The sequence below is a fragment of the Dromiciops gliroides genome, chromosome 4 (genome assembly GCF_019393635.1).
Source record: "Dromiciops gliroides isolate mDroGli1 chromosome 4, mDroGli1.pri, whole genome shotgun sequence".
Lineage (NCBI taxonomy): Eukaryota > Metazoa > Chordata > Mammalia > Microbiotheria > Microbiotheriidae > Dromiciops > Dromiciops gliroides.
Window position 1 is genome coordinate 299,264,259 of NC_057864.1, and position 72,089 is coordinate 299,336,347.

The following is a 72,089-nucleotide window of genomic DNA, read 5'->3' on the forward strand; positions in this document are numbered from 1 at the left end:
TTTTAGCTAAGCTTTTTCAGAGCCAGCCCAAAAGTACAATGGAAATAGACTCCCTTGTATCTAGGTTAGTGAAACCACACCTATCTGAAAGCTTCTCTGCCCTCAGGAGGTTTTCTCCCACTAGATCTTGATGTCATCACACTAAAGCTTATTTTAATATGGACCACCCTCAAGTTAAATCAATCAATGAAATTGAATGACACTGACCAATTGGCTTTGATTACTAGGTAAGAAGTCACCTCTATTGAAGGAGGAAGGGTGATGGACTACAAGAGGCTTACACTCTTTTTCCTGAGACTCTCTTGAGATCTGTACACACCCTCTTCTCTTCCTATTGGCCAAATGCCATGGATATGTAATTGTTTTATGCCTGTAATCCTGTGACTAGTGAAGAAGTTAGGGAAATGTTATTTGGTCAATACTTTATTAATATGTGGTTAATTATAATTAATGTTAATAATAAATGTTTACTGCAAAACTTATTCTATAGCCATTAATTTATAAGTAGCAATATTTTAGAAACCCCAGTCTAGTCCCACAACAATACTTTAATAAATAGAGATCCCTTAATGTAGAAGCTGCTAGGTCTTGTGTCATCCTGACTGTGGCACCACAATACTTGAGTTGTTTCTTCCTGGTTGCTTGCAATATTTTCTTCTTGACCTGGGAGTTCTGGAATTTGGCTATAATAATACAGGAAGTTTTCATTTTGGTATCTCTTTCAGGAGGTGATCAGTGTATTCTTTTAATTTCTATTTTATCTTCTGCTTCTAGAATATCAGGACAATTTTCTCTGACAATTTCTTGGAAGATGATATCTAGGTTTTGTTTTTGTTTTTGTTTTATCGTGACTTTCAGGTAGTCCAGTAATTTTCAAATTACCTCTCCTGGATACAAGTGAGTTGTTTTTCCAATGAGATATTTCACATTGCGTTCTAGTTTTTCATTCTTTTGGTTTTGATTTATTTTTTCTTGATTTCTCATAAAGTCATTAGCTTTTATTTGCTCAATCCTAATTTTTATGGAGTTATTTCCTTCAGAGAGCTTTTGTACCTCCTTTTCCATCTGTCCAATTTGGCTTTTCAAGGCATTCTTTTCTTCATTGGCTTTTTATACCTCTTTTACCATTTGCCCTAGTCTTTTTAAAATTTTAATTAATTTATTTTTTAATAATAAAAATTTTTATTTATAGTTTTGGCTTCCAATTTTTATCCCTCTCTCCCTCCCTCAATTCCCCCCTCCCTGAGGCAGAAAGCAATCAGATATGGGTTGCACATGTATGTTCATGTAAAACATTACCATATTTGTCATTTTTACAAGAAAACTTTATTAAAAGAAAAAAATGAAAGAAAGCAAAAAATAGCATGTTTCAGTCTATTCCATCAATATCAGTTCTTTATTTGGAGGTGGATAATATGTTTCATCAATAGTCCTTTGGGATTGTCTTGAATCATTGTATTGTTGAGAATAGTCAAGTCATTCATAGTTCTTTATCAAAAAATCTTGCTGTCTCTGTGTACAATGTTCTCTTGGTTCTGCTCACTTCAAAATACATCATTTCATACATGTCTTTCCTGACCTTTTCTTCAATATTTTTTGTGTCTCCTTTTCCAAGCTGTTGACTTTTTTCATGATCTTCTTCCATTACTCTCATTTCTCTTTCCCTTTTTTTCCTCTACATCTCTTTATGTTCAAAGTCCTTTTTGAGCCCTTCTATACCCTGATACCAATTCATATTTTTCTTGGAAGCTTTGGATAGAGGAGTTTTGACTTTGTTATCTTCTCCTGAAGGTGTTTTTTCATCTTCCTTATCACCATAGAAACTTTCTAGAGTTAGCATTTTTTCTGTTTGCTCATTTGCCCAGACTATTTCTTAACTTTTAACTCTTTGTTAAAGTGGGGCACTGCTTCCAGGGTGGAAGGCACAGTGTCCCAAGCTTTGGGGGTTTGTTCAGCTGTTTTCCAAGATACTTCTAGGTATTTGTAAGTTTTTAGTTCTTCCAAGGTGTTATGATTTAAGGAGAAGTATGTTTGCTACTTTCCTGGCCTGTGCTCTGTTCTGCAAGCAATCACAGGCCTGCTTTTCTGCCCTGGAATTATGAACAGAATCTTGTTCCATGGTGGCTGCAAGCTCTTTTGTACATGTGTTCCTCCCCCACCTGGGACTACAACAGAAGATTACAATCTGGATTGGAGTATGGACAATACAACAGAGTCCTGCCTCAGTGCTAGCAAAGAGATCCCTGTCATCTCCTTCTGACCAGTTGTTTGACCCCCTCACCTTCTGTCAGCTGAGTTCCAGAAGCAGTTGCTGCCTTTGCTGATTCAGAGGCTCCCAAGGCCTGCTCCTGTTTTTCTGTGACTGGGTCTAGGTCTGTGCTAGGCTGCTTCTGCACTGGTGTAGCCTGTTCTGCGCTGTGCTCTACTCTCACCCCAGTGCAACAGACCTTTTGAGCTGACCTTCTAGGTAGTCTTTGTGTGGAAAATTATTTTACTCTGTATTTTTGTGGGTTCTGATGCTCTAGGAATTGTCTTATGGCATTATTTGAAGGTATTTGAAGGGTCTTGGGAATAGCTCATTCTCTGCCATCTTGGCTCAGCCCTTGCACTAGATGATTATTAAACTATATTCCAACTCTTAAATTCAGTGATTCTAAGATTGTATGGTAAGACCTCATGACTGTTTCACCCATAAATTTATCAAAGGCAGAGAGCCTACCATGCTTCTTTAGAGGCAGAGAAAAAGTAAAAAGGCTTCATACACGAAATCTAACCCAAATAGTTTGTATCAGATAATTAGCAAAGATGGTTTGGGAATAATCAAAAATGGCTTCCTTACTAAGTCTGGTCCTGCTAAATTATGTTTTCCTTATTTTCATTTTTCTCACCTTGAGATCACAAGAATAAATCTGTATACTCTTGGAGACAGTCTATGATGAAACCTCCTAGAAGTTAGGTCTTCTTATAAGTTTCCTTTAACTCTTCTGGATTCCAATGATTCCTTGATATCTCCTTTATACCTCTTGGACATCCTCTTCATTTTCCTACCCATGGAAGCATATTAATCAAGTGTTTTTCACTGTGACCACTATTCTTTTCCTATATCAGGGAAACTAAAGGTACAGTGAGATAACTCAAGTTGAAGAAAGTATTATAGATACAAATGCCATTGTTGTCTAAATTATACCGTAAGCTGTAATGTCAGGAATGCATTTTAATATAAGATTTGAAACATTTCTAATCCATGAGAGGATTGTATCAAAGGTGTGCTGGAGCCAGCTTATGTGCTTGGAGAATCTATTCTTAAATTTTCACCACAGGCACTTACACATCAGAAACTGACAAACACAACAAATCAGTGCTTGACTTATTGTTTTCTTTTGTCAATTGTCTCCACTTAAATGAATCATGGAGAAAATGTTAATGATGCAAATTATACTTAAAGGTGTGTTTTGCATACTTTTTGCTTTTAACAGAGAGTTGGTTGTTAAACATTTACCAGCACACCACTGAAAGCATGGTCAATAAATACCATCCCTATATATATATATATATATATATATATATATATATATATATATATATATATATATATATATATATATATATATATATATATATATATATATATATATAAATGATGGAGAAGAAAAGGGACAGAAAAAAATATGAGGGCATATTTTTGCTGTAACACCTTTGTAGGGCTATGATCCCATTAAGGTAGATATTCTTCATATAGACAGATTTTAATTTACCCACATTGCTATATGTTTGTTGCTCATGTTTTTCCATAAATTCACTAGAAAATATGTACCCAGTGAACTGGAGACCTTTCTCTAGTTATACTAACTCTTGGACACCAGTATAGCACTCAACCTATCCAGTTATTATCTCCTAGTCTTTTTATATGCTCAGGTCACCTGCTCTTCCAGTAAAGCTTATGTTTGATAACCTCCTTTAAACTAATTTTCACTCCCCACAAATCATCATTGCAAATAAAAATGCAAGAATAGAAGGGGTAAAATGCCACATGCATTAATAGGCAATTTGTCATTGTATCAGTTCCTATTGCCTGTTTTTCTTTGTCTTAAGGAAGATTCGAATGCTGGGAGCAGAAAGAAGAGAGATGTAAGGAAATGAATATGACATTTAGAAAAACCTTAGTAAAATGTAGCATAATGAAAAAGTGCTATATTTAGAGTCAGAAAATCTGGGTTCAAAATATTGGCTCTGATAATTATTTCCTGTATGACTGAGAAAATCTTTGCTAGAAGAAACAAAATAAATCTAAAATACTGTTTTGTCTCTCTAGAAGCTGAAAATCCAAATGGGGAGAGAAGTCACATGGACATGAAACTTTCAATATAAAATGACATCAACATTTTTATAAATTAGGAAGTCAGCACCATTGGTAAAGAACAGTAAAAAGACCTCTCAAACAATCAGTTTGTCTGTATCTTATATGCAACCTGCAGACAATCTGAACAGGGAGCTCCCTTATCAACCCAATGGGGAGCTAGGTCAAGATACATTCTGCAATTTGCAAGAATTAAACAGAATATAGTATAACATTTTAATATAAGAATGGCACTTCATCAATATTGAATTAGATGGCAAAAGTATGTATATTATTAATGGATAAAGGGATTAAACACACAAAAATCCACAAAGAAAAATAAACAAGGTAAAACCTAAAGGGATAAAAAGAAATCTAGAGAGACTGGCAATAGACAAAAACAAGCACAAAGAGTCAAGTAAAATGAAAGCAGAGAAAAAGGTTAAATATATTTTCCTGGCTTTAGAATAAATACCAGCAAAGATGTTTTCCTTCAATAGACAGATCAAAATTCAGATAGCATAAAAGAAAAGCTATGGAACAAATATATGATAGGAGTTTCTTACCAGGAAAAAGGGGTATATAAAAGCAATGTATGTACCTTTTGTGATTGTTATTGTTGTTTTGAGCCATTGAAATATGCAAGGGTAATCCCAAATCTCAGTAATCTAGGTACGTACTTTAGGAATATCTGATTTGTACTTTGATTTGGTACTATGAGTTTGATAAATACTATTGTTCACACAAAATTTTGCACCAAGGATTCAGCATCCTCTTTAGCCCTGAAACTACCAGCCTGGCTAAACAGTACTTGTGGGTACAGCCAAGGAGGAAAAAAAAGATAACAGAAGTCATGGAGTAAAACTATTCAATATTCAGATAGCTCTGGGATCTCAATCAATCAGTCAGTAAACATTTTATTAAGTGGCTTCTCTTTGTCAAACACTGTGCTAAATGGAGGGAATACAAAGAGAGGGAAGATGGTCCTATTTGGGATTTTCCTCCAGTGATGCAGATCACAAACCAAACATGTATGTACATTTTATGTGACTCATCCACATTCTCCCCAAACCTCACTTCTGGGGTCTACCCAATGTGCTGTTTCCTGACATCAGGAGGGTACCAATGGAACATTTTGGTTTTCTATCTATTATCCTTTGCTATTGCCATATGACCAACTCATATCTTCCTATCTTTCATCAAAACATTTTCTACTCCATCTTCTCCAATTCATCTCTAATTAAAGGGGAAGTAAAGTATCACCTTTAGCGTTGATGCGGGTTCTTTTGTATTTCAGATAATAGACACCTCTTTTGCACACTACTCCACTTCATATCTTTCTTCTGTAAGTTTCTGAATTTGAATAGGAAGATTGTCTTTGACAGACAGAGTTTTCCTGGGTTTATCTTTGCACATAAGAACCACCTCAAGATCCATATTATCTTTTATCAGCAAGCCTTTTGCAATTAGGCCAATTCTCATTACACCACAGTGTCTGGTCACCTTGATCCCAGGCAGAGGTTTTTTCCAGCCTCATCCTTTTTCACATCTACATCTCCCTCTGTCTTCCCAGATTTACTCATTTCATCCATCCAATCTGAGACATGTTTAAGGGCACATTCAACACTAGATACCATGTTCTGGAGAGCTTCAAGTTCCTCTGGAGATGGATAAATTGTTGAATGTTTCACTGTAACATTGCGATCGTCATTAGCAAAAGATCTGATAGATCTCTTGGTTTGCTCAAATGTTTTAGCTTCTTTTTTTCCATTCTTTTTCCCTCTTCCTTGTTGTCTTCAATAGACACTGCTTTGTAAGACAGAACCTCCTCATAAGCCTTTCAGTGCCCTGACGGATTGAGTTAATATGGCAAAGGTGCCCAAGAACAACTCTCTGGAAAACACCTGAGCCAGAGCCCAGTTCCAACTGCCAGGCCCAAACCTGGACTCCCTCTGGGCTCATCGCACCACCGCCTGCTCAGCTCAGGCTCCTGGGTCTAGCAGAGGTGGCTCCTGCTCCTACTGCTGCTGCTGCTGCCACAGCTGCTCTAGTCCCTGATGCCATTCTTTCCTGCTGTTCTTCATTCCTACTATTTTTCATTCTTTTCTAATATTCTTCCGAACTACTTAGTGATTATATTGTTGTAGCCTGCTCACACTCACCATAAACCTCTCCATTTCCTTCTGTGTAATGCTCATACTTAGTTGTTCAAAGGCAGTGGTATTTCAAACCTTCTGTCCATATAGCATCAACATTAAAATATTATTCTTGAAAAGATAGACCTTTGTTTTCATGGAAAGCTTGGGGTTAGTGAAAGAGATTTTCATTTCCCCAAAAGCAACCCAGCCAACTTTTCTTCTTTTCTCTTCTGGGTCCAGATTTTTGTTCACCTCTATTGTTTGTCCCAGAAAGACATAACTTTAGACAAGCTCTATTTTGTGTCAGTTTAAATGCATGTTGAAATCTGGGTAATATATTTCCTTATAGACTTTTTTTTTCCCATGGGGATGGACAGATGGGCTCTATTAAATGATTATAGATTCTCTTCTCGGAAGCTTGGGAGTATCTTGGGACTTTATGCAATCAACACAATGACATCCACAAATGGGAGTGTCAAGAAGTACTAAGTTGTGTAAAGATGTATATAACACTCAATAAAATCTAATACAATCTTGAGTTACATTAATAGATGAAAAGTGGCTATATGAAGAATCTGAACTGTATTCTTTATTCTCATTTAAACATATCACAAGAAAAAAATGACCCATTTAAATATGAAAACAAGGGATGGGAGTGAAATATCCAGGGAGCAGAGGGAATAGAGATTGTGTGAATGTGTTTCTGTGTATGTGTGTGTGTGTGTGCGCGTGCATGCACATGCGCATATGTGAGGGATGGGGTCGAAGAAGGCTGTTCAGTTCTGAGTACCACATATTAGGAAGGACATTGACATGCTATGGTGAATCAAGATAAGGATCATCAAGATTATGAGAGGGCTGGAAACCATACCATCCAAGAATTGATTGAAGGATCTAGGGGTTTAAAAGAGAAGACTTAGAGACCACATGATTTCTCTCTCCAATTACTTTAAGGACAGTTTTGTGGAAGATGAATTCTTTTGCTTCCCCTGATATAGAGGAATTAGGATTAATGGGTGAGAATTACAGAGAGAAAGGTTCAATATCACTAATCTAAAGACAAATATTCCAGGAATTAGAGATGTCTAGAAGTAAAATGAGATATCTCTGTTTTTTTCCCCCTAGAAGATTTTAAGTGAAGTTAGATGATCACTTGTCAGGTATGATGCAGAGGGAATTTTTGTTCAGCTGAAGGTTAAACTGGAGGTCCTCTGAAGTTCTTTAACTCTGAAATTCAGTGATTCTGTGAATGTTAGAATAGTGTCAGGAACAAATGAGCTCTCAGTTACCCTTGTGTAGTTCAGACATTGCTGTTCTCTTTGACTCTAGATTTACTAAGAGGCCTCCAGTCAGAATCATGGAAGGCCTTTATCCTCTTTATATGGAGTAAAGGTGTCCGACTCCAGAATTGTGTCAGTCAACCATTGACCTCACTCTATTGATCTGAAGGTTGAAAATCACCCTGGAGGCACAAAGGACTGTTTGCTAGCTCTGCTTTTGAAAATAGAAAGAACATGAACAATCAACAATATGCTTGTTAAACATGGACACTGAGATTTGTATCGACTCTTGGGGAGGGGCAGGGGGAAGGGGAGGTAATACACAAAGAGGCTCCCTGAATGCAGAGTTGGACTGTCTTTTTTTTAGGACCTAAGCCCCAATTCCCATGAATAGAGTGGAGGGAAAGCTATACTACCAAATATTTTGATTTATTCACAATTAAAAAAGATGCTAACCTAGAATAAAATAATTATTTGTTCATCTTTGAGATCATATTCTTAGATGAAAGAGATCATGTCTTCAACTGTTCATTATAGCATAATGCCATCTGCATACTTAATGATCTAGCTGTTTGTTTGCAAGGCAATCAGTGTTAAATTACTTTCCCATTCAAGTTCCTTGGTTTATATCCTATTTCTAACACCACCTATACTACCTTAGGACAAATCACTCAACTTCTCTAGACCTTGATTTTCTCATTTTTAACATAAAGAATTTGAACTAGGTGATCTCTCAGGTCCCTTCCTGCTCAGAAACTGAGTGATGGATCTGTGGACTCATCGATTTGTGTGTTCATTCCTTTGATGCAGTTTGCAATCCACTTATACTTGTCCCTATGTATAATTGGTGTTTAATAAACTCAATAATTGATCTGCTCAATAATATTGAGTGAATGTTTTTTCCTACTAGATTATTTGGTTTCATGTTTATTATTGTTATTATCACAATAATTGATTAGGTCAAAATTAAGGACTACTTGAAACTAGGCCTTCTGTTCTCATTATGCTTCATACTACTTGCCAAGTTTTTTCTGATATCAAAATAAAATAGAATTCATGCTGGATACACAGAGTCAAGTGTTCAGTGAAAGATACAATGATTCAGTGACATATTTAATAAAACAAGAAAATGCATGTGAGTTTCTCCTTTCTTAGATTTTCTCATTTTAACATGATGAAGAGTGTACAAGCCTCCCTCAGAGACCAGTCTGAGTCATTAGTGATAATGTCTGCCAGGCTGTCGTGTTACCTTCTAGTAGTCACTCTTCCCAGCTGAAATATGAATATGAGGACATTTTCCTACAAATTTGTATCCGGCCACCTCTAGAGATGCCATCTGTTTTCCAAACACCATTACTCTTCTATTCTCTCTTCTCTGATTTTCAGTATCATTATTCGGAACTCTAAGGCTCCATAAAAATGGAAGGGAAGCAATATCCCCAATGAGTTAGTTAAGGCTATGTTGCCCCTTATGGACTATGTGCAGTACAATATGGCTATGGAGCTAAATCCTACTGTAATAACTGGCAATGTATGCAAAATTCTTTACCTGTCTTTTTCTTATTCATTCCTCACAATGACCCTGCAAGTAAGAGTATCATTATCACAATTTTATAGATGTGGAAATGAGTCTCAGAGATGTTAAGTGATTTGCCTATGGTCACACTGCTAGAAAGTGTCAGAGGAGCTATTCAGACAAAGCACCAGCATGAATTTAATGATGGAAAAAACACTTCCAGCTAGCAGTTGGGGAAGGAGGGAAAGTATTTAGGGAAGGCCATATGAAAGAGGTAACAGTTGATTTGGGCTTAAAGGAAAGGAAAGATTTCAATAAAGATAGAAAAGAAAGAGAAAGTTCATTTGAGAAATGGGAGATATCAAAGACACAGAGAGGGAAAAGGTAGAATGAGGACACAGGGTACACAATTCAACTTATATGAGCTAAGTCTGGAAAGTCCCTAGTTTGTCTTTAGTGATAGGATCATTATTGTACTGAGTTGTGGTTTTTTTTTGTTTGTTTGTTCATTTTTGCAAGTAGAGGAATATTTTAATTGAAGCAATGTTTAAAGGTATTAGTTCAGAAGTTTGGTAAAGGATGAATTGGAAATGGGATATACTGATATTGGGGGAAAACAGTAAGAAGGTTTTTACAGTGGTCCATGCAAAAAATAGTATTTGAATAGTTGTAGTGACAGAGGAAAAGAGATGAATGAATTTGAGAGATATTGAGCCAGTAAAATCAACTGATTAGATATAAAGGATAAGGGAAAGATAGAGTCAGAAATGATAAGCATAGATTTAAAGCCCAAAGGAACTTTAAGAAGTTATCAAGTTAATCTCTCTCATTTCATAAATGAAAAAAATTGAGATCCAGAAGATGAAGGGATTCACCTCAGGCCACCTGTATAGTAGTCAACAGAGCCAGGATTCAAACCTATGCCCTCTACCTCCTTATACAGTGCTATTTCCTATTGTGTTATATTGTCTTTCTGGGCAACTTGTTTGGGTGAATTAGGAGGATGGTCAGTCATTCAGGGATCTCTATTTTGTTTTCTTACTTTTTCCCCTTATACTTTCCTCTCTAATATTTTGAAGTATAGTGTCTTTCTTCTTAGCTGGGAAGGAGGTATTTTTCAACTTTGTCCATTTTGATGAGAGTTTCTCCTTGTCTTGATTTGCTTTCAATAGAAAGTTACTAAAAATAGCTCAAGATACATTGGAGAGGAGGGAAGAGGAATAAGTGGGGCTTTTTGCTCTCCTCAGAGTCTCACTGTGGCCATGGAAGATAAGCCTCCTGAAGGCAAGCTAAAATTCATCAGTCTCCTCATGAACTCCTCAAGAAATAATATAAATACTTTTCTTATGAATTAAAATAATTTTATTAGGAAGGTTTGCTTTATCCTCTTTTTCTTATTATTTTAGTCGGTCTCTATTAACCCATTATCCTTGAGTCCCTGGAATGATAATTACATTGCCAATATTCCATGAATATCAAAGGATATCAGGTAAACTGGAATCATTCTAAATTCCATAGCCTCTTTTTTTTTTTTTTTGGCCAGGCAATGAGGGTTAAGTGACTTGCCCAAGGTCACACAGCTACTAAATATCAAGTGTCTGAGGCAGGATTTGAACTCAGGTCCTCCTGAATCCAGGGCTAGTGCTTTATCCCCTGCACCACCTAGGTGCCCCGAATTCCATAGATTTTTTTTTAATTGTTTAAGTGTTTATTAAAGAGCATTAGGATCAGAGATAAAGGTAAAAATCTAACGATTGCTAAGAGACCACGTCATCCGACCTGCCATAGCCAGGTCAGTAACCAAAAGAGAAAGATGCCCTCCACCAGCATCTGCTTCCTACTTCATGTGTCCCTCCATAGCTTCTTAAAGAGATACTAACCATTTCTCTAATCTCCATAATAAAGGCTATTGATCCCAGAGTTAATTCTTAAATAAAGAATGCTTTAGAAAGGAGGTTGGATTTTGGATTAGGTGATTGGATTAAGTACCTAATGTTTGCAGGCAGGCACTCCTACACAAAAATCAATAACAATTGGTTTAATTTCTCCATAAAATCTTCCTGTGACATGTCCTCTTGTGCAAAGATAAACCATAGTTTTCCAAGGCTATACCAATGTTGCCCAAGTTCCAGTGCCAGAATAGCCCAGCAAGAAAGTCCACCAGCAGGAGTGCCCTTCTGTCCTTGTCTTCCTATAACTCCACCGGGCTTGATAGGCAAGATAAACAATATGTCTGATCACATCAATTGTATGAACTGAGAGTTACTGGCTGCAAACATTACAGTGAGATGGAAGACCACCAGTACTTATATATTCTGCCACACTGTCTGTACTTGAGAGATACCAGCTACTTTCTTTTCCTTGGACACAACATCCCATCTCCTATCTCAATCCCTTTATGCTAGCTGCTTTTCCATGCTTGGAATGCTTTTCCTACTCACTTCTACCTCTTAATATCCGCGGTTTCTTTTAAGACAGGATTTTGCCATCTTCTAAAGAAGTCATTCTATGTTTCCCAATCCCTTTAAGCTTCTCCTCTAAGCTTAGCTTCATTATAATTTCTATCACATATGCATCTATATATTTTAATATTATCTCTATCATTATTGTGGAAGCTACTTGAGTCAGGAAGCATTTAAAGTTTTGCTTTTCTTTGTATCAGCACTTAGCACTGAGCATAGCACATAAGAAAAACTTAAAAAAAATGTGTTTTCCTTTATCCAAACATACTTCTTGTAATGTCCTATGTCTTTTTTCTTAGGACTACCCTGGCTAATTTCATAAAGCCTAATGACCACTAGGCTGATCAATCATTGATGACTTCTTTGCCTGTCACAATATAAGGAAAACTATATAGTGGTTCTCAGTCCTCTGCGACTCTTAGTTTTCCCATGATAGTGACAGATTAGGAGAAGAAAAAAAAACAGAGTACTCACCCTAAGAATCACAGGGTTTTTTGTTTTTTGCAAAAACAAAAATCAATGTAGCCAAGATTAGAAGGAAAGCAGAAAACTGGGGAAATATTTTTATAGAAAGTTTCTCCAATAAAGGCCTCATTTCTCAAATACAGAGAGAGGATGAATACAAATTTATAAGAATACAAGTAATTTCCTAAATGAAAAATGGTCAAAGGATATGACTGGATACTTTTCAGATGAAGATATCAAAGCTATTTACAGTCATATGAAAAAATTCTATGAATCATATTGATTAGAGAAATGCCAATTAAAACTATTCTGAGGTACCACCTCTCATATATCAGATTGACTAAAATGACTGAAAAAAGGACAAATTCTGGTAGGGATGTGGGAATATTGTTATACTAATGCTCTACTGGTGGGTTTGTAAACCGATCCAGACATTCTGGGGAAGAATTTGGAACTATGCCCAAAGTTCTGTAAAACTGTGCATACCCTTTGAACCAGAGAAACTACTAGGTCTGTATCCAAAAGAAATCAAAAAAGAAAAAAAAAGATTTATATGTACACAAACATATATAGCAACTCTTTTTGTGGTAGCATAGAATTGGAAACTGAGTGCATACCCATCAATTGGGGAATGGCTGACCAAGTTGTGGTATATAATTGTGTTGGAATACTATTGTGCTGTAAGAAATGATGAGCACGTGGATTTCAGAGAAACCTGGAAGAACTTGCATGAAGTGATACAAAGTGAAGTGAGTAGAATCAGAATGTTATAAATAGTATCAGTAATATTATTCTATGATCAACTGTAAATGACTTAGCTATTTCAAAAATAAAATAAGATAATTCTGAAGAACTTATAATGAAAAATATTATCCACCTTCAGAGAAAGAATTAATGGTGTCTTAATATAGATCAAAGATTACTTTTTAAACTTTATTTTTCTTGTTTTTTTTTCTTTCTGTTCTGTTTTCTTTCACAACATGACTAATGTAGAAATATGTTTTGCATGACTGTACATGTCCAACATATATCAAATTACTTGACATCTCAGGGGAGGGAAGGGAGGAAAGAGAATTTGGAACTGAAAGTATTTTTTTAAGATCAATGTTAAAAATTGTTCTTACATTTGATTGGAATTTTTTTTAAAGAACCACAGAGGTTTTATATGATCCATAAGCATTAACTTAGCTATTAGTTCTATAAATCCTTATCCAATGAATGAATATTATAGTGAAGGAACTGAAGCACACCAATACTGACATCCTTTCCTAGAAAGGAAGACAGAAGACAAATGGAATTCATAACCAAATGAAAGAATTGCTCATAGGTTCTCCAGAGAAGCAAAAAAAAAAAAAAAAAAAGAATTAGTAGACAACAACAAAACAACAAAACCAAAAATAATTTCATGTGCCTTTTGGTCATCTTATACTATAATGCTCACAATAAGTATTTACAAAAAGGAGACCATGAAAACTTGGCAGCATACGCTTGAACATAGATGATGAAGAGAATTCCAGGAAGTAAACAATAAGAACAATCAAATTAAATAAATGTACTCTTTGGTGAGTTCTTTGTAATGGTGGGCATGGGGTAAGATGGCAAAACATACATTAGAAGAAGTGGTTAAGGAATAAAAGTCAGAGTGGTATATGGCTTATAGATCATAAAACCTCAAGGAAATGCTACATATACTGAATATCATCACATAAATAAAATTTGTTATATCTTAATAGATACAAAAAAACACAGTATTCATGTGCAAGTCATTTCTGAATCAGCTGTATGTATACAATCAGATTACCAAATGCTATAGCAAAAGTAAAATTAATTCAAAGCTACATTAAAAAATAAGAAATAAGAGAGATATGGCATACAATTAAAATAACTCCAAACTTTTAAATGACCATTGAAACGACCCTTTTAAATGAGTTGTTGATGTTCCCAAAACATGAAAAATATCAAGATTGCTATAACAATCTCATAAATAATTTTAACTAATACAAATCAATTACTCATATTTGTAAACAAAAGCACCTAATAATGGCTTCAATCTGAAAGCACTTAATCTCCAAACTACTATATATAAGAGCCAAAAATAATACCAGTTTAGAATCTAGGCTAATATGTAAGATTTTATAGAGGATGGTAAAAGATGATAAGGAATTCATTTAACAATGAGAAACACTTTAAATGAGTTTAAAGAAAGCTCAGAGAAAGACTCCAATAAAAGCATTTCAAGAGCATTTAAAGAAAAAAACGCAACTCAATAAACAAGCTGTTATTTAATGCCTACTATGTGCCAGCCACTGTATGAGATAATAAGGATACAAAGAAAAAAGTAAAAAAAACAAAAAACAAAAAACAGTCCTTGCCCTTCAAGAACCTGCAGTGTTACAAAAGAAGACAATATGTACATCTATTGTAGAGGTTCTTAATCTTTTTCTGTCTTGGATCCCTTTGGCAGTCTAATAAATCTTATGGACCCACCCTTTCTTAGACTATTGAGAATATATTAAACAAATAACATAAAATACCTAGGAATAAAAAGTAAACCAATTATGTTCACAGATATTAAATTAAGAACACTCTATGTACAGATAAAACACATTACAAAGCCTATATTTGATCTGGGGAGGAAGGCACTAGCATCTGGGGAAGATCAGGAGACTCCTCATGTAGAAGGTGGCAGGAACTGAACATTAAAGGGAAAATGTCCTGAGTTTCTAAAAAAGATAAGAGAATATATTCTGAAAATTATTTTGCAAACTAGAAACTAGTAAGCTTGATTCTGATTCTTGGTAAAATTCTTGACTAGATAATTAAAAAACTGTTGGTGACATTTAGGAAGGGAAGCAATGATTACACAGTTTCATCAAGAACAGTCATGCTCAACTAACCTCATTTCCCTTTATTAGAGGATTACTAAATTAGTATATGAGGAAAGTGCCATGGATAAAGTTGATCTAGATTTTAACAAAGTTTGGATAAATGTTTTTTCTCATATTATGCATGTGGAAAAGATGGGAAAGTGTGAATTAAACAATATAATTAGATGGATTCAGAACCAATCATATGTCTAGGCTAAAACTGTAAATGATTTAGTGTCAATGTGGCTGGAAGTCTCTATTGGAAACCTGAGGAATGTGTTTTTGGCCCTGTTTTAACAATTTTATCAATGGCTTGGATAAAAACAGAAATGTCATGCTCATCAATTTGCTGATGACATGAAGCTAGGATGGATAAATAACACACTAGATGACAGAGTCAGGATCTAAAGGAACTTGACAGGCCAGAGCATTGGCCTGAATCTAATGAGAAGAAATACAATGGAGATGAATGTAAAGTCTTAAACTTGGTGACAGAAAAAAATAATAATAACAAATATATGTTAGGGAAAGCATGACTAGACAGCAGTTATTTATTTTCTGAAAAAGATCTCATGGTTTTAGTGGACTACAAGCTCAATATGAATTATTGTGATGTTACATTTAATATGATAGATAAAAATTCTGTTAGTCAAACATAGTTTGGAAGAATAGGGAAGTAACACTCCAACTGTACTATGTCATTATGGAATCTCATTTGGAGTATTGTATTCAATTCTGTGACATTAAAAGGATATTGCTAGGTTAGAAAACATTCAGAGAAGGGTAACTAGGATGGTGAAGGACCTTCAGCTCATTTAACAAGAGAACTATTTTATTTATTTTTTTATTTTTTTAATAAAGTATTTTATTTTTTTCCTGTTACATGTAAAGACAGTTCTCAACTTTTGTTTATACAAGCTTTCCAATTTCAAATTTTTCTCCCTCCCTCCCTTCCCTCCCTTCCCTCTCCCCACCCCCCTCCCTAGACAGCAGGTAATCTGATATAGGTTATATATATACATAATAACATTAAACATATTTCTGAATTAGTCATGTTATAAGAGAAAAATCAGAGCAATGACAAAAAAAACTCAAAATAGAAAAACAAAAGAAATAGTATGGTTCATTCAGCATCTGTACTCCACAGTTCTTTTTTTTTCCCTGGATTTGGAGATCCTCTTCTATCATGAGTTCCCTGGAACTCTTCTGTACCATTGCATTGGTGAGAAGAATATAGTCCATCACAGTAGATCAACACACAATGTTGATGATACTGTGTACAATGTTCTTCTTGTTCTGCTCATCTCACTCATCATCAGCGGATGCAAGACTCTCCAGGTTTCTCTGAACTCCTGCTCATCGTTTCTTACAGCACAATAGTATTCCATTACATTCATATACCACAACTTGTCCAGCCATTCCCCAATTGATGGGCATCCCCTCAACTTCCAATTCCTTGCCACCATGTAAAGAGCAGCTATAAATATTTTTGTACATGTGTGCCCCTTTCCCCTTTCCATGATTTCTTTGGGAAAAAGACCCAAAAGTAGTATTGCTGGGTCAAAGGGTATGCACAGCTTTATTGCCCTTTGGGCCTAATTCCAAATTGCTCTCCAGAATGGTTGGATCAGTTCACAGCTCCACCAACAATGCATTAGTGTTCCAATTTTCCCACAGCTTCTCCAACATTTATTATTTTCCTTTTTTGTCATCTTAGCCAATCTGATAGGTGTCAGGTGGTACCTCAGAGTTGTTTTAATTTGTGTCTCTCTAATCATTAGAGATTTAGAGCATTTTTTCATATGGGAATAGATAGCTTTGATTTCTTCATCAGAAAACTGCCTGTTCATATCCTTTGACCATTTCTCAATTGGGGAATGACTTGGATTCTTATAAATTTGATTTAGTTCCCATTTAGTATACCATCATATCATCCGCAAAGAGTGATACTTTTGTTTCCTCCTTGCCTATTCTAATTCCTTTAATTCCTTTCTCTTCTCTGATTGCTAAAGCTAACATTTCTAGTACAATATTAAATAATAGGGGTTATAATGGACATCCCTGTTTCACCCCTGATCTTATTGGGAAGGCCTCTAATTTATCTCCATTGCATATAATGCTTGCTGATGGTTTTAGGTAGATACTGCTTACTATTTTAAGGAAAGCTCCACCTATTCCTAAACTCTCTAGTGTTTTTATTAGGAATGGGTTCTGCATTTTGTCAAAAGCTTTCTCTACATCTATTGAGATAATCATATGGTTTGGTTAGTTTTCTTATTGATGTAGTTGATTATGTTAATAGTTTTCCTAATGTTGAACCAGCCCTGCATTCCTGGTCTAAATCCCACCTGGTCATAGTGTATTATCCTGGTGATCACTAGCTGTAATCTCCTTGCTAATATCTTATTTAAGATTTTAGCATCAATATTCATTAGGGAAATTGGTCTATAATTTTCTTTCTCTGTTTTTTGCTTTGCCTGGTTTTGGTATCACCACCATATTTGTGTCATAAAACAAATTTGGTAGAACTCCTTCATCTATTTTTCCAAATAATTTGTATAATATTGGAATTAATTGTTCTTTAAATGTTTGGTAAATTTCACCTGTAAACCCATCTGGCCCTGGGGATTTTTTTCTTAGGGAGTTCATTAATGGCTTGTTGAATTTCTTTTTCTAATATGGGTTTATTTAGGGATTTTATTTCCTCTTCAGTTAACCTGGGCAGTTTGTATTTTTGTAAAGATTCATCCATTTCATTTAGATTGCCAAATTTATTGGCATGCAGTTGGGCAAAATAATTCCTAATTATTGATTTAATTTCCACTTCATTGGTGGTAAAATCACACTTTTCATTTTTGATACTGGTAATTTGGTTTTCTTCTTTCTTTTTTTTAATCAAATTAACCAATATGTTATCTATTTTATTGGTTTTTTCATAAAACCAGCTCTTAGTTTTATTGATTAATTCTATAGTTTTTTTGCTTTCAATTTTATTAATTTCTCCTTTAATTTTCAGCATCTCTAGTTTAGTATCTAATTGGGGATTTCTAATTTGTGCTTTTTCTAGCTTTTTAAGTTGCATGACCAATTCATTAATCTCCTCTTTCTCTTTTTTATTCATGTAAGCATTTAGAGCTATAAATTTTCCCCTAAGCACTGCTTTGGCTGCATCCCATAGATATTGGTATGTTGTCTCATTATTGTCATTCTCTTGGATATAGTTATCAATTGTTTCCATGATTTGTTGTTTGGCCCATTCATTCCTCATAACTAAATTATGTAGTTTCCAACTGATTTCCATTCTACTTTTCCCTGGCTAAGAGAACTATTTTAAAGAATTGCACATGTTTAGTTTAGCTATGAGAAGATTTAGCAATAACAAGATTAATGTTTTCAAGTATTTGAAGGCCTGCCCCTTGGAAGAAGGATTAGACTTTTTATATTTTGTCTGAAAGGGAAGAATCAGAAGTAATATGTATAAATTGAAAGGAGTCAAATTTAGCTGGTGTCAGGAAGAAAATATCCTAACTACTAGAGCATGGAGTAGATTACTTAGAAAAGTAGTTTATTCTCTTCTATGGAAGTCTTTGAGGATCATCTTGATGACCACTTGTCAATATGTTATAAGGGAGATTCTTTTTTTGTGAGCAAGATAACCTGAGAGGATTCTTCCAATTCTCAAATTCTGTGAGTGAAGAGTAGAGAATGATATCAAGTTTGTAAACCTGGGTGATTGGGAGAATGGCTTTAGCCTTGAAAGAAAATAGGAATGTTTAGAGGAGATTTGTCCTTTGAGAAAAATATATTGAGTATTGCATATGCTGATTTTTTTTTTTTTTTTAGTGAGGCAATTAGGGTTAAGTGACCTGCCCAGGGTCACACAGCTAGCAAGTGTTAAGTGTCTGAGGCTGGATCCGAACTCAGGTACTCCTGACTCCAGGGCCGGTGCTCCATCCACTGCGCCACCTAGCTGCCCCTGCATATGCTGAATTTAAGTTGAGCATTACAGTTTGAAACATCGAAGAGTCAGTTGCTGATATGATATTGGAGCTCAAGAGAAAGAATGGGAACATAGATCTGAGAATCATGTACTTGGAAATGAAAATTGAACCTTTGAAAATTGGTGAGGTCACCAAGTCAAAGAGCACACACAGAGAGATAAAAAGCCCTAGTTGAGAGCCTTGGGGTTATATCTATAGGTTAGTTGGATGAAAATCTTCTTTGAGACTAAGAAGAGTGCTGAGATAAAGAGAAGCTCAACAGTAGTGTAATGAAAAGTCAGAGAAGAGAGAGTGATTTCCAGCAGAAAAGGATGCTCAACAGTGTTAAATATTGAAGAGACATCATGAAGGATGAGCACTGAGTATAGACCATTAGATTTGGCAATTTATAGAAGATTAAGAAGGAGACAAAAGGAAGAAAAGAGAATGATTCTAACTGCTATGTAAAATTGTTTGGCTGAAAAAGGGAAGGTAAATATGGGATGATAGCCTGCAGGTTTGACAGTGACTTTTGAGGGTGTTTTTAAGAAGAAGGGACATTTGCAGTGTTTTTAGATAATAGTAAAAAAAAGCAAGTAGTGAGTTAGCTTAAAGATTAGGATGGAAGAGAGGATGGCTTTTGTAGTAATTTGAAAGAGAAAAATGAAAGTTGTGGAACTAAGGATACATTTAGCGGGATTGGCCCTGGCAGGGGAAAGACCACTTTTTTTTTTTTATTAGTGGCTGGAATAAAGGAGAAGGAAATAATAGGATTATATCAAGGGACTATGAAATGAGGATTGAGGAAAAAGATGTAATGGCAAATAGTTTTGTTTTGCTTTTTTTTTTTTATTAAGGGATGAGGTAAGGTCTTAAACTGTGAAGTTTAAAATGATGTAGGACGCTTGAGAGATGGTTTGGAACAGTTGCTGTGGTGAATAGCATAGTGAATCAATTATGTAAGAAGAAAAGGATTTCCTTGCTGCAGTGAGGGCCCAGATGAGATTAGATAGTATAATATTATAATGGACTCAACTCCATTTATCAGTATATGAGTAGGGGTGGAGAAAGATAGTGGGAACAATCCAGGGTTAGGATTTGATAATGCAAGAGTGGAGATAGAATGAGAGTAGAAGATAATGTAGAATTGAATAGGTTGTTGTCTAGTTGTCTCTAGGACTACATATAAATTCCTTTGGCATAAAACAAACAAAGACAATTTCTTCACAATCTGGTCCCTTTCTGCCTTCCAATTTTTTAAATGTTATTCTCCTCCAAACACTCTACAACCCACTCATATTAACCTGCTTGCTATAAACAACACCCTATCTCCTTTTGCCATGCTTTAGCAGTATGTGTTTCCTATTGTAGGAAAAGGGAAAACACCCCATTACAGGAATGGGAAACACATAGTGACACATAGTGGCAAATTCTCATTCCAGGAATTCCTTCATTCTCTTCTCATTTGGCCTCTTGGATTATTTGGCTTCCTTCAAGATTCAACTTAATTGAGACTTTGTCCAGAAGGCTTTTCCTATTCCTCTATGCTGCTAGTGTTTTCCCATTCAAGGCTACCTTGTTTCTGCTTAGCCTACACATATATTATGTCCAAATTATCTCCCCTAATAGAAAATAAGTCATTTGATAGCACAGATTATTTATTTATTTGTCTTTGAATCCCCAGTCCCTAGCACAGTGTTTGGAACAGAATAGGTACTTAATAAATGATTATTCATTGATTTATTGAGAAAATGAGGAAAATAAACATGGAGACCAGTGAACAACAGTCACCCAGATTTAGATTGACACTAAGAGAAATGATCATGTGGAGCAAAGAATATGCCTACTTTCCTTATAGGACCAATTGGGATAGGAGGGGAATAATGAAAGAAGATGCAACTAATACTGGAAAATCCATCAAAGAAACTGTCATCTGGGATGGAGGAGGAGGAGAAGTCAGGTCTCTGTGAGAACCTACAGTGAAGAAACTAGAAGAATTAAAGAAAGAGTTCTAAAATAAAGGGAAGTTTGTAAATTATAGAGGGGGAATATCAGGAGGCTCAGTAAAAGGGTCAGGCAGAACTGAATCATGATTAGAATAGTGGGATTAAGGTAGAAGGGCACAATAAACATTGGGTGGGGAAAGAATAAATAGTGGAAGGGACATAGATGAAAAATGGAGGTAAATGTATTTCTTAATACAAGGAAGGTACTATATTTAAAATTAAAACATCACAGCCCTTCATATGCTTCTTGAGGAGGTAGAAATGACAGTATAGAAAATGAAGATGAGAAAAGAAGGTAAACCAAACCATACATATACAATAGAAGGTCTTCTGCTAGAAATCACACAATTCTGAAGCTGTTAAGGGATTAGTTCTCAAAGTACGTAAAAAAGGAAAGGATACCAAGAGACTAAAAATCTTAAAATTTACTACATATATTACTAATCTGTCTCTACCTGCTTGGGGTAAATACCCCAACTCCTTGATGGGTTTGAGGCCCATCAGTTACACTTAAGGTTATTAAGCTTGTCTGCAGAGACAAAGTTTGGCTGCTGCACATGCTACTGATTCTTGGAGTCACAGGTGTGAGTTGAGCATCAGGAGCACATGTGGATGACAAGCCCTAAAAAGAGTTCAGCAAGCCCCTCACACCAGGAGTGCTAATCCTCCCTGAACACCCCATATACCACTTAGAGTAATCTATACACCTAACAAAAGTAGTACCCTTGACAAAGATATCAAAAAAGAAGAAAAGGACTTTCACAATGATATTCTACAATAAGCTACATCATTACAATCACACTGACTTAAAAGTGTAGGGACTATAAGATTCCACTGTGTTAGTTGTTTGATAAACATTTTTTGATTCAACTGAGCAAAATGACTCTCTTAAGTCTCTTTTTTCCAACAAGACATGGCCCTGTTCCTATCCCCATGCATATGTCAAAATCATTCTAGATTAACTGAAAAATATAACATAGAGTGATGTCTCTGTGCAATTCATCAGTATATACTGAGACAATTTCATAAATAGAAAAATATATTTTCAAAATATTTCTCTCTGCTATAATCTGAGTTGTGGAGAGGGTGCTGACTTTCACTGGTGGATGGAGTCTCCTTGATACCAATTAAAACCCAGTGAAAAAAAGAACTGTGGAGTATAGATGCTGATTTAACCATACTATTTCTTTTGTTTTGGGTGCTGTTGTTTTTTTTTTTTTCTATTTTGAGGTTTTGCATCACTGCTCTGATTTCTTCTCTTGTAACAGGATTAATGCAGAAATAGGATTAATGTTATTATGTGTATATATATATATATGTGTGGGTATATATATGTATATGTATATGGATATAGATATATGGATATATAGATATAACCTATATCAGATTATCTGCTGTCTAGGGGAGGGGGCAGGGAGGGGAGGGAGGGAGAAAAATCTGAAATTGTAAAGCTTGTATAAACAAAAGTTGAGAACTATCTTTACATGTAACGGAAAAAATAAAATACCTTATATGTAAAAAAACAAAAACAAAAACAAAAAAACCCAGTGAAGGTATTTTCCTAATCCCTTATCCCTTATAAACTCAGTAAAGTATTGGCTCTAGAGAAAAGTCTTACCATAACCATTACATTATTCTCTCCATTGTGAATTCTTTGCTGATCAGTTACGTCCTATGCTTAGGCACCTCACAAGGCAATCCATTCCACCTTTTTGTCAGCTCAAAGTTTGTTAGAATGTTTATCCTTACATCAACCCAAAACTAGGCCAACTTCCACCCATTGTTCCTAGTTCTGTTATAATAGGTCAAAGAGAACAAATCTAATCAGTCTCCCATGTGGCCATCCTTCAACTACATGAAGACAGCAGCTATCTTCCCCCTTTTATCATTAGCCTAAATATTCCCAATTCTTTTGACAAAAACTCATGATTTCCAACTTCTCACCACCCTGACTGACCTCCTTTACATGCTCTCCAGGTTATCAATGCCTTCCTGAAGTGTAATATTCCATATATAATATGTTCAGGATAAAGAATAGTGAACTTATCACTTCCTTAATTCTTCATACTGCTTTGCTTAATGCAGTCCTGGATAGAATTAGGGTACTTCTGGCTGCTATGTAGCAATGTTGATTTATAGTGAGTTCACTGTCCACTAAAATCCTCAAAGTTTTTCTACATGAATTGTTTCCTAGCCATGCATCCCATATTCTGTACTTGCAAAGTTCATCTCTGATCCATGTTTATACATTCTATTTTTTCTCATTACATTTGGCTCATTATTCTAACCTTTTAAGAACCTTTTGAATCCTGACTGTCAGCAAATGTGTCCTTCCAACTTCATATCATATGAAAAAGGAAGCAATATGGTACCCTAAAAAGAACATTAAACCTCTTCATCTTGTAAAGCTTTTTAAAACCTAACCCCAGCTTTTCTTTCCAGCTTCACTGAGCATCACTCTCCTTCCCTCACTCTGTAATCCAGCAAAATTTTGCCTTCTTTCTGTTCCTCAGACAGGACACTTCATCTTCCATTTCTATGTCTTTGTACAGATTGTCTCCTATGTTTTAAATGTATTCTTTCCTTTCTATCTCATAGAATCCTTGCATTCCCTTAAGACAAAGGTTAAGAACCACATTCTACATGAAGCTTTTCCTGAAATATCTTGTATAAACCTATTTGTATTTATTTCCTTTATAAATGTCTATATTTTTATTTATTTTTATTTTGAGTTCCAAATTATTTCCCTCCCTCCATCATCTCCATACAAAATATATTTCCATATTAGCCATGCTGCAAAAAATAAAGCAAGAAAAAAGTGAAAAACAATGTGCTTCAAACTATACTCAGAGTTCATCAGTTCTCTCTTTAGAAGTAGATAGCATTTTTCATCATGAATCCTTCAGAATTGCCTTGAATTATTGTATTGGTAAAGTAGCTAAGTCTTTCACTGTTCATCATAATTACAGTATTGTTGCTATGTATAAGGTTCACATAGTTCTACTTACTTCACTTTGCATGAATTCATGTAAGTCTCCTGTTTGTTTTTTTCTGAAATCATCTCCCTCATCATTTCTTATAGCATTTCTTATAGTATTCCATCACATTCAAATACCACAACTTGGTCAGCCATTCCTCAACTAATAGGTATCCCCTCATTTTCCAATTCTTTTAAGCCACAAAAGGGTGACTATATTTGTGTGCATATAAGTCCTCTCCCTTTTTCTTTGATCTCTTTTGGAAATGGAACTAGTAGTGGTATTGCTGGGTCATCATGTATGTACAATTTTTTAGCTTTTTGGGCATAGTTCCAAATTGTTCCCAAGAATGGTTGAATCATTTTACAACTCTACCAATAGTGCATTATTTTCCCACATCCCCTACAACATTTGTCCTTTTTTCCTGTCATTTTACCTAATGTAATAGGTGAGGTCGAGTTGTATTAATATTAATTTATCTAATTATTAGTGATTTAAGAGAATTTTTTCATGACTAGTGAAAGCTTTGATTTCTTCTGGAAACATACTCTTCATATCCTTTGGCCATTTATCAATTAGGAAATGAAAATGGGGCTTAGATTTATTTTCTTAATATTACATATATATGTGTGTGTGCATGTATGTGTGTACACTTCTTGTTTTTTCCACTGGAATTTAAACCCTTTTTGAGTAAAGATTATTAAAATCTTTTTATTTGTAACTCAAGTCCCTATGTATAATGTCTGGCACATAGCAGACTCTTAAAAAATTATTGTTGGGGGCAGCTAGATGGCGTAGTGGTTAAAGCACTGGCCCTGGATTCAGGAGTACCTGAGTTCAAATCCAGCCTCAGACACTTGATACTTACTAGCTCTGTGACTGTGGGCAAGTCACTTAACCCCCATTGCCTAAAAAAAAAAAAATTATTGTTAATTAATTGAATAAGAAAATAATAGCTATCATTTATATATCACTTTAAGATTGATAAACACTTCATATATTTTATTTCATTTGATACAACAACCCTGAGAGTTAGGTCCCATTATTATCCTTTTTACAGATAAGGAAATTGATCCTCAAAAAGGGTTAGTTACTTGCCCAATATGACATTTCAAATAAGTATGTATGGCAAGATTAAAATTCAGTTTTCCTACTCCAGGCAGTCAACATGAATTTATTAGCTCCCTATATACTGTGCTACCTAGGATTTGTAGTTTACCTTATTTATTAACCATATTATGTGTATTGGCATCTAAGTTCCTGATTCTCTTTTTGGATATTTTCATCTGTGAATTACTGGTCCTCTCAACTGATGTATTTCTATTAATATACCTTCTACTGTTTCTGGCATCTGTAAATACATACATACACATATACATTGAAGAGTGATAGGGACTGCTCTAGACATGATTTCATTGATATAAAGAACTCCTAGATGATTAAAACATCTTTTCTGCTTCAATGTTAGAGTATTGTTTAGAGCACTGAAAGGTTAAATTTGCCTAATGTCATATAGTATATGTGAGACTTTTAGTCAGGTTTTGATCCCATTGTCTTCCTGGCTTTGAGGCCAAGTCTATCCACTAAAGCCATGCTGTCTGTCACATATAATATTTGACTGATTGTGTCTGAATATATATGTATATATATATAAAACACCTATGTGGTGCAGTAGATAGAGTGCCAGGCTTGGAGATAGGAAAACTCATCAGAGTTCATATCTGACCTCAGATACTTCCTAGCTGTGTGACCCAGGACAAGTCACTTAACCCTGTTTGCCTCACTTCCTCATCTGTAAAATGATCTGGAGGAGGACATGGCAAACCACTCTAGTCTCTTTGCCAAGAAATGCCAAGTGGAATCACAAAGAATCAGATACTAATAAACAAAAACAACAAAACTAAAGTTTTGTCCTTCCCCTTCTATTTTCAGTTTAAAGCCCTCTTCATCAGATTCACAAGACTCTCTGAAAACATAATAGGTGTGCTTCATTCCTCTTCAAGAGCTCATCCTTCTTATGTTTCAATGTGATCAAGAAATCTAAATCCTGTTCTCAGTAAAAAAGCTATAAGTAGCTCTTCACTTTCTGAATTTTCTTTTTCTTATGAAACCCCTACTTTCATTCTGTAGGAATGACTAAACACTAGCTAAGTCCTTAGGGCATTTGATTTTTTGTTCAGTACTTCAAATATACTAACAATGCTTTTTCTATTCTTTCAGAGAGTGTAATCACCTTTTAAATCACTAGAAATGGTTTAGGGTCATCAGATTTGATCAATCTCAGGAGTTGTTCTGTCATGTTCCAAATAGAAGCTCAAAGAAGAAAAATCTTTCTGTTGTTCATGTCTGACTTGGTCTGCCTCATTAAGAAGTCATTAACCAACACTGTTCATCTCTTGTTCCTTTGACCAGTACTGGTTGATCTCTCCCTTGGTGGCATTCATGGACCTATATAACAATTCCTTGGAATAGAAGAAGCTCCTCCTCAGAGACTCCAACTTTTTCCTCTGGGAAAGGGTATCATACCATTTACATAGCTCCAAACATCAAGGGACATGTCCCTGTGTCTGTGTATTATATTCTCCACATTCTGAAGGGCATTTAACTGGTGCAATGGATAGAGTGCCAGGACTGGAATCAAGAATATTCATCTTCAGGAGTTTAAATCTGGTCTTAGATATTTATTTAGCTGTGTGACCCTGAGAAAGTCATTTAACCCTGTATGACTCACTTCTTCATCTGTAAAATAAGCTAAAGAAGGAAAGAGCAAACTCCTCCAGCATTTTTGCCAAGAAAATGCCAAATGGGGTAACAAAGAGTCGAACACAACAGAATAACAATAACATCTAGGTTTGGGTGCCTAGATGTCATGGTGGATAGAATCAGGTCTGAAATCAGAAATATTACTCTTCCTGAGTTCAAATCCAGCCTCAGATACTTACTAGGTTTGTGACCCTGGACAAGTCACTTAAGTCAGTTTGCCTGGCTCACTCTCTCCTCCAGAACCATCTGAGTCTGATGGCAAGATTAGGATTACTGCAGATGGACCTGGATGTTTGAGGCAATCAGGATTAAGTGACTTGCTCAATGTCACACAGCCAGTACCTGTCAAGTGTCTGAGGCCAAATTTGAACTCAGGTCCTCCTGACTCCAGGGCCACTGTACTATCTACTGTACAATCTAGCTGCCCCATGACCTAATTAACATCCTTTGTAAATATGAAGTAGAAGTGATCAATAAATTTGAGGGATTAGATCTGATAGAGTGCCTGAAGAACTATGGACAGATATTCACAATACTGTAGAGGAAGCAGCAACAGAAACATTCCAAAGAAAAAGAACAAGGAAGCAAAATGATTGTCTTATGAGTCTTTACAAAGATCTGAGGAAAGAAGGAGAGTCAAAGGTAAAGGAGAAAGGAAAAGATATAACCAACTGAAAGCAGTATTCCAAAGAACAGAAAGGAGGGATGAGGCTTTCTTTAATGAGCAATGAAAAGAAACATTAAGAAAACAATAGGATGAAAAAAACAAGTGGTATCTTCAAGAAAATTAAAGATCTAAGGTGAACTCTTTATGCAAAAATTGGTAAAAGTCATCAAATAAAAAATGATAGAAACTTAAAGTAGAAGAGAATAAGAAGAGGTGGCAAGGGGGCAGCTAGGTGGCACAGTGGATAGAGCACCGGCCCTGGAGTCAGGGGGACCTGGGTTCAAATCCAGCCTCAGACACTTAACACTTACTAGCTGTGTGACCCTGGGCAAGTCACTTAACCCCAATTGCCTTACTTAAAAAAAAAAAAAGAAGAGGTGGCAAGAATATACAGAAGAACTATACAAGAAATATCTTGACATCGCTGATAACCACAATGCTGTGGTTACTGATCTAGAGTCAGATATCCTAAAGAATGAAAGCAAGAGAGCCTTAGGAAGCACTGCTAACAAAAAGGCTCTTAGAGGTGATGGATTTCCAGCTCATGTTTTTTTCCTATTTAAAATCCTAAAAGATGATGTTGTTAAAGTGCTTCACTCAATATGCCAGCAAATTTAGAAAACTCAACAGTAGTCACTGAATTGGAAAAGATCCCAATCCTAAAGAAGGGCAATTCCAAAGAATGTTCAAATTACTGATTGCATTCATTTCCCACACCAGCCAGGTTATGCTTAAGATTCTACAAGCTAGGCTTCAGTAACATGTAAACCAAGAATTACCAGAAGTACAGTATGGTTTTTGTAAAGGCAATGGAAGTAGAGACCAAATTGCCAACATTTGCTAGATTATGGAGAAAGCAAGGGAGTTCCAGGGAAAAAATTACTTCTATTTCATTGACTACACTAAAGCAATTGACTGTGTAGATTACAAAAATATAGTAAGTCCTCAAAGATATGGCAGTATCATATCATCTAATTTGTCTCCTGAGAAAACTGTATGCAAGCCAAGAAGCAACTGTTAGAATTGAACATGGGACTACTAATTGGTTTAAGATTGGGAAAAGAATACAACAAGACTGTATATAGTCACCTTATTTATTTAACTTATATGCCGAGTTCCTCGAGTGAAATCAAAAGCAGGAATTAAGTTTGCCAGGAGAAATATCAACAACTTCAGATATGCAAAGGATACCATTTTCATGGCAGAAAATGAAGAGGAAATAAGAAGCCTCTTGATGAGCATTAAGGAGGAGAGTATAAAATCTGGCTTGAAGCTTCAACATAAAAAAACCCTAAGATCTTGGCAACTTGTTCCATCACTTCCTGGCAAATTGTTGTTGTTTGTCTTTTGTTCTCTAAGAGGACCATGACATCAGGGAGGTGATATCATGACTTGCAATTAATTGGATTTAAGTGAGGCAAGGTTGTGCAAAGCCACCAGCCTCACTCTCTCTCTCCTCTGGAACCATCTAGATCAATTGGCAAGATACAGATAAAGATGACTAGAGATGGACACCTTCCTGACAAATAGAGGGAAAAGAAATGGAAGTAACATTAAATTTAATATTCTTGAGCTCAAAAGAGCACTGCAGACATTAGCTGCAGCCATAAAATTAAATAGATGCTTGCACCTTGGAGTGAAAGTTATGGCAAATCTGGATAGCATACTACAAAGCAGGGAAATGACCTTGCCAACAAAGGTCCATATTGTCAAAGCTATGGTTTTTCCAGTATCAATGTATGGCTTTAAGAGTTGTATTTAAAGGAAATCTGAGTGTCACAGAATCAATGCTTTCAAATTGTGGTACAAAGTTCTGAGCACATATATGCTATTATTTGTGGCGAAACATGAGAAATTTGCCCTAAATAAACAAAGTTTTGTTCAAAAACAATATATGTGCTCAGATCTCTTTGAGAAGTTATTTGCATTGTTTTTACAAAAACTTAAAACAAGTATTAGTTGTCACCAGCTGTTATCAGTGAGAGCATCTCCAACATTAACACAAATACTTTTTTCTTCAAAGTACTTTGCTACTTCAATAGATGTATGATGTTATTGATGTGGGTATTCCTTCCAACAATGCAGTTAGCAATTCATTTGTGCTTGCACTTCTTGTGTGTCTAGTACATGTCATTCCATAAATTTTCCACAAGTTATCCACCCAAACTGCTGGGGGCCCTCCTCTACATCGCTTGACATTACATGGATACCAATGGACCTCTAGGCTACTCATATTATCCAGAGGAAGAGTCCATAAGCCAAGGAGTACTTTCTTTTCTTTTTTTTTTTTTTTAGTGAGGCAATTGGGGTTAAGTGACTTGCCCAGGGTCACACAGCTAGTAAGTGTTAAGTGTCTGAGGCTGGATTTGAACTCAGGTACTCCTGAATCCAGGGCCAGTGCTTTATCCACTGCGCCACCTAGCTGCCCCCAAGGAGTACTTTCAATACATGAATTTCAGGGATGTAGTGATCTTCCAGGATGAAGAAGTTTATATGTCATGGCAGAGAAAATCTGGAAATTCATTAGAGCAACCTGGAAAATAATTCACCTGGAAGGATAAAGAGGTTAGTATTACATAGTACTTATTTTCTTACTATCATAGAAAGATAGTTAGAAGCCATAGCAGAAGTATCTTTCTGTGTCCTGCTTCTATTGAGCGAAATGAGAGTGAAGCATTTCATATTTTCCCATGTGTACCACAGACCATACTGCCTTCTATCTCTGTTCCTTCTTCTCAAACATTTTTTAAAAATAATCTCAATCAATTCCTTACCACTTCCCCCATTACCAGAGAAGGATCTTATGAACTTTAGAGATCAAGATGTTTTCCCATCTTACCAAGACCATTTTAGCCATGGAAGAAAGTCAAAGATACACTGGGTAAAAATTCACAGTTCTAGAAACAGACAAATGATGTTAAATCATACCTAAGGAACACCTATCGAGGACTCAGTAGTATAGCATCCAGAAGCTGTGAGTTATCCCTTTTGCCACTTGTGCTCTCTAAGCTTGAGTTCATAGTCCCTGGAATCATTATATACTTGTAGGAAACTATGATTATAGAGTTTGGGGAAGATATTTTTTGCCAAATGTTTTTACTATACTACCTTAATAAAGATGTATTTCTAAAAGGTAATTAATATTAGTTAAATGATACCATAGAGCCAATGACTGAATCAATCAATCACAGAAATAGCCAAGAGAATGAAAAATATTTATTGCCCAGATTTAGACATTCATTTGGAGGAGCTTGTCTGTGTGTACATTCTATAACAAAGAGTAGAAATGGGCAACAAGTTAAGCCCAGAATTGAACAAGAATTGGAGTGCAGGTTGCATTGCCTTCCCCAAATTTCAACACTCCTTTATTGACCACCATTTTCCACAAAAGCAGAGGTTCATCTTTTTAATATTAACATTCTATGAGTGTTGCTATCTGGCAGCAAGAGGCTAACTGTAATATGATGAGTATCACCCAGAGGTCAATAGAGAAGAACATGGTAAGTGTGGGAAGGCTGCAACATAAAATCCACAATTTTAAAGAATAATATTATTAAAATATGTAATCAAATAATTATATGATAAGAACAAGGCCTGTTCATGTAGGAAGAAGAAAAAAATTACAGGTAGGCAAAAATATCCTTTTTTACCCTTACAATGTCTGAAAAAATTAAAGAAGGCCTTTATCACAATAGTCTCACTTCCTATGGAGAAATCATGGAAGAACATGGGCAACAGTTACGTATGCCAGAAAAACATGGACCCAGTATGTAGGTGATTAAAGATGCATTTGAGTATTGTTAGTATTCTTGCTAATTGGGCAGTGAGGTAGATATTTTTTCTTATTATTTGGTATCCAAGAAGCCAAATTAATTGAAAGTAAGTATGGTGTTATAACCTTTATAGAAAACATATAACTCTAGGGAGGGAGCTAAAAGAGACTTTAAAGCAAATAGTTCTGCCTCTTTTTAGAAAACATTCAAAGTATTGTGACACTATGTGAGCTGAAGAGAATCATCCCATCTAACCGCTTCATTTTAAACAGGAGGAAACTGAGGTACCAGAGAGAGGAAGTAACTGGTTGAAAAATAAAAGTCATTTAGATTTTATCGAAATTAAGGCTGAGCAACACAAGAGTGTAATGTAGCCCAAAGCATATACTAATAGACAATTAAAGGTGGAAGGAAGATCATCTTATCCAACAAGTTCATTCAACAGAAGAACAGACACCCAGGGCTAGTGTCAGAGCTAAGACTAGAATTTCAGTTTTCTATAACCCAGTATAGTGTTCTTTCAGTTTTTTTATTTCTGTATGGAAAGGGTTTGCTTAGGATATTAGCCTTTACCAAGCACTAGCTTTTGATCAGGAGAGAGACAGAATGAACATCTGAACAGGAAGCAGGATCTTATTGGTTTTCTGGATATACTCTGGTCAGGAAATCCCATAAGGGTGAAGGCAAATACATCAGCCTTATCTGAGGGAAGTAGTGGCTTCCATCTGCACCAGTCTATGGCTAGGTGGGAACTTGATGACCTATCCTTTCCCTTATACTATTTTTTTTCTTTTTATAGTGAAACTCCCAATCTATCCAAAAGTGCTACCACTAAGGGCAGATCCTAATACCAATTACCATGGAAGCTTTAATCTACCTGTTTTTAAATATGAGTGGAATAGTTTACCCCTCCTTAGGCAGACTAGTGTTCTGATCCTGGGAGTTCACTTATTTTTGAGAGAAATAGTGTGACTACACCATAAGTTTTAAACCTACTGCAACTTAGAACTCCCAAACTCAAAAGATCCACCAGGTTCATCTTTCCTGACTAAGAGGAATTATAGACAGCAGGCCCACCCCCTCTGCCACCCTAACCACACAACCCCATCCCCATTCTATCTCTACGAGCCCTGTCTCTACTTCCTCAAAGGTTTCTTGATAAGCGTCTGATCACCCACACCATCCTGTCATGTGGCTGGCACCAGGCTTACCAAGCCACTTTACTTTCCTTAGACTAATACAGAGACTGTCAGAGTTCTCTATATTTTCTACCCTCAGCCAAAATACATACTAACTTGTTATGGTTATGATTTGGCCTAAACGGAAAGGACCTAACGAAGTTTCATCAGGGAACATTACAAGAACAGAAGAACACACTAGGAATTGTTAAAATGGTAAACATTCCTAGAATCAGATATCTGAAGGTTTAACTCATCTAAAAGTCATGTTAAAACTTTAGCTATTTTGTTTTACACATTAAATAGTCCCAGGCCTCCATTTTAAAATGGGACTTGTCCCAGACAATTCACGAAGGACAAATTGTTCTTTATGATTCAAGCATTTTTTAATGCTTTTGAATGAAGCCAGCCAGTTGTCTTACTAAACAATGTGGCATCAGGTCAATCATTTTGAAACCTGATAATGTCACATCAATAATGTGACATTTCATGATGACAACAATTTAGAACAAATTGTCAGTTGGAGAGAAAGTGATTTGTATCAACAGATGGATATTCCATGCAAATGTTATTTTATCAGGTTGTGGCCCCTGCCTGCAACTTTCAGAAACAACAGGCTTATTTGTATTTGTAGAGGGAATTTACTAACAAGAAAATCCCTTTATCATTAAAATAAAAAAGCAGCAGAGAGAGCAAGTGAGAAAAAGACAGAGACACAGAGAAACAGAGAAACAGAGAGAGAAATAGAAAAATTTCTACCTCAGTAGCAAATATACACATATAACAAAATGACTATAAATTTGAATATAAGTATTAAAAGTAAATCTAAAGATACCAAAAAAAATTCATGAACAAATGAGGGTACTGTATTACTTCTTACTTCTTTTGAACTCAATAAAGCCTACAGGTTGATATATGGGTTTACTTACTATTTGCAGAGACCAAGGGCTGACAGGTAGACTGATGGTTGTTTTTCTGCCTTCCAGGTATGAAAAGCAACATTTATATCCATGTTTGGGCTATGTCTAATGGCTTACTGTAGAGCAGAGCCATTGTGCACCTTGATTCTCTAACATTGCTTTCTCTGACAAGGAAAAAGGAGAGGAGAGGAAGAGAGCTGTTCCTCTGCCCTTCAGGAGAAAAAGAAAGCAACCAAGTAGTGGCAGATCACTCACTACCTTCACCTTTGTTCACCATGAAGAGCAGTGGGGGAAGTGCAAAAGAGAGGAAAAAACAGACTCAAAAGAATTTTCTTAATCCCAAACGGTTCACATTCTCCCAATCTTTATTTCATTCTTCTAAGGAAACTCTCTTGCTAGCTGGAAGTGTCTTCTCTAATTCAACATAGTGCCTTCTGCATTTCAAGCTCTGAGGGAAGTCAGCCAATGCCCCCCTTTCTCAAGTGGAAGTTAATTTTGAAGAAAAGAGGCCCTGCTCTTTCAGCGACAGAAAGCTACTGCCTTAATCCATTCATGTGATTTGTTGGAACTCATCTATTTTTCTGGCTTGAGTCAAGTAGGGAAGGTAAGATTTAGGGTGCCTTTCTTTCAAAACAGCAAGAAGGTAATAGTGTCAGTTTTAATTACACTATTACCAAGAATAATAATCAGGCAGGCTCCTAACACCTAAAAACTTTCATTAATCATATATCATCCAATCACAACTGTAATTCAAACACAGGAAAGGAAAAACTTAATTCTCAGTACTCGTGGCCTAGCACCTTGGTTAATGAAGCACATCTAGGCTGAGGCCACATGGACTGATGACTTGTACCAGTCCCCATCTTGGCAGCCCATATAATTAGCCTTCGCAGCTCAGAAACCAAATGAGAGTACTCAACCCAGAAAAAAAGTTATACAGTGACAGAAGTAGGAAGAGAATGTCTGTGTATTCTAATGGGGGGATGAAAGGATAGGTCAGAGAATTCAGTATTTCTGACTGGAATGCCCTACATGTAGGACCACTAGAGGATGCTACAGTGATAAGAAAATGATTAGATAATTAATACTTGAACCCTATCTCAGAAATGATTTTTGCCTTCCATCAAATTAATATTTGTAGGAAAAACAGCTCCAAAATTGTGGGGAATGGGTGAAGTCTCCAGGACTGACTCACTGATAAGAAATTTTAAAAGATAAGTAAGCCTTGAAGGGAACAAAAAAAATTATAGACCAATTTCCCCAATGAATATCAATACAAAAATCTTAAATAAAATATTAGCAAGGAGATTAGAGAAATTCATCACCAGGATATTATACCACGACAAGGTCGGATTTATATCAAGAATGCAAGGCTAGTTCAATATTAGGAATACTATCAACATAATCAACCATTTCAACAAAACTAACCAAAACCATGATTACCTCAATAGATGCAGAGAAAGCTTTTGACAAAATACAGCATTCATTCCTAATAAAAACACTAGAGAGCATAGGAATAGATGGATCTTTCCTTAAAATAATAGGCAGTATCTACCTAAAACCATCAGCAAACATTATATGTAATGGGGATAAGTTAGAGGCATTCCCAATGAGATCAGGGTTGAAACAGAGATGTCCATTATTACCTCTATTATTTAATATTGTGCTAGAAATATTAGGTTTAGCAATAAGAGAAGAAAAAGGAATTAGAATAGGCAAGGAGGAAACAAAACTTTCACTCCTTTCAGATGATATGATGGTATACTTAGAAAATTCTAAAGAATCAACTAAAAAATACTTGAAACAATGAACAACTTTAGCAGAGTTGCAAGATATAAACTAAAACCACAGAAATCATCAGCATTTCTATGCATGACCAATAAAGCTCAGCATCAAGAGAAACAAAGAGAAATTCCATTTAATGTGACTGTAGACAATATAAAATACTTGGGAGTCTACCTGCCAAGACAATCCCAGGAAGTATATGAACTCAATTTCAAAACACTTCTCACACAAATAAAATCAGATCTAAATAACTGGAAAAATATCAGTTGCTCACAGATAGGCCAAGCTAATATAATAAAAATGACAATTCTACCTAAATTAATTTACTTATTCAGTGCCATACCAATCAGACTACCTAAAAATTATTTTATAGAGTTAGAAAAAATGATAACAAAATTCATCTGAAAGAACAAAAAGTCAAGAATATAAAAGGAACTAATGAAAAAAATGCACAGGAAGGTGGGCTAGTCATACCAAATCTGAAGGTATACTATAAAGTGGCAGTCATAAAAACTATTTGGTACTGACTAAGAAATAGAGTGGTGTGTCAATTGAATAGGTTAAGCACAGGAGACACAGCAGTAAATGATGATAGTAATCTACTGTTTGATAAACCCAAAGACTCCAGGTTTTGGGATAGGAAATCAACATTTGACAAAAACTGCTGGGAAAACTGGAAAATAGTATGGCAGAAACTAAGCATAGACCAACATCTTACACCATATAGCAAAATAAACTCAAAATGGATACATGATTTAGACATAAAAGGTGATACCATAGATCAATTAGGAGAGGAAGGAGTAGTTTACCTCTCAGATCTATGGAGAGGAAAACAATTTATGACCAAACAAAAGATAGAGAATATTATGAAATGCAAGATGGATGACTTTGATTATATTAAATTAAATTTTTTTGTATGAACAGAAGCAATGCAGCCAAAATTAGAAGGGAGGCAGAAAGCTGGGAAACAATTTTTACAGACAGTATGTCTGATAAAGGCCTCATTTCTAAAATATATAAGGAACTAAATCAAATTTATAAAAATGCAAGTCATTCCCCAATTGAGAAACGGTCAAAGATATAAACAGACATTTTTCAGATGAAGAAATCAAAGCTACCTGTTGCCATATGAAAAAATGCTCTAAATCACTATTGATTAGAGAAATGAAAATTAAAACAACTCTATGGTACCATCTCACACATATCAGATTAGCTAATGTGACAAAAAAGGAAAATAATAAATGTTGGAGAAGCTGTGGAAAAATTAGAACACTAATGCATTGTTGGTGGAGTTGTGAACTGATCCAGTCATTCTGGAGAGCAATTTGGAATTATGCCCAAAGGGCTATGGAACTGTTCATACCTTTTGACCCAGTAACAACACTACTAGGTCCGTATCCCAAAGTGATCACAGAAGAGGGAAAAGGACCCATATGTACAAAAATCTTTATAGCAGCTCTCTTTGCAGTGGCAAAGAATTGGAAATTGAGGGAATGCCCATCAATTGGGAAATGGCTAAACAAGTTGTGGTATATGAATGTAATGGAATACTATTGTGCTGTAAGAAATGATGAGCAGGAGGATTTCAGAGAAACCTGGAAGGACTTACATGAACTTATGCTGAGTGAGACGAGCAGAACCAGGCAAATATTGTACACAGAAACAGCAACATTGTGTGATGATCAACTATGATAGTCGGCTCTTCTCATCAATGCAATGATCCAAAACAGTTTCAAAGAACTCATGATTTAAAATGTTCTCCACATCCAGAAAAAAGAACTGTAGACTCTGAATGCAGATTTAACCATACTGTTTCTACTTCTTGGCTGTTTTTATTCTTTGTTATGAAGTTTTTTCCTTGTGTTCTGGTCCTTATTTCACAATATGACTAATGAAGAAATATGTTTAATGTGATTGTACATATATAACTTATATCAGATTGCTTTCTATCTTGGGAGAAGGGGGAAGGAGGGGAGGGTGGGAGAAAAATTTGGAATCAAAAATCCTATAAAAACAAATGCTGAACTATCTTTACATGTAACTGGAAAATAATACTATAGTTTTATGATAAAAAAAGATACTTGCATTAGTTGTATAGCAGGCAATATAACCTAAGAATTTGTGTAAAATGTTAAATACAAATATATTGTGATCTGATTACAGCATATAGGTATGGTCATTTTCTTATTGATATCATTAGTATGGCTCTGGGGTTTTCACCATTTACAATGGAACAAGTAAGTATTTTGTTCTACAACAATGACAAAGCTTTCATGTCTCCAGATTAAATATAGATTACTTCAAGGGCAATAGTTATTCATGACAAGTGCAGCAGTATAGTTTACAATCAAACAGCTATATAAAAATTGCAGGAAGTGATTTTGTGACAGTGTAGCAGTACCTATTATATACTCTGATGAGGTAACATGAACAACTTGTGAAGAAAGTAAAATGAAATATATTTTATCTCTTACAGAAGTAAATGATGAGTCAAATCCATGAAGTTCAGGAAAAACTACCTTCTCCCTTTCCCATTCCCACTGATTCTCTACCTATGCTGACCCCTCCCCCAAAAGTGGGATATTTGGTAACATATTTGAATAAAAAATAGAGTTATAAATGTTCCTTATAAGTGTTCCATAAGAATTCCTCCAATTGTCAAAGACATGGCTATCATAACTACATATATGAAGAAAAGTGGTAAAAGACAACTAAGTTGTCTCCAAGATCTCATTTCCATGATCTTTGATAAAATTTTACCTCTTATGCAGTAATTTTACTGAACAACTACCATCAATGGAATGCTCCCTTTCCTCAAACTTGTAGAGACCTATGCCCATGACTATAATGATTGGAATGATGCTACCTGCTGGAGAGTTACTGTAGGAAAACTCCACAATGAGGAGAAGACATCAGAGGGCAAGCCTCCAGTCAGGTTCTTGGCATCAGGAAGTGATGTTTGCTCGTGGGTGCTGTCTATCAAAGCTGCCAGCCAATTAGCTTGGAGCTCTGTGTGCGTGAGGGGGGGGGGAGGGGGATGTTCCCAGCTTCACAGGAGGCGTTGGGTCCTTTTTGTTCCTGACTTCACCATGGCAGGTTGAATGATGGGGTCTCTTAGAAATAGTTACATTTTTACCTTTCTCTCTGAACCTAATGCTCTTTAATAAATACTTAAAAACTTTAATACTCTTGCTAAAGCTTATAATTTATTGGCGACCACTCATTAGATTTTAGATAGTATAGCTAGAATTGTAGCCCTTTACATGTCCTTAGTCAATACTTCCCCAGTCAGCACAATGTGGCAAGATGCCACTCCCTTGCCACATCTCAGGCCATCACATCCAGGATGCCATTGCCTTCTTCTCCCCAAAGCCTGCAAGGACACAACCCAACTCTCAGGGTATAAGCTATCCCTTCTTCCATAACTCTCTTCTAGGCTGTCACTGACTACTCCCCTTCCATCAGGCTGTCTTCTTTTTTTCTTTTCTTTTTTTTTTTTTTTTGTGGGACAAGGAGGGTTAAGTGACTTGCCCAGAGTCACACAGTTAGAAAATATCAAGTGTCTTATACTGGATTTGAACTCAAGTCCTCCTGAATCCAGGGCCAGTGTTTTACCCACTGTGCCACCTAGCTGTTCCCCCACCCCCCAGCTGTCTTTTTTTATTGCTGTTGTCATGCACCATTAGCTCATTCTTCTTTACTTTTCCATAGGTTACTTCTTTTCCCCTCCATCCCTCTTGGACTATCATTGCTGCCTCAGCTATCCCAATTGTTTTGACCATAAGTAAAAGAATTCCTAATGATCTCTCTCTCTCTCTCTCTCTCTCTCTCTCTCTGTCTATCTATCTATCTATCTATCTATCTATCTATCTATCTATCTATCTATCTATCTATCTATCTATCAACACACACACATACACATATATTGTACTATATGCCTTTAAATAGCAATATACAATAGTAATTATAATCATATAAGGAAGGTGCCAAAACCACATCAAAACTTCCACAGTAGTTTGTCCTCTTTCATGTTCATATATAGTTTTTTCTCCCTGGGGTAAACTTTAAACTCCTCAAGGACAGAAACTGCTTCTCCTATTTGTTTTAAATTTCTCTCCTGGCACCTATTAATACAGTTTTTCTGTACTATATAAATACTCAGGAGGCTCTTATTAAATGAGTACCATTCAGGGCAGAGTAACAGATGTTTACCTAGGAGCCACAGAGAATGTGATCCTGTTCCTCTTCACTGATGTCCAAATGGTAGGGATACATATTTAAAAACATGATCATTTATAATAACATCTGCTTTATTCTCAGACTCCAAGAGCACAAGTTCATCTTCATTTTTAATTTTTCCAAAATAATTTATTAGGTCAGCAAGTTTGTGATTTGCCTTCTCTACGTGGAAGAGGAGAGTGACATAAATGACTTTCAGAAACATCAACATGAGGGAAAGAAAAGTCAGATAGTGTCTGCAATTTTGTGTCATGATACAGCTTTGGTAGGCTTAGGCTGCTCTGGTGAGTGGATGAATTACAACAAATACTCCCAAAGGATCTTCCTATATTTTCCAATAAGAGAGACCATACTTCTTTCCTTCATCCTTTCTTTCCTCCCTTCCTTTCTTCTTTCCTTTTGCCTCCTTACCTTCCTACCTACCTGCCTTTTTTCATTCCTTCTTACTTCCTTCATTCCTGTCTGCTTCCCTCCCTTCCTTTCTTCCCATCCTTCCTGCCTGCCTGCCTTCCTCTTTCTTAGCTTCTATTTCTTCTTTTATTTCTCCCTCTTTTTCAAAACATTGGGAATTTCACTGCACTTTTCCAATGCCATTTATCTAATGGTCCAATGCCCTCACAGAGAGGAAAAAATGTGTCCTATATTACATCCTCCTCATTATTTTCTTCCCCTCTTAAGCTCTAGTCTCAGCCAAAGTTGAAAGTTATTGATTGCAATTCATAGAAGTCCTTGGATTTATCACTAAAATTAATCTTCTGGATTGCCCATGTGGACCCTGCAACAAATCTTGCATCATAATATAACATGACAGGATAAGGTAAAACACCCATGATCATGAACTCTGGCATGAGAGCTCACACAATTATTTGCCATCTTCATTTTAGTAAGTATTTATTAAGCGTTTACTATGTGCCTGTCAGTGTGCTAGACACTAGAGATACAAAGACAAAAAAAAAAGATTCCCTACCTTCAGAGATCTTACATATGCTAGAGGAGGTGACAAGGGAGAATACAATATGTGCACAGATAAATAAATGAAAAATATGCACAAAATAAATAAGGAAATTTGGGGAATAGTGAGAAACTACCAAGTAGGGTATTTGGGAAAGTCCTCTTTTAGATGGTAGAAATTGAATTCAGTCTTGAAGTGAAGATGATTCTAAGATGAAGAGGTAAGGAGAGAGATAATGCCAGGAATAGGGAGAAATGGAACTTAGAATGGCTCAGAGACAGAATATTGAATGTTAAAAAAGGGGGAACAATGTACCAGAGGAGAATTTGTATGTCATCAGCTTAGGGCGATAAGTTGGAACCAGACCACAAAAAGGTTTGAAATACCGAACAGAAGAGGTATACTTTGTGCCAGAGACAACAGGGGGCTTCTCAAGCTTCTTGAGCAGTAGGTAACAGTACCAGTTGTGCTTTAAGAATATCACTTGCCAGCTATGGGGTAGTTAGAATAGAAAAGAAGGAGAATGGTGGAATGTAGATCAATTAGGTTTCCCACTTTACGTAGCAGTCATTACAAAAATAAATAGAAGTTATAAGAAAGGTCATTAAAAGTCTTGAGAAATCCCAAAGAGATTATAAAAAGGGGAAAAAACCCACATGTACAAAAATATTTATAGCTGCTCTTTTTGTGGTGGCAAGGAATTGGAAATTGAGGGGTTGCTCATCAATTGTGGGATGGCTGAACAAGTTGTGGTATATGAATATAATGGAATACTATTGTTCTGTAAGAAATGATGAGCAGGAGGATTTCAGAGAAACCTGGAAGGACTTACATGAACTGATGCTGAGTGAGATGAGCAGAACCAGGAGAACATTGCACACAGTATCAACAACATTGTGTGTTGATCAACTGTGATAAACTTGACTCTTCTCAGAAATACAAGGGTCCAAGATAGTTCCAAAGGACTCATGATGGAAAATGCTCTCCAAATACAGAAAAAAAAGAACTGTGGAATCTAGATGCAGATTGAACCATACTATTTCTACTTTTTTATTTTTCTTTTTTTAGGTTTTTCCTTTTGCTCTGTTTCTTCTTTCACAGCATGACTAATGCAGAAATATGTTTAATGTGATTATACATTTATAACCTATATCAGATTGCTTGCTGTCTTGGGGAGGGTAGAGGGATGGGAGGGAGAGGGAGAAAAATTTGAAACTAGAAATCTTATAAAAACAAATGTTAAAAAATATCTCTACGGGGCAGCTAGGTGGCATAGTGGGTAGAGCACCAGCCCTGGAGTCAGGAGTACCTGAGTTCAAATCCGGCCTCAGACACTTGACACTTACTATCTGTGTAACCCTGGGCAAATCACTTAACCCTAATTGCCTCACTTAAAAAAAAAAAAGAAAAAAAGAAAAAAAATATCTCTACATGTAGCCAGAAAATAATAAAATATTTTTACGATAAAAAAGGCTTGAGAAAAGAAAGAGAACTAGACCAATAAATTCATCAGCATAAGGGGTTTCCAGGAAGGAGAGAAATTTAGCAGTCTCTCCTTGATATCCAAAGTTAGAACAGGAATTACTAAAGAATAAGTTCACACCTATACTCTAATAAGAAACTGAGAATTATCCAAGAAAGATGGTTGTGAGGCTTCCAGGAATTGTTAATAAGTACAGAGGTAGGTCTATAAGTTCAATAATTGTTTAGTTAAGCACTGTGCAGTCCCAGTGAGGTGTAAGGATAGGAGCTATTGAGTTTTCTTAATTCTTTAAAATAGCTCTCAGATGTGTCTCTTCCCTTTAATTCCCCTTTGTTCGGGTCTGGCTATGCCAGTAGTTTCAGTCTTGGTTCCCTGTACTTCATAAGACTCAAAGATGGCTTTATTGATTTTGAGAGGGGAAAAAACTAACTTGGCTTATGTGATGTAGTTGCCTAAAAGTCTTGCAAATGATCTTTGACCAGATAAACAGCCTTAGAACTGTTACTAGACATATCTGATCTTGAGGATAAAAAATGAATATTGTAGGCAACATTGAGGGAGAAACTCAGGAAAGGTAAAAGAAAAAAGACAGACATCAAAAAAGCAAAATGAGCAATGAGTAATATATTGGCTTCCTAAATGAGTGCTGATTATAGAAGTTAATAAAGACAAGAAATATTAAGCTTCACTTTTGTTATTGGAAAGCAAATGAACAATGTAAACAATCTCACATGCTGGTCTCCAGAAGCAAAACACTTTCCCAACAATACTTCCCTGAAAACAACCTCCTCCCCCACTTGGACCTTCCTAGGAAAGAGTTGTCTATTGACCATGGGGTACCATACTGGTAGCAATGCAAAAGGGGAAAAAATGCCTAATTTAGCCAACATTAGGTAGATGACTAAAATTCTTCCAAGGGATCTTGGAATCTGTTTCAGATTATAGTAAACATAAGGAAGGTTTATAATCCCACCTCTGCATTGCTTTTTTTTTTTTATGAGGTCTATGTACTACCACTAACCCTATGCCAAAAGCACACTACTGCCATCATGAATTATAGGCCACAGCATCATAGCCCTAAGCTGGTCCACACATTCATGAGGTCAGAAGAGGTCATGTAGGATGTCTTGGACAATTCCAAGGGATTCTAGTGAAGTAGTTCATGCTTTGCACTCCTTATCCCATTGGTAGTCATCATCTTTGATGGAGAAACTCCTCGGGCTACCAGTCAGCTCCACTAAGATGTCCAGGCACTTCCAACTCTCATACTCAGACAGATTTATTTACTTTTTTTTTTCTATTGAATAGAATTTTATTTTCCAAAACATATGCAAAAACAAATTTTAACATCAATTCCCCTTAAAAAATTTCGTTACAACTTCTCCTCCTCCTCCATTCCCACCCTCCACCCACCAGAACTCAAGCACCCCAAAATAAGTTATACATGAGTAGTCATGGAAAACATTCCCACATTAGCTAGGTTGTGAAAGAAAACAGTAAAAAAAAAAAAACTCCCAAAACTTCAGATTGAGGAATTGTCAAAGAGAAAAAAAAATTTTTTTAAATGTGTTTCCAGGGGCAGCTAGGTGGCACAGTGGACAGAGCACCAGCCCTGGAACTAGGAGCACCTGAGCTCAAATCCAGCCCCAGATACCCAACACCCGCCAGCCATGTGACCCTGGGCAAGCCACCCAACCCCAATTGCCTCACAAAAAAAACAAAACAAAACAAAAAAACCCTGTTTCCATCTATTTTCAGATACTATCACTTCTTTCTCTGTAGATGGGTTGCCAATTTTCATAAGTCCTTCAGGGTTATATTGGATCATTGCCTTGCTGAAAATATCCACATGCTTCCCAGCAGATCATCTTACACTATTGCTGCTATTTTGTATACAGTAGATCTCACTCTGCTTCAGTTCATGTAGATCTTTCCAGGTTTCTCTGATAGCATCCTGCTCATCACAACCTAAATAAAGTACCTTAAACTTGACAAAGAATCCTCCTCACATTAGCCCAGCAAAGTAGGTACCATACATTTTGCCATTATATTCAATCATTATAACTATTTCCCTCCATCCTATTCCCTTCCCATGATATTTACTCTATTTTATATCTTCTTTTAAACTATTCCTCCTCAAAAGTGTTTTATTTCTGACTGTCCCCTCCCCTACTCTGCATTCCTTTTTTTTTTTCACCCTTCCTTCCTTATCCTCTTACCCTCATACTTTCCTGTAGGGTTAAATAGATTACTCCTCCCAACTGGGTGTGAATGTTATTCCCTCCATGAGCCAACTCTGATGAGTTTAAGGTCTTTGAGCTAATTCTATGTTCCAAATTTTCTTCCTCCCTCTTTCCTCAACCCTCCCTATGAAATCAAGCAATTCAATATGTCATACTTGTGCAGTTATGCAGAACATCTTTACCTTCCTCAAAAGTATTTTGCTTTTTACTGGTCTCTCCCCCAATCTGCACTTCCCTCCTTCCCCTCTCCACCCCCCTTATCTCCCTCCCCTCCCTCAGGGCAAAAATATATTACTATACCCACTTGAGTATGTATGTTAGTCCTTCTTTGAGTCAATTTTGATGATATTAAGGTTCACTCACTCCCCAATTCCTTCCCCCTCTTCCTCTCCCCTCCATAAGCTTTTTTCTTGTTTCCTTCATGTGAACAACCTCTCCCCAGACCATCTCTCCCCTTCCCCCTCCCCCAGTCTATTTCTCCTACACCTCAACCCTATTTTAAAGATGTCATTATGGGTTAGTTAGGTGGCACAGTGGACAATGCAACAGCCCTGGACCCAGGAGGCCCCAAGCCCAAATCCAGCCCCAGACATAAGATACCCCACAAAGAACAAAACATAAATGCTTTACAGATAGCATCCCTTTGAATTCAGTTCAGACCTGTGTCCTCTGTTAATTACTTACTGAGATAGTTCTTATGAGTTTGAAGTATTATCTTCCCATGTAGGAATATAAACAGTTTGATCTTTTAATATCCCTCATGAGGTCTTTTTCCTGTTTATCTTTTTATTCTTCTTCAGGGTCTTGTATTTGAAAGTCAAATTTTCTATTCAGTTCAGGTCTTTTCATAACAAATGCCTGAAAGTCTTCTTTCTCATTGAAATTCCATGTTTTTCTCTGAAAGATGATGCTTAGTTTTGCTGGGTACATGATTTTTGGCTGTAGTACCAGTTCCTTTGCCCTCTGGAATATCATATTCCATGCCCTCCAGTCCTTTAATGTAGAAGCTGCTAGATCTTGCTTTATCCTTATTGGAGCTCCACAGTATTTAAATTCCTTTTTTCTAGCAGCTTGCAATATTTTCTCCTTGACCTGGGAGTTCTGGAATTTGGCTATAACATTCCTGGAGGTTTTCCTTTTGGGATCTCTTTCAGGAGGTGATTGGTGGATTCTTTCAATTTCTATTTTAGCTTCTGCTTCTAGAATATCAGGGCAATTTTCCCTCACAATCTCTTGGAGGATGGTCTCTAAGCTCTTGTTTTGGTCATGGTTTTCAGGTAGTCTAATGATTTTCAAATTATCTCTCCTATATTTATTTGCCAGGTTAGCTGTTTTTCCAAGGAGATATTTCACACTGCCCTCTATTTTTTCATTCAATTGGATTTGCTTTACTGTGTCTTGGTTTCTCATAAGGTCACTAGCTTCCATTTGTTCAATCCTAATTCTTAGGCAATGATTTTCAGCAGACAGTTTTTTAATCTCCTTTTCCATTTGTCTTTTCAAACTTGACTTTTTTCTCCTAACTCTCCCGCATTGCTCTCATTTCTCTTTCCATTCCTTCCTTTCTTTCTCTACATCTTCATTCTATCTCTCCTACTTTCTCTTCAAAGTCCCTTTTGAAAACGAAAACAAAAACAAAAACAAAAACAAAAACAAAAACAAAAACAAAAGGGGGCAGCTAGATGGCGCAGTGGTTAAAGTGCTGGCCCTGGATTCAGGAGGACCTGAGTTCAAATCCAGCCTCAGACACTTGACACTTACTAGCTGTGTGACCCTGGGCAAGTCACTTAACCCCCATTGCCCCACCAAAAAAACAAAACAAAAAAAAAAAACAAAGTCCCTTTTGAGAGCTTCCATGGCCTGAGACCAGTTCATATTTTTCTTGGAAGCTTTGGAAGTTGGAGCTTTGACCCTGTTATTATCTTCTTCTTTTGAGGATGTATTGTGGTCAACCTTTCCCCCAAAGAAGTTTTCGATGGTCTTCTGCTTTCTCTGCCTACTCATCCTGGCTTACTATTTCTTGGCTTTTTACTCCTTCCTAAAGTGTGGTTCTGCTTCCAGGATGCACTGTTCGTGCTACAGCCTGGCCCAGGGGGTGATTGGGCTTCTTCTCAGCCTGTCTGGCTTGTGAGTAATTACAGCCGCTTTCTCTTTGACCTGGAAACAGAAGTCTGATTGAACTCTGATTCTCTGTGGTCGGAAGCTTGACGTGCTTTTGCCCCTCCCCCACTGGGCCAACACCACTCGATTCAGCCCACTGGTTCAGACCCAGGGCGCTCTGCCCCAACTCCAATAGATACTGCCTTCACTTCACCCCAGCCTACCGCTGAACCCCCTCACCAGTCCATGATCAGAGTCTCAGAAGCTGCTGGTGCTGAAGATTGTGACATGCGCTGGAAGCAGTGTCCCTGGCTGGGTCCAGACTGCGCAGTGAACTGTTCAGCCTGATAAGTAGATGATCAGAATTGCCCTCTTTTGCGGAGAAATAGTCTCACTCTGTTCTTATGTGCATTAGGCTTTTCTGGGTTTTGATTTTTACCACATTATTTGGGCGTGAATGGACGGGTTTATCTGGAGCTTGTGGGAGTCACAGCCTCTCCTCTGCCATCTTGGCTCCGCCTCCGCTTTATTTACTTTTACATGAATAATTGCCTGTTTTCTCTGTCCACAGTCTTCCTATATCCCGATCCCAAATACCTTTAAAAACTTTTTTTGAAAGCTTTCTGATCTAACTGGAATGGTAAGTTATCCATACTCTGAAGACATGGAACATTCCTTCATTTGTGATTTGCTTATGTAATGTCTTTTAGTATTTACTTTTTTGAATCCCAACTATATTTCAAGGCCTAGCTCAAGTATTAACTTACCTCTTGTCTTCCTTGATCTCTTCACATTCTTATACTTCCTGTACATGATCATCTCTTCCATTTCAAAATTCCTATCTTACATATCATCTGTTAACATATAGTATAATATTTCCTTGATTACTTAGTTACCTTTTTTATAGATAGATCATGCCACTCTTATAAGCTTCTTACTTTTAGAAACAAAGAACTAATTTTCTTCCTATGTGACATGAGAGTTTGAAAAAAGTTTTTTATATACAGTATGAGCTCCATAAGGTTTTGTTGATTTAGATGTAGTATACTATATTAAATTTTATACTACATAAATTATCATATTCATTTATTCATAAATATAAAAATTTAAGAAATTTTATTTTTACTGTAATGCATCAGTGAGTAGGTTATATGTTTACAAACATACTTTTTTCAGTTATCAATAGCAGAAGTTGGAACATACTCATAAATAGAACTCACTGTTTATGACAGCATATAACAAAAAGTCTGTCACTCCCAGGTTTGGTTTATAGTCCCTAAACTTTTAACAGATGAAGAATATCATAGCATCCCCTTTAAAGAGGATATAGTAGAAACCCCAATAATAATTTTTATTCATTTTCATATTCAACTCTAAAAGACATTATAGCTTAAATGTGTGTTCTCTTTTTTATTTTTTTTATTTTATGTTATGAAAACTCACTTTAAAAATAATCTAATATATAAAGATTTTAAATGCCAAAAATAAATTGAAGGAGGATTTTTTGGATTACAAAAGAATCATTGAGCACAACATCCCTAGTCATTTCAAACATGGTTTCAGTATAATATGATTGGAAGAATAAACAAGAATACCCGGGTTGGAGCCTTTTTTGTCACTAACTTGCTGTGTGACTTTAGGCAAATAATTTTACCTCTATGGTCCTTTTCATCTATGAAATAAGAAGACAAGACTGGATGATCTCTAAAGTTCCTTGCAGCTGTAACATTTCCTGATTCTATATGTTAATATTGCAAAGAGCTCATTAATTAATAATAATAGTAAATATTAATATTATTGCAGTTAGCATTTATATGACACTTACTATGTCCAAGCATTGTATAAAGAACTTTACAAATATTGCCTTATTTGATCCTTACAACAACCTTGGAAGATAGGTGCTATTATTATCTCCATTTTGTAGTTGAGGAAACTGAGACAAACAGAGGTTTAAGTCACTTTCCCAAGGTCAAACAGCTTGTAAATATCTAAAGGCATATTTGAACTCAAGTCTTCCTGACTCCAGGTCCAATTCTCTATCCACTGTTACACTCAGATACCTCTAAAATAAAAATAATAATAACATCTGGTATTTATGTAGTGTCTACTATATGCCAGACACTGTGCTAAGTACTTTATAAATATTATCTCATGTGATATCACCACTACAACTATAATCCAAAGAGAACAAAGAGAGAAGAAAATTATCCCTAGATACAAATATCTATCTATCATCTATCTATCTATTTATCTATTTGTATGTAACTATACTATGTGTGTATATGTATATATGTGTTTGTACATGGGTATATACGTATATACTATTGCATTACTGAAGTGAGGAGAAGCAGAATAATTTATACTATAACAACATTATAAAAATGAATGGAGAAAAATACATTATGCTTCAGCTAAAGTAAAAAAAATCAGAGGTATCAATCCTTACCCCAGACAAAGCACAGGCAAAAATAGATCTCATTAAAAGAGATAAGAAAGGAAACTACATCTTGCTAAAAGGTACTATAGATAATGAAGTAATATCAATATTAAACACATATGTACCAAGTGGTATAGCATCCAAATTCTTAGAGGAGAAGTTAAATGAGTTACCAGAGGAAATAGACAGTAATACTATACTAGTGGGGGATCTGAATCTTCCCCTCTCAGAATTAGATAAATCTAGCCAAAAAATAAATAAGAAAGAAGTGAAAGAGGTGAATAGAATATTAGAAAAGTTAGACATGATAGATATCTGGAGAAAACTGAATGGGGATAGAAAGGAATATACCTTTTACTTAGCAGTACATGGCACATTTTCAAAAATTGACCATGTATTAGGGCACAAAAACATCATAGTCAAATGTAGAAAGGCAGAAATAGTAAATGCATCCTTCTCAGATCATGTTGCAATAAAAATTGCATGTAATAAAGAGCCATGGAAGAGTAGAATGAAAATCAATTGGAAACTAAATAATTTCATGCTAAAGAATTAGTGGGTCAAACAACAAACCATAGAAACAATCAATAACTTTATCCAAGAGAATGACAATAATGAGACAACTTACCAAAATCTATGGGATGCAGCCAAAGCATGTGCTTAGGGGAAACTTTATAGCTCTAACTGTGTACATGAATAAAAAAGTAAAAGAGGAGATCAATGAATTGGGCATGCAACTTAAAAAGCTAGAAAAAGAACAAATTAGCAATCCCCAATTAAATACTAAATAAGAAATCCTGAAAATTAAAGGAGAAATTAATAAAATTGAAATCAAGAAAACTATAGAATTAATCAATAAAACTAAGAGCTGGTTTTATTTAAAAACCAATAAAATAGATAAAATATTGGTTAATTTGATTTAAAAAAGAAAGAAGAAAACCAAATTACCAGTATCAAAAATGAAAGGGGGGATATTACCACCAATAAGTGGAAATTAAATCAATAATTAGGAATTATTTTACCCAATTGAATGCCAATAAATTTGACAATCTAAATGAAATGGATAAATATTTACAAAAATACAAACTGCCCAGGTTAACTGAAGAGGAAATAAAATCCTTAAATAAGCTCACATTAGAAAAAGAAATTGAACAAGCCATTAATGAACTCCCTAAGAAAAAATCCCCAGGGCCAGATGGGTTTACAGGTGAATTCTACTGAACATGTAAAGAACAATTAATTCCAATATTATACAAATTATTTGGAAAAATAGGTAAAGAAGGAGTTCTACCAAATTCATTTTATGACACAAATATGGTGGTGATACCACAACCAGGCAAACCAAAAACAGAGAAAGAAAATTATAGACCAATTTCCCTAATGAATATTGATGCTAAAATCTTAAATAAGATGTTATCAAAGAGATTATAGCAAGTGATCACCAGGATAATACAATATGACCAGGTGGGATTTATACCAGGAATGCAGGGCTAGTTCAACATTAGGAAAATTATTAACATAATCAACCACATCAATAAGAAAACTAACCAAAATCATATAATTATCTCAATAGATGTAGAGAAAGCTTTTGACAAAATACAGCACCCATTCCTAATAAAAACACTAGAGAGTTTAGGAATAGGTGGAGCTTTCCTTAAAATAGTAAGCAGTATCTACCTAAAACCATCAGCAGGCATTATATGTAATGGAGATAAGTTAGAAGCCTTCCTAATAAGATCAGGGGTGAAACAGGGATGTCTAATATCTCCTTTATTATTTAATATAGTACTAGAAATGTTAGCATTAGCAATCATAGAAGAAAAAGTAATTAAAGGAATTAGAATAGGCAAGGAGGAAACAAAACTATCACTCTTTGCAGATGATGTGATGGTATACTTAGAGAATCCTAGAGAATCAACTCAAAAATTACTTGAAACAATTAACAACTTTAGCAAAGTAGCAGGATATAAAATAAATCATCAGCATTTCTATACATGACCAACAAAGTCCAGCAGCAAGAGATAGAAAGAGAAATTCCATTTAAAGTAATGGTAAATAATATAAAATACTTGGGAATCTACTTGCCAAGACAAACCCAAGAACTCTATGAACACAACTACCAAACACTTTTCACACAAATCAAATCAGATCTAAAAAAGTGGAAAGATATCAATTGCTCATGTATAAGCCGAGCTAATATAATAAAAATGACAATTCTACCTAAATTAATTTACTTATTCAGTGCTATACCAATCAGACTACCTGAAAGTTATTTTATAGAGCTAGAAAAAATAATAACAGAATTCATCTGTAAAAACAAAAAGTCAAGAATATCAAGGGAAATAATGAAAAAAAAATGCACAGGAAAAAGTAGATTAGCTGTACCAAATCTGAAGTTCTACTATAAAGTGGCAGTCATCAAAACTATCTGGTACTGGCTAAGAAATAGAGTGGAGGATCAATGGAATAGGCTAGGCACAGGAGACACAGTAGTAAATGGTATTAGTAATTTACTGTTTGATAAATCCAAAGACTCCAGCTTCTGGGATAGGAATTCAGTATTTGAGAAAAACTGCTGGGAAAACTGGAACATAGTATGGTAGAAATTAGGCATAGACCTACATCTGACACCTGAAACTAAAATAAGGTCAAAATGGGTACATGATTTAGACATAAGAGGTCAATTAGGAGAAGAAAGAATAGTTTACCTTTAAGATCTTTGGAAAGGAGAACAGTTTATGACCAAACAAGAGATAGAGAAGATTATGAAATGCAAAATGGATGATTTTGATTACGTTAAATTAAACAATTTTTGTACAAACTAAAGCAATGCATCCAAAATTAGAAGAGATGCAGAAAACTGGGAAACAATTTTTACGGCTAGTACTTTTGATTGGAATGATTGGAATGATGTCCCCTGCTAGAAACTTACTATAGGAAAGCTCCACCATGAGGAGAATGCCTCTGAAGGCAAGGCCATGCAGCTTTTCCTTGGCATCAGGAAGTGATGTTTGCTCATGGGTACTGTCTATCAAGGCTACCAGCCAATCAACTTGAGGAGCCTCCCATTTCTGGGATGAATACATGAAGCAGGAAGCAGACATTGGAGGAGGAGTTCTCTCTCTTTTTGGTTCCTGACCTCACCGTAGTGGAGGGGAGAGACTCCAGAGGACTTCTCAGGAGAATTGAGGAAAGATAGGATTGCCAGGTTGTAGGAATTCTGTTCTCAATCTTTCTCATTCTTTTACTATCTTTCAATAAATCCTTAAAAACCTAAACTTGTTTTATCAGTGATTTTAGTCAATTTCCCCCAAAATTGGGGGAACAGATTAGGACCTGCATTTAGAAATTTAAATTACATATGATAAAGGCCTCATTTCTATAATATATAGGGAACTAAATAAAATTTATAAGAATCCATGTCATTCTCCATTTGAGAAATGGTGAAAGGATATGAACAGGCAGTTTTCTGATGAATAAATCAAAGCTATCTATTCCCATATGAAAAAATGCTCTAAATCACTATTGATTAGAGAGATGCAAATTAAAACAACTCTGAGGTACCACCTGACACTATCAGATTGGATAATATGACAAAAAAGGAAAATAATAAATGTTGGAGAAGCTGTGGGAAAATTGGAACACTAATGCATTGTTGGTGGAGGTGTGAACTGATCCAACCATTCTGGAGAGCAATTTGGAATTATGGCCAAAGGGCGATAAAGCTGTGCATACCCTTTGATCCAGCAATACCACGTTTGGGTCTTTTTCCCAAGGAGATCATGGAAAGGGCAGGAGGACCCACATGTACAGAAATATTTCTGGCTACTCTTTTTGTGGTGGCAGGGAATTGGAAGTTGAGGGGATGCCCATCAGTTGGGGAATGGCTGGACAAGTTGTGGTATATGAATGTGGTGGAATACTGTTGTGCTGTAGGAGGCAATGGGGGGGGGGAGTTCGGGCAGGCCTGGTGGGACTTACATGGACTGGTGGTGGGTGAGATGAGCAGAGCTGGAAGAGCATTGTGCACAGCATCATCAACATTGTGTGTTGATCAGCTGTGCTGGACTGGATTCTTCTCACCAATCTAGCAGTGCATCGGGGTTCTGAGGGACTCATGGTGGGGGCGGGGGAGCTCTCCAAATCCAGAAAAAAAAGAGGAAAGGCTATGGAATGTGGATGCTAATTGGACCATACTATTTCTTTTGTTTTTGGTGCTGTTGTTTTTCTTTTTTGAGGTTTTTCCTTTTTGCTCTGATTCTTCTTGTATAGCATGGCTAATGCAGAAATATATTTGGTGTTATTATATGTATATATATGTGTGTGTATACACACACGTATATATTTGTGTGTGTGTGTGTGTGTGTGTGTGTGTGTGTGTGTGTGTGTGTGTGTGTATCCTACATCAGATTGCCTGCTGTCTAGGGGAGGGGTGAGGGAGGGAAGAGAGGGAGAAAAATTTGCAATTGGAAATCTTAACAAATGTTGAAAACTAAAATTAAAAAAAAAGAAATTTTTAAAAATGAATGACTTTGAAAGACTTAAGAACTTTTATCGATCAGTGACCATGATTCCAAAGCCCAATGTTTAAAAATACTACCCACCTCCTGAAAAAAAAGGAAAAGGATTAAATACACAGAAAGAAACATATTTTATTGGACATCGACAATATGGGGATTTGTTTTCTTTGTCTAAACATATTTGTTATTTTAGGAGTGAAAATAAAAGTTTGTTACTTAAAAGTTTAATTTTAAAAGAACTATAACAACAAATAAATCTAGTTCAACCTTTCATCTATATCCAAAAATTTCCTCTACAATATCTTCAGCATGACAATTATCCAGATGTTTGTTGAATACTTTCAGTGACAGAAAGTTTATTTGTTTGTGAGGCAGACTTTTCCATTTTTGCTTAGCTCTAATTGTTAGGTAGGTAACTGTCTAAATTAAAATGGAGGATTCCCCCAAACTCATTAATTTGTTTGAATTGGAAACAATGTATAATTGAAGCTATATTCTTCCATGAGAAAGAAATGAATAAAAATCTACTGCATTTTAATTTTCTTAAAAAGGCAGGTGTAAAAGGAAGCAGGGGGCAGAATGTGAAGGTACTACCATAATTCTAATAATATAACTTAAAGTTGTACAGGTCAGCTTGAACTATAAGGCCGTTCACATAATTTCAAATGTTATTTGTATTGCTATTGTTGGAAACCTTCAGAACAGTTTAAATATTCACATTAGTTTCATACTATTCATGTTCTAGTTGTTTGAAATATATTATATCATCATAGCACAGCATGCTTATGCTAACAAATAGAGGGAGGAAGGGAGGAAGGAAGGAAGGAAGGAAGGAAGGAAGGAAGGAAGGAAGGAAGGAAGGAAGGAAGGAAGGAAGGAAGGAAGGAAGGAAGGAAGGAAAGAAGGAAGGAAGAAACAAAGGAACAGATGAACAAAGGAACAAAGGAAAGAGGGAGGGAGGAAAATGTCCATGGATTTTGATTTGCTTAAACTTCCTCTCCTATTAAAACATCATAGCTCTTTCTATGTAGCTTCAGGGTTTTTTTTTTAAAGATCATTGAATTTTTTTCAGTGAGTTCACCTTGCTCAGGTGATGGGTATCCTAGAAAACATTCCTAATATACCTCTCCCCATTCCATCCATGACATTTTTGTAGGGGAAGAACTACCAATGAAACACACACACACATTTGTGTACACATAATTTGTTTGAATACTTCTCCATATTTTTAATAACCTGGGAGTAGTTAAAAGCCAGTGTTCTGAGTTCACATTTCAAAGGATAAAATAGGAAAATTTAAAATCTTTAACATGAACTATAATTTCATTTGTTAAGGGAAAAACTTTCAGGAGGTTTCTAATAGCCCCTCCCTTGTGAAAAGTTTTCCCCTCATAAGGATTCACTGAAGGATTTTAGCCTCCCCAAATGAAAGATCTTCCTTTGTTTATCTATGAGGGCTTCGATTTCTCATGGATACTCATGCTCTGAAGAAAAACACAACAAGTAGAATGAGCTTCATGGTCAGAAAAGCTCCTGATTGTTTTTGCACTTGGTCAAATTGTAAAACCAAATAACATTTTGGAAAATTTGTCTTTTTGACCCATATATATATATAGCTCTGACCCATCCTTCCTAGTCTTAACAAATACATTCCTATATCTGCAGGCATACTTTTCCCTCAGTGCTATGTAATACCCAAGATCTCTGTCACACGTGGACCCCAACAAAGTCATCCCAAGATGGAAGTACTCTGTGAATAAATTTCCACTAATATCCATAACTCATTACCTTTCATCAATATGTTCACTTTTCCTAAACCAAACAGGAAATACACATGAGCTCAAATATAATAGCATAACCAACTAAATGATAAGAAAAGATCTGCCATTCTCATAGGGGTATACTCTCTCACAAGTTACCATATTTCTAGTGGAGGACATGATGACATGTAGAAAACTTAAATGGACAAGAAACACACAGGAAAAGGCTTGTGTGTAGAATACTGCAATCATAAAACACATGTGAAGACACATGTATCAGAAATACATAGGGGAGGTAGAGGCAAGATAGCAGAGTAGCAGGAAGAAGAACAGTGAGCTTCCCCTCCAGCAGTTTTTCAAACCAATATAGAAATCACACTAGATGGAAGCCTGATCAGGAAATTAAAAAAAAAATCACAGTGTGTTTCTTGTCTAGCATACATCAGTATAGAAAGACATAAAGGTCTGTGGATACCAGGTGCCAAGTGGAAATCAAAAACTATGACCAAAGGTAAGATGGGTTCCCAGACATATATTGGAGTATCATCATGCAGGTTCTATGGTGTTCTAACTGGCAGTTTTGACACAAAATACCCACTTTGGAGTCACAGATCCAGGGTAGATGGAGGAAGGTATCTAAAATTGGTAGTGAGATTTTGGGTGAGAAGCAGTCATAAGCCCTTGTCTATGTATCATCAAGGAAAAAGTTTAGAATTGATCACTAGGCTTTGAACCAAGGAACTGAGAGGGTATTAGTCTTAGCTTTAGCCCAATTAGAAACTAGCAAAAGAACAGAGCAGAAAATATCCAACCAAAAAGGAGACTATAGTTCTGTTTCTCTTAATTAGCAGATCTTCAGTTGGATGATGGGGAGAAAGCCAAAAGCAGTCTACTTTTGCTCAGACCTAGACCCAGGTCAGGTTTGTAATGCTCATATCCAAGAAGGGAACAGACTTTGACATGAATCAAACCACTTTGGGAGTACTTAAAATCTGCAGGCACCCAGCATGTGCTGTCCCTATGTTCCTAAAATAATATAATTATTCTTGTATGAACAGCAATAGGACAAGAAAGAGCAGGACCATCCCCCCAGAAGTCTACAAAAACTAGGCCTAAAATAAAATCTGAAGTAAGTGAGTAGTCTGGAAGAATGAAGAAAGAAAGGAAAAGATCTCCCACCCACCCGACCCCCCCAAAAAAAACTATTCTGGTGATAGGGACACCCAAAACATAAACCCAGAAGAGAATGATTTTAAACATCTTGAAGGAAAATCTAAAAGTAAAACACAGCTTAGGCCAAAATTTAGCAGGATTTCCAGAAGAGGCCAGCTTGTTTTTTTAAGTTAATTTTTCAAATGATTGAAATGATAGTGTTACTGGGAAACAATAGAAAGGAAAGAAGAGCTATGGAAGAATGAATTTGAAAGTAAATAAACAACTTGGCACAAGAAGTACAAAACATTGCCAAAGCACAAACTCCTTGAAAATTAGAATGGACCAAATAAAAGCCAATGACTCCATAAGACAATAAGAAATATGTTTTATATATTTGTATTTAATTAACTTAATATTTCTGAGTTATTCTAATTTTTAAATTTTTGAATTCCAAATTCTTTCCCTCTTCCCACCCCTATCCCACCTCTTGAGAAGGCAAGGAATATGACATTGACTATACATGTTGTTAAGGGCTAAAATTCTAGCTAAACTGTCTAAAATATCTAATGAGTGGTCGCCAATAAATTATAAGCTTTAGCAAGAGTTAGACTTTTAAGCATTTATTAAGGAGAATAAGAATTTGGTAAAGAGAGAGAGAAAGGCCTAGATTCCTATCTATGAAAGGGAGAGCACATTTCTAGCTCCCTTCTCCGCCAGCGTCCTCAGGAAAGAGCCCCAGAGTCAGCGCCAGTCTCTTCCTTCCTCCTCCCACTAGCTCGCGTCACTTCCTGACTCCTGGTCTTGCCCTCAAAGACCTTCTCTTCATGGGCAGAACTCTTCTACAGTAAGTATCCAGCAGGTGGCGTTATTCCAATCGTTACAATGTAAAGTCATGCAAAACATATTTCCATATAAGTCACGTTGCAAAAGAAAAGACACACACACATACACACACACACAAACCAAAAGCATATTTTAAAATTTAAAAAGTATGCTCCAATCTGTACTCGCAGTTCATCAGTTGCCTCTCTGAAGGGTGATAGCATTTTCTATCATGGGTCCTTTGGAATTGTCTTGGATCACTGTCTTGATAAGAGTAGCAAAATCTTTCACAGTTCATCATTGTTACTATAGTGGTATTCGTGTGAACAATGTTCTCTTAGGTCTTCTCACTTTATTTTGCATAATTCCATATCTCTTCTTAGGTTTTTCTGAAACCATCCTGCTCATTCCTTCTTATCACACAATGGTACTCCATGACAATTATATGTCACATTTTATTCAGCCATTCCCCCATTGTTAAGTATTCCCTCAATTTCCAATGAGTTTACCGCCACAAAAAGAGCTGCTATAAATATTTTTGTACAAATAGGTCCTTTTCCTTTTCATTTGATCTCTTTGTGCTACAGACCTAGTAGTGGTTACAAATTATTCTTCACAATGGTTGGACTAATTCACAATTCCACCAACAGTGCTTTTTTTCCATATCCCTTCCAGTATTTGTCATTTTGCTTTTCTGTCATCTCAGCCAATTTTATACATATGAGGTGGTACCTTATATTTTTGAATTTACATTTCTCTAATTTTTGTGATTTTGAATATATATATACACATATATGTAAATATGTGTGTTGTGGTTGTATATAATCATATTATATACACATATATAACATGCAATATAACATATATATACATATACACACACACACACATATATATATATATTTGTTTATATGTATAATATATATTATACACACACAGAGTCAAGACATCCCCCTCCTGACATCATTGGTACTCTTTGAGAACAAAGGATAGACAATCACAATTTGGAGTCATTAGCTTCCACTTCCCTAACTCTAATTTTTAAGGAGTCATTTTCTTTGTTAAGCTTTTGTGACTCTTTTTCCATTTGAACAATTCTGCTTTTAAGGAGTTATTTTCATCAGTGAATTTGTTTAACTCTTTTTCCATTTGGTCAATTCATTTTTTTTATGGTGTTATTTTCTTCAGTATTATTTGTGTCACTCTTAGCAAACTGTTAAATGTCCTTTGTCTTTTCAAAATTTTCTTCCCTTTCACTCATTTCTATATGCATTTTCCCCCTCTACTACTCATTTGATTTTAAAAACCAGCTTTTTTACTTCTTTTAGGATTTCTTGTGTTCAATTTACTTTTTCCCTTTGAGGCATCATATCTTCTTTTGAGTTTGTGTCTTTATCTTCTCCATCAGCATAGTAGCTTTTTATGGTCAGGTTTTTGTTATTGTTGTTTGCCATTTCAAAGTATCAGGGGCCATTCCTGGGTAAGGACCGCGTCATTTCCTTGACTTTGAACTTTATGTTAAAGTTGGGTACTCTTCCTGACATGGATAGGGTATAAGGACACTGTCTCAAGTTTTGCACTCTTATGCACTGCTTTTCAGAGCTAGTTCTGGAGGTTTGGAAATGCTCAGTCTTTCCAAGGTGGTATATTATCTGAGAAATATGGTCACTATTTTCTTGGTTTGTGCTCTGGTCCTCCAGGAAGGGCCCCTGATACTTTGGAATTGTAATTTATACTGCTCCTCAGAATCCCTACTCCCTTGGGACCAGATGTAATACTGTTCCTCAGGGCCTCTGCTACCTTGGATCAGGAAGTGACACTCCTCCTCAGAACTCATGCTCCCATGGAAATAAAAGTGATACTAATTCTCAGGGCCTCTGCTCCCTCGATATCACAAGAAATACTATCTCTCAGGGTCCCTGATCCCTCTTGACCAAAAGTGCTCATTTCTGCCTTTGAACCATGACCAAGGAGTAGGTATATGAAAATGGAGTGACTGAATAGTGTCCAGTCATATGTCCAGAGCTGCCCTAGGGATCTCCTATAATATCTTTCTGACCAAGGGCCAGGTCCCCTTACCATCTCTGTTTTGAGAGCTCCCAAATCTATTGCTGTATCTGTCACCACTAACTAGTCTCATCCCTGGTGTTTCATCCACAGGGACTCTGGGCAAATTTCTACCCTCATTTCACAGATCTCTCCTTCCTTCCTCCTAAATTGTATTGGTCTAGAAGAATTTCTCTCCATGACCTTTTGTTGGCTCTGCCACTCCAGAATTCAGTTTGAGTTATTATTTTAATTGTTTGGAAGGGAATATTGGGAGAACCCAGCTGAGTGCTTCCTCTACTTTTCCATCTTGACTCTGACTCTGAAAGGTCCCACAATAAGAAATACTAAAATAAAGTCAAAATACTGGAAAAAATAAAAAAGAATGTAATGTATCTCATAGTAAAAATAGTTGACCTGGAAAACAGATTGAGAGAGATTATTTAAAAATCAACCTGGAAACCCTGACCAAAAAGAGTCTGCATGTCATATTTCAAGAAATCTTTTAAAAAAAATAGCCCAGTTGCCTTTGAACTGGAGAGAAATGTGGAAATAGAAAGAACCTACTAATTATCTCTCAAAAGAAACCTCAGAATTAAAACTCTCAGGAATATATATATGAGGCAATTGGGGTTAAGTGACTTGCCCAGGGTCACACACCTAATAAGTGTTAAGTGTCTGAGGCCGGATTTGAACTCAGGTCCTCCTGACTACAGGGCTCTATCCACTGTGCCACCTAGCTGCCCCTCTCAGGTATATCATAACCAAAATCCAGAGCTTCCAGGTCAAAGGAAAACTAACGCAATCACCCAGAAAGAAAATGCTATGACCAAGAACTCACAGTCAAAATAAAAAGAAGTGGAGAGGTTGGAATACAATATTCTAGAAGGCAAAGGATATATAGGTCTACAGCCAAGAATAGCTTATCTAGCCAATAAATTATAGTTGGGGGTGGGGGGGAGAATTAGTCTTTAATGACATAGAAGATCTCTAATCATTCCTGTTGAAAACACCAGAGGTACATAGAAACTTTGAAGCTCAAACACAGAAGTTAAGAGATGCAAAAAGAGGTAAGAATAATTGAATAATCATAAGGAACTAAACAAAAATCAGCTACTTACATTCTGATGTGTACCCTTTGATCCCTATCACCATCAAGCGTGGAAATGTTTCTGTTAAGTCTTGACCTTTTTCTGAGTATTATAAATACTCAAATCAACTACAAAGGACCTATGAAGGAAGATGCTGTCCCTGTCTAGAGAAAGAACTAATAAATAGAAGGATACATAGGATATTTATAGTCTTGCAATTTATAGAACATACAATGACATAGTTAATCCCAGAAATTAGCACTCTATTATAATACATGAAATATTCCCTTTGCCTAGCATATTGGAATATATTACTTCTGACTGTACAAGAAGATACACAATAAGGAGAGTTTTGTGCCTCTATGCAACTGACAATTCATAGCTACTGAATATCAGAATTTTTCTGATATGTCTATTATGCTTACAAGATCCCAAACTACCTTCATTTACTCTAGACAGACAGTATGTTCCCATAGCATCTCTCATACCAGGAATTCTCTCCCCCCTCATTTCATAATGTGATGAAATAATGGGATTTAGCAGATACTCAAAGACCCACCTGGAGATTAATCTATACTGATTGAATCAAGTGAGAGTGTTTGACTGCTGATTAAGCCTACTTCAAGTTAATTGGATTGTAATCACACCTGGCTATCCCTTAAGAAAGTATTGTTCTCACAAACTAGACTGTGAACTCAACTTGAGAACACCTTCAAAGACAATGAATTTGGATGACGCCAACCAATCAGCTTGAAGCACTGTGTAAGGACCACCTCTGTTCCAGATCTATAAAAAAGCTTCCACAAACAGCTTGCGAGGGAGTTCCTGATTAAAGCAGGCTCGTGGAGGAGGACTTCAGGAAGAACCCAACCAGGCTGGAACTCTAGACTAGACTAGACTAGACTGGAGCAACCACAATTTAGATTTTAAACATCACAATTCTCTTGACTTCCCTGGCTTTCCTGAGGTCCAACTATAATCCAGCCTTCTACAAGAAGTCTATTTCAGTACACCTTAATTCTAGTACCTTTCCTTTGTTGATTTTTTTTTCAATTTACCATGTATATATTTTGTTAGTACTTATTTGTTTGCATATTGTCTCCCCCATGTGAAATCTTTGAGAGGATTTGTTTTGCCTTTCATTTATCACAGGGTCTAGCATGTAATAGTTTCTTTATACATGCTTATTCACTTATGGATTTGTAGATCAGCTGCCTTTTGCAAGGTCAAAGAAAATGGTACAATTTGACTAAAATCCAGATTTCTCAACCTCTAATTCTGGACTTTTGAGACCATTATCAATAACTCTATACTCTTAATCTTACCTTGCATGTTTATCCCTGAATTTGAAACACTATTGTAATTGTTTATAAATTTTCATTGTCTTTCATGTAGAAATAATAATTATGCCATAGAACATAAGCCCAGAAATCAGAAATATATTTTCCAGAACATTGAGCACATTGCTCTGCCTCCCTAAAGAGAGCATTCAAATTCTCCTAGGATGATAATATAGTTTAAAGACTCTGGTCTTCAAATATCTACAATTCACTTATTCTAATAAATTCCAGTGTTGTTTTTTTTATCTTGATTTCAAGACATTTCATATACTACCATGTAACCACGGATCCCTCTCAAGGCTCATCCTTAGGCTTTCTTCTACTGTCTCTTTAAACTCTCTTTATGTATTCAGTAACACTCTAGAAAACCCACCAAACTATATCCAGTTCTATTTTCTCATGTTTTATTACATACATCTACCTGCTGGACATCTCCACCTACATGACCTGTAGGCATTTCTATTTCAAGACATCCCATTCAGTTCCAGATATATGATGCTATGACACTAACTGCTATTCTGATCCCTCCTCTAAACTTCCCTATTTCTGAGGAAAGTGTCATCAATCTTTCAATCCCCCAGGTTCATAAATTTGGAGTCATCCTTAAGTCTTCCCTATCCCCAATTATCTAGGCTATTGCTAAATCTTTTTGATTCTTTATCTGTTCTATCTCTCACATCTGTCTCTTTCTTGGTAATCACATGGCTACCACCTTATTTTAGATCCTTTCCACTTCTTGACTAGACTATTCCAATAGTCTCTTAATTACTTACTGTTTCCAGTCACTCCTCTCATCAAGCCATTCCACATAGGTGCCAAAATAATCTTCCTAAAATAAGTTCTTGACATTATTTCCCTGTACAAGAAACTTCAATGACCCCCTATTCCCTGTAGGGTAAACTACAAACTCATAAGTTTGGCATTTAAAGCTATTTACACACCTGTTCATATTATGCCATCACATACTCTATTTCCAACCAAAATGACCCATTTCTTTCTTGTTCCTAAAACTTGGTATTCTATCTCCAGTTGTCATGCTTTTAGACAGGCTGTACCCCATGCTTGTAAGAGATTCCGTCTTGGCCTCTACCTATTAAATTCCATACCTTACTTTTGGGAAGAGATTCCACATCTCTCTAGTTGTTAGTGCTCTCTTATTCCTCAAATCATCTTGTTTTTATTTAGCTGTATACATTGTTATAGCCCACCAGTACAAAAATTCCTTGTTTTTTGTCATCATTGTAGCCCTTTTGATTAGCCCAGCTATTTGACCATCATAGACACTTATTAAATGCTTGTTGTATGGAATTTGGTGTCTAAATTCCTCTCATCATATTTTAAGTTTTTTCTTCCTTCACTAGTTTTCATTGTGTGGAGGTTTTCAGAAGCTTTTCCAAAAAAAGAAAAGCCCTGTGACGTCCTTCCAAGTTATATCAATTTTGTATGCTTTGTGTATTAATTCATCAATAGACTATGAGTCTACAGCCCAAAGACCTGCCCAGAAAAAGAGACAATCATTAACAAAAAAATCTTCCCAGTGCTTATCAATCATACCTATCAAGCATTTTATAATTACCTATTATATGCCAAACACTGTTCTAGACGGTCAGAATTCAAAGACAAAAAAGGAAATGATTCTTGCTCCTAAGGGGATTACATTCTATTAAGGGAGGCAACATGTACATCTATAAGTAGATACAAAATATGTTCAAAATAAATACAAAATAATTTTGAGGAGCTAGGATGGAGGGTCAGGAAAGGTTTAATATAAAAAGTGGTACTTGAAATAAAAATAATCTTACAAGAGACAGAGATGATGCAGGAGTGTGTTCCTGGGGTATGAAGCAGAGAGATGAAGTCTTACATTTGAAGGACAACAAAAAGTTAAGCATTTTTCCTCTACAACAGCTCATAAAATGTGAAAGACTTATTAGGTTTATTGGTGGAAAGGCGTACCTACAGAAAGGAAACTCTAGTCCTTTCAATGAAAAGTTGTTCATTGTCAAAATTATAAGATTATAAAAGTATTGCAACTCATAATACATGCTTCTTTTCAGCATTATCTTCAAGAAAATACATTTCTTTAACTCTCTCTCATATTTAGTTATTTCACAGCTCAAATAGCATTATAGTGGATTTGAGAAAGAAAGCATTAGAGAGATCATTAGTGAGGGGAAAATTCTCTGAAGCTATAAAAGAAAACAAGGGGTCATCTTATCCATACTTGAAAAAATGGGGCAGAATAAATAGGATATTACAGCTATTAGCTTTTGTAAACAGGGTGGTAAGAAAGAAAAAAGTAAATGGATAATATTTTGAACTCTGGAAGGGTCTTAGGCAATAATCTAGTACAACATTTCATATTATGGATGAGGGAGCCAAGACTCAGAGAGGTTAAATGACTTATCAGAGGTAATAAATGACAAAGATAGCATTTGAACCCAGGGCCTCTAACTACAATTCTATCACCCCATTCAATGTACCATAACCGGCACAGCTCTACCCTACAGAGAAATTCACAAACAGGTAGGATTCTATTGAGTCATGTTAGAGACAATGCACCTATTAACTTGAGCGCCTGGATTTAGGGCACAGGTTGTTAAACAGGGGCCTAGGGACAAATAACATTATATCTAGGGGTATTTACAAATGCTCTTTAGATATAAAGACTTTTCTCTAGAGTACAGTTAAGAAACTTAATAGTTGTGCCTCTCTAAGCAAATAAAGCACCATCATGATTTTTAGTGTCTCTTACAAGCAGAAATCTCAAAAAACCAAAGCAAAACAAACAAACAAAAAAACCTTATACCTTTCTCAGCTTTCTTATAAATAAGATATACTTCCTCTAAAAAACAAACAATAATTTGTCCCTTGGTTCATGATGTCTCTGTTTTTGCTCAGGTCTTAAGTCATGTCTAATTATTACAGTTTCAAGATGTCCACTACAGGCAGACTTTTTTTTAAATTTTTTCCTGTTTCCATCTTTCAAGTGATTCTCTTCTTCCTTAGAGATTTTTCTTCTCCCATGTTTACTCTTAGTGGTTTTAGTAATCAGAGGCTACTTAACAAAAACATTAACTCTTGATGATATTGTTATCTATTATCAAGGTTTTCAGATATCTGAGGATATACCTCATTTGCTAGAATTTGAATAGATGAAAAGTTATACCAAATCATTTCTAATAAAACTATCAATCTCTATTTCCCAATTTATACACACACACACACACACACACACACATATATATACACACATATATATATCCAAGATACCAATGACATTTGTTTATTTGAAAACAGTGATACTATATTTAAATTAGTTATTTTTAGTTAAATTTTAAAGCAACTATTAAGCCTATCGTGTGCCAGGCATTGTGTTAGGAACTTCTAATAGAGGAAGTCAATGTATCTAACAGGGTACTTAAGGCAAGGAAGTTGAGTTTTGGTTTGAGCATTCAGAAGGATAACAACACAGTATAGTGTCACCTGGGGTTCCAGTAGCAATGAGAATCTTGATTTGACTATTCTTCCCAGAGTAGGAGGTGAAAATCTGGGTGAAAAGGAAGTATCATCAAGACAGATGGCAAAATATCCCAATAGACCCAAGTGCCTGGATGGAATATGAAGCATGGACTAGAGCCAACTATATATAGTGGGCTAGATGAATATGTACTCACTATTTGTAGTAGCTCAGCCCCAGGGCAAATTTCTGAAACTGAGTTAATTGTATTGAAGAAGGATGGCTTCTAAATATCAGATAGGAAGGAGGACAGCAGTGGCAAAGTAGGTGTCATACCCACATAGGCTTTGGTTTTTAGATTAGGATACTGACCATAGCCTGGGACTAGCAAGTTATAGTGGGTCACCAATAATGGTAGTTCAGCCTGTAGGTAGAGGGCCAAAGTTCCATATTTCAGAATATGGCATCATTCTCTGTTAAGCAGCATATTTTCCTGGTCCAAATTAAAGAACCCTTTTGTCACATGTTCATACAAAATAAAAAGACATACTTCCTTTGATGAAAAAGAAAATAAATGCCATATTTAGAAATCATAAGATAACTGCAAGATATCAAAACCGAGACTTAGGTGAAAGAAATAGTTTAACAAAGAAACTACGAAAACAGTTTTTGTGAAAATAATCAACCACCTGCTAATCACAATATAAAACATATAATACTAGAATATAGACAAAATATCTCATATAGTCACCTAATTCTATCTGTCTGGACTGTTCTTTTTTCTCCAGGAAGGATGAGGGTCAAGTACATAGAAATCATTTAAATGACACAGCTCTTAGGAAGTAAAAGGAACTCTATCAACCCTTCTTGTATCCTTATCAACCTTATTCATTTGAAGGTATATTCAAAAGGTGCTTGAGGTCTGTCTAGTATATCTGAATGTCTTAAGAATTTTTTGCCCTATTTTTTGCCCTAATCACTAATAATACTTGAAGCTATTGTGTTGTGTTGCTATTTTTTAAATGATGTTATTCCTACAGTCTAAAAATACTTTAGTATTCTTATTTTCCACACGTAATGTTTTGCCTCTGAGAGATCAGAACAAATGGCAGAAAAATTAGGCAATCATGTTGCATGATCAGAAAATGTTCTTGTATCCTTTCTGTATGAACTAATGGTAGTAAGTATATTATGGATAAACCCTATAGACTTAGATTTAGGGAGCATACAGCAATTTCTCGTCCTGAATACCTACTACTGAATTAATTCATCATCCAACTTATTCACCAAGTAAACAGTCAAAGTAAAGGTAAGAGTTGGAGGGTAGGGGATTTGAGCAATGGAGCCAAAATGACAGAGTAGGAGGAAGAAAACATAGCTGAGCACTACTACACAAAATATAGCTGAGCTCCCTCTCCACAGAAATAGAAAAGACACCAAACTGATTGCTGATTGGAAAATCTACAAACATCCAATCAGAACGAATATTTTTCCTGCTCAAGTTAGAAGGGAGAAAGACAGAGAGATCTGCAGTCATTGAGGATTTTGTCTAGCCAGGAACAGTCATTTGAAGCATTACAGTGCAGAAAGAAGGTACGCACAAGGGCAAGAAGAGGCCCAGGATTTAGTACAAAGAGAAATGACCTGGTGGAGGAAGAGGTACTAACTGGTAGTACTCACTACCTACTTCTGGATTACAGATATAGGGCAGACTAAGTAGGTGTCTTGTACCTAAGGGTGGAATTCTGGAGTGAGGGAGAAAGTGATAGGCATGAAACTATGTACTGAGCAAGGAGAAAGTTCAGGAGCAAGTAGCAGTTATTTAGTTATCTCACCAGTAGGAGAGAAGAATTTCAATTCCAGATTTAGCTCAGTCTGAATTGTGCAGCAGAATAAACTGGGCAGAAATCCCAGATGAAAGAGAAGCCTTTAATTCTGTCACTTTGAACCATCAAGCTTTACAGCTGACTGATAATGACTGAGTCCAAAAGTAGTCTACTGCAACTCCAACCAAGGGCAAGCCCACAGGTATATTGCTTGAACACAAACCTAGTTCAGGAGCTTATAGAGCTCAGAGAGGGATAGTAGTAATCAGACTGTGCCCTAGATCAGATCACTATGGGAGTACTGAAAGTTTTCATGTCTTCAGCCTAAGTTGTCCCTAAAATTGTGGAATAACACAACACTCAATACCTTAAGAAAGCAGCAGCAGGGGCAGCTAGGTGGCACAGTGGATAGAGCACTGGCCCTGAAGTCAGGAGTACCTGAGTTCAAATCCGGCCTCAGGCACTTAACACTTACTAGCTGTGTGACCCTGGGCAAGTCACTTAACCCCAATTGCCTCACTAAAAAAAAAAAAAAAAGAAAGCAGCAGCAGGACCCTACACAAAACAGGTTCAGTGAAGACATTCCTTCCAGAAATGCACAGAGCCCACACCTAAAATAAAGTGTAATGTAAAGAGCAGGCTGGAAGACTGAACAAAAAAAAAAGGATCCTATGCAAATAGATATCATGGTGACAATGATGCTGAATACATAAACCCAAATAAAGAAAATTACTCTAAAACATCTGCAAGGAAAAGTGCAAAGGAAAATATGACAGGTAGAGGTTCAATTGAAATTCCTAGCAGAGATGAATCAAGAGTTTTTAAAAGGTTAATTTTTCAAAATAAATTCATTGAGAGTGCTACAGGGAAAATGAGGAGGGGTGAATGAAAGCTATGGAAGAAAGAATTGGAAAGGGAATTAACAGCTTGGCACAAAACTTAACACATTCCCTGAAAGCTATAATGGATTAAATAGAACCTAATGACTCCATGAGACAGCAGGAAATATTACAACAAAGTCAAAAGATTTAAAACAGAAGAAAATCTAAGGTATTTCAATGCAGACCTGGAAAACAGAATGAGGAGAAAAAATTTAAGAATCATTGAACCACTTGAGAATGATGACCAAAAACAAAAATCTAGACATCATATTCCAAGAAATTATCACAAAATTTTCAGATAGCTTAGAAAGAATATACTTGTCACCTACTTGGGGGGAAAAACTTCAAAATTTAGTCCCAGGAACTTTATAGCCAAGAATCAGGACACCCAGATCATATTAAAAATATTGGGAGAAAAATCAGAAAGAATTCAAGTACCAAGGAGCCACAATCTGAATCACTAATAATTTTGCAGCCACTAGTACACAAAAACAGAGAACTAGGCATACAATATTCCAAAAGGTAAATGATATAGGCTTACAACTAAGTATAACTAAACCAGAAACACTGAGTATAATCCAATTGGGGGAAAATATATCTTTAATTAAATGGAAAACTTCCAAGCACTCCTGACAAAATCAAAATAAACATGAAACCATAAATGTGAGGGACTATTCATAGGGGACCAAACAAGATTAACTGTTTACATTCTAATACTGAAATATGATACATGTCTGCCCTCAGACTGTATCATTATCAGAGGTTATACAAGGAGTTTAGGTCTCATTAGGGAGAGGGAAGAAGACTGGTTCTATTATATTTTGATGCCCATAACAGATGGAAAGGGAAGGAAAGGGAAATATTCTGGGTGGATGGAGGCTTGGGGGAAAGGAGGATTGGGAAAATAAATTCACATGATTTGGATGTGCAAGTAGAAGTCTATAAAAACTAGGAGGAAGTGCAGGGGCTCAGGGGACATGAACATAATAAGCCTTATCTGAACTATTCAAAGGAAAGAAGAATACATGCATACACAGTTGGGAATAGAAATACATTTCATTCATTTGGGAAACAGAAAGGAAGAGAGGGGAGGAATAAGAATGTGGTAGATCAAGGTAGTTATTAGTAAATAAAATAAACTCTAAGGATGTACAAAAATATTTATAGCAGCTCCTTTTGTGGTAGTAAATATTTGGAAACTGCAGCCATACCAATCAATTGGGGAATAGCTAAATGAGTTATAGCTTATGAATGTGATTAATATTGATCTATAAGAAATGATGGGGGCAGCTGGGTGGCACAGTGGATAGAGCACCAGCCCTGGAGTCAGGAGGACCTGAGTTCAAATCTGGTCTCAGACACTTAGCACTTACTAGCTGTGTGACCCTGGGCAAGTCACTTAACTGCAATTGCCTCAGAAAAAAAAAAGAAAAAGAAAAAAAGAAAAAAAATGATGAAAGGAATAGTTTCAGATAAACCTGGGAAGACTTGTATGAACTGAAACAGAGTGGTATGAATAGAACTATGAGACAATTTATATAATAGGAACAATATTATGAAGAGAAATTACTTTAAAAGATTTAGAAACTCTGATCAACAAAGAAAACAACCACAATTCCTGAGGAGTTATGATGAAACCTTCTCTTTACCTCCTGATGAAAAAGTTATGGACTCAAGTGCAGAGTGAGATGTGTGTGTGTATGTATGTATGTATGTATGTATGTATGTATGTATTTATATGCATTTATGCATGTACATATATGTAGGTTCCTTATTAAATACATACAAAAATAAATATATGCACATAAAAATTCATAAACATCAAATTTGGGGATTTGTTTTACTTGACTATGCATATTTACAATTGGGTTTTGGGTTTTTGTTTGTTTTTCTTGTTTGCTTGTTCATTTGGAGTGGGAAGGAGAGAAGTTGCATTGCACTGATTTTAAATTTATAATAAAAAAGTCAAACTTAGTGTTCTACTGTAATACAACTTAATATATTAATACTATAGAGCACTAAGGGCTTCACTTACATTAGGATCCTTGAAAAGCTATTTATTTTCAATATTAGCACCTACTTAACACCAATTCTTATGAGCCTCTACCAATGTGCTTACTTTTACCAGCTAGCCAAAGTATACATTAATGTGAGAAAAGGGCATTTAATAAAACAGCATAACAAACTAAATCATGATATTTACACACAAGGTATACTTTCCCATAGGATAAGACACCACCAGTGAGGGAACCGTGCATATTTGTGGACAGGGAACACGTAGCATTAACCTGTGTAGCCAAGGTACACAAATGAAGGATACATGCATGTGATATAAATGGTCAGGATTCACACATAGTTAAGCAGTTCACACTTCTGACATTGCGGAATTACTACTGTCCTCTTCTTAGAGTGTTCAGGTGTTCTCAGGCCTCAAGTCAAAGTCTTGATTCTACTCTCCACTGGACATTGGTTTGATATGTAAAATGGGTATAATAATATCTCTAGGATCTACTTCACAGAGCTACTGTGAGATTCAAATGAAATAATGTCAGGAAAGCATTTAGCAAGCTTTAAACAGGGCTCTGAACAGTCACTATTGCCATAACTGTCACTGTAAACAAGCTTGCATTCTACATATGATGAATCTTAAGCAGATAGAGGTCAATTATAAGAGACTGAAGAACTCAGGATGAGTTCCTCAATCTGTCTCCTGAATTCTTCTCTTTCATTCTCCCTAATGAACTTATGAGGTTGGGATCATGTTTTATTGAGACATGTGAATGCAGGTTCAAATATGACACTCTCTCGGGGCCTTATTTATTTATTCTAATTATTAACTTGGGCTGACTGAAAACATGGTGGGTGCTGGAACTACAGAAGGGCAGCCCATTGATCTCTTGGGTACTTTGGACCTAGGGCCTATCCCTTGATTCAATATATTATGTTTATTCCAGACCAACTTTACCTCCTCCCCACCTCCAAGACTCAACAAATGACCATATTGCCAAGGTTAGCACACTAAAAATCATTTTTATGAATCAAGAAGAGTGAATTATAACATAATAAGGGAATAAGAAATAGAAAAATTCTGTGAGTTACAGAAAAGATGCTTATCTGCATTGCTAGAGAGAGTTTCTTCATCAAGGAATTCTCTGTACCAGTGAAATTTCAGTCTATTCTCCATGTTTACATATTTAATCATGTCTTTCCCATGGTGTGTCCTTTTATTTATTGTTTCCCCCTCCTTAGTTCTAGGGACTCTCTTCTCCTCTGCTAACTAAAGCATGGAATAATGTAATGTTCTACATTAGGTATAGACTCATAGAATATTAGAGCTGAATCATACCATAAGGATCATTTAATCTGACCTCCTTTTTAATGATAGTAAAAATGAGGCTGAGGGACTGGAGAGATTTACTGAAATACACAGAATTAAAAAAAAAACATTTCCTGCTATAAATTGCAACTTATTAAATAAATATCCCTGCAAAACAAGTAGTCTTGAGGAAGAGGGAGATTTCATTATTGTGGAAATTTTGTAGACATGGAAAGTATACTCTAAGTAAGAAAATTAATAATTCACATGTATATCATAAACTCATGGGGAAACCATTTGTGTCTTGGACAATTTCCCAGGGTTTATCTAATGAATCATAGCTGATTGTGATATATATTAGTAAAGGGAGTCCTTCACAGAGGAAGATCCTAACTTTAGGAAAATCATAGATCTTTCCAATATTTTCAAGTTTAATTATTTGTCCAATGGGTGCTAATGATTAATGATTTACTATTGGTGCAACTGAATTTTCCTTTAAGGGATGAACCTCCTCTTTGCATTATAGTTAGATGCCTTCAGTTTGGAGCTGAAAGAGGAAATTAATATGAAAAATTTAGAGCTGGAAAAGATCTCATAAGTTACATAGTCCACTCCATCCCCATTGTCAGATGAGAAACTGAAATCCAGAAATATTACAGTTTGACAAAGGTCACATAGTAAATAGTAGAGATAGAAATTGATCCCTTTCAAATTCAGTGTATTTTCCAATAAATCACCTTCAAGGAACTTTTTAGCTTTCAATTTATGATTATGTAATCCTATATGGGCTACTCAGGCAATGAACTGATGATAGAGCTTTGGCAATGAGTTAAAAGGTCACTATGATGTTTTCTTCTTCCAGGACAAATATTCCAGGCTTCATAATTGAAATGGAAGACCTCTGCTAGTCTATGTCACAGAGATCACGGTAAACAAGACTTATGCAGAGCACTAGGTGTTTGCCCATTGGCAAATATGTGAGACTTAGTTTCCTCATCTATGAAAGGGAGTTAAAAGTATTTGCACTAACTACTTCAAAGAGTCATGGGGAAAGGGCTTGAAGGGCTATATAAATATTAGGAGAAGCAGCATGAACTATATTATCAGAGAAATGTACAACCATAAAAGGAGGTGGGCCAATCATGTGGGAAGAGTGAGAGACAACCTATAGACACCTTGACTACTCCACTGCTATCCAAGCAACGTCAAGACAGCTAGAGGGAAACCCTCCCAAGTCATTATGTGGACCTTCTGTAGAGGACTTAATTACCAAGGCATTCCCTACACCAAGTCCATTCCCTAGC